At 36.6% G+C, this 72,089-nt stretch overlaps 2 pseudogenes; both read left to right on the top strand.

Annotated features, from left to right (window-relative positions):
* Nucleotides 1–16,708: 16,708 nt before the first annotated feature.
* LOC122127512 lies at nt 16,709–16,808 on the top strand (annotated as a pseudogene).
* A 34,953-nt stretch (nt 16,809–51,761) lies between these two features.
* LOC122127460 lies at nt 51,762–51,861 on the top strand (annotated as a pseudogene).
* Nucleotides 51,862–72,089: the final 20,228 nt, after the last annotated feature.

The following is a 72,089-nucleotide window of genomic DNA, read 5'->3' as shown; positions in this document are numbered from 1 at the left end:
AATTTCCTAGACCATTAACTTCTATTTCTAGGTGCTCCTCTACACCCATTATCCTCAGATTAGGCCTTCTGATGGTGTCTTCCATGTGTTGAATAGATCTAGCATATTTATTGGATTTTTCTTGAATGGTTGTATTTTCTTTCTCTATAATATCTACGCTGTCTTCACTCCCCGAGATTCAATCTACTATCAAGACTTTCAACTTTGTTATTTATTTCTTTTCCTTCTAGTTGGTTGGCTTTGATGGCTTCCAATTCTTTGTTGGAGGTTTGTTTTAGATCTTGTATTAACTTCTTTACTTCCTTAATTTAGTGTTCAGAGTTTATTCTCGTCTCTTAATTGATTGGTTATGGTTTCCTTGGACTATCATTCCTTCTGTTGGGTTCCAGTTAGCATTCCCTTTGTGGACTTCCTGACTTCTTTCAGCTCTCTATTTATGGATTCCATGGATGCCTTTAGTGATCTTTGTGTATTCTCATCCCGTTCTCCCAATTTCTGTATCACTCTTTGATTAGCTTCGTTATGTTCACTCAATTCCTGTAGTTCTTTTTGAGTGTTCTCAGCCTCCTAACACCATTCATGACTTTCTCTTTGTCTCTTCTATGCCAGCTCCCACAATTCATGTCTATCTCTTTGACTGATAGCCTGCTCACACCATTGTTTTATTTCTCTTTGAGTGTTCTCAAGCTGCTCATACAATTCCTGTATCAATCTTTGAGTAGCTTCCTCAGGCTCATGATATTCCTGTATTGACCTTTGGTATGTCTTCTCTCTCTCTCTCCCTATCACGCTCACACAAAGTCTTTACAGGTTTTCAATCTTTTCATTTACCATGATTACCAGTAGTGTTTGTAGAGCTTTTTGGAAACTCTCCTCTGGATTATTCATTTCCTGTTCTGTCTCCTGATTACCGTGAGTGGGAGTTGAGATACCCAGACTTACCATTTTTCTTGTGTTTTTCAGGTTTGTTCTGCCCATTTGGGTTGAATGTAACACCAGTTTTGCGCTAGAACCCTATCTTATGGCAAGCATCAACCAAAGTCTGCAGTTGCACAGTAAAAAGTCTGCAGATACAATCTAGTTCAACAGATATATCTATTCAACATCAAACAACTATGTATTAGTGTGCTGCGAACTGCAAAGAAGTATTTGGCAAAGCAGACATTATTAGGTTAAGGGAGATATGTGGGTAAAAATAGGAATAGAGGGATGTGGAAATGTAGAGGGAGAGTTAACTTGACTAAATCCTAATATCAAAGCGGGCAATACGTTGGATAGAATGATAGTAGAGAGAGAGAAAAAAGAGAAAAAAAGGGGCAAGAAAAAATAGAAACAAAAATTAAAAATTAAAAGTGAAACACTTATAAATTATGCAAATTAACAATGTAATATTCAGAGAAGAATGGGGATAGGATAAGAGAAGGGGAGGGATAGAATGAGATGTGAAAATCTTAAAAATAAAAATGCTTAAAATATTATATAGGTATATAGAGGTAATACTGCTATTAAGGAACTTAAGTCTAAGAGGTATTGAACTGAGTAATAAATTTCTGGATTAAGTGTGTACAAAATGGGGGATAAGGTCTAATAATCGACTATCGGTATATCTGAGGGTGAGCAGAACAGCAATTAAGTCACACAAAGAAGAACGAAAGAGAAGAAAAAGTGAAAAGAGTGAGAAACAAAGAAAGAAAGAAAGAAGGAAAGAAAGGAAAAAGGAAAGAAAGAAAGAAAAAGAAAGAAAGAAAAGGATCAAAAGTCTGTAGAGCTAAACAAAAAATGAATAAAAGGCAAAAAAAGAAAAAAATCACACACACACATATACCCTTAAAATGAAAAGTATAAGAGGAAGAAAAAAAGAGTTAATAAAAAATTTTTAAAGATAAAAATTAAAAATTTTAAAAAGTTTAAAAAAATTATAAAATGTACAAGAAAAGAATTCTTTGATATTTTTGGGGTGGATGGGTAGATCCTGTATCTCCCTTGTGTCTGTAACTCTCTCTTGTTGAGTCTCTGGTCTGCTTGTGGTGTTTGATTTTCCTGTGGCTTGGTTGGTTTCTTAAGTCAGTTTGTTTGAGCAGGCAGAAAAATGCTCTGCTTTACCCAGAATTTTGTGATCCTCCTCCCAGGCTAGTTCAACGAGAAAGAGATCTGCTTTGAGTTTCACAAAAGAGGGAGATGGCTATTTCTTCTAGTTTGGAGATGCTGTGATGAGGCTAGTTTCTGGTGGGGTAGAGGCCTTTTAGAAAACAGTAGCTTTTCCCTGAGGGGCTAGCTTCTGAGACACTGACAGAGCACAGCTTGGAGCCGTTCTCAGGGTTTATGTTTACTGAATGTCAATTGATTGTCAAGGTTACTATAGGGAGGGGCAGCCTCTGACTCTGTTTACCCAGTGAAGAAAGCCACTCCTGGGGCTGGTGGAGCTTGCTCAGCTGTGCTGGGTGACTTTTCGCTGAGTGTAGCTGAGCCTGGAATGTCAGGATAGGTTCCTGTGACCTGCTAAATGACTCTTGTTTTCTTTCAAAGCCTGAGTTGGAGCTAGCTGCTCAGCCAGGCCTTTGTCAGTATCAAAGATGGAGATCTCTGGTATTGGGGTGGGGAGGGGTGGTCTTATTCCTCTGCTCTCTGAGAAGGAGCGAGGATGTCAGGCTTCTACTCATGCCAGAGTCTTGGTTCTTGGGTCATCTCTGGTCTGCAATCTGCAGGATGAAGATGTCTGCTCCTTATCAGTTCTTGCTGGTGTTGAATAGAATCCACTCACCTGCTGCATTTGGCGTCGTTGTCCTGGACTCTCTGTGTTGCAGGTATGGTGGCTACGGCTGCCGCGTGTGGCTGCTGACAAGTGCGCAGATCTGTTTCCTTGCCTGGATTTTCCCTCTTTGGCCTAACTCTCTGTACTGGGATGGCACACTTGGTGTGATTCTCTGGCTTAGGACTGTTCACTGGAGCACTAAAACTGCTTTCTATGAGAGAGCTTGTTTAGCCTCCAGCTTCTCCTCTGCCATCTTCCCGGAACTCCTGTATTTATTTTTATTTTGTCAAGCCCTGAGCTTGAACTTAGATAGTGGCAGTTCTGCCCCAGGTTTGATCACTCTAGGCAGGGGTGCAGCCACTGGACCCACAGCCAAACCTGGGTTCCTGGGTCCATTGGGACCAGCCATTGGGCTGACAGGAAAAAAATTTAATGCAAAACAGAAAAAACACTAGCAATTTGCAGATAGCTGCCAATTTTACATTTTTTTCTTTGCTAGGTGACCATCCTGGGTCTGAAAGACATGGTTGAAAAATGTTGGTAACCTGGCATTGCTGAAAGCTGGCAGGCTACCAGGGAAGCCATAGGCCAACACAGCAACATAGGCCCTGTGTTTGAAGCCTGGTCCTGACCCCTAAGAGATCCAAAGAGTCTCCTTCATAGTCATAGGAATACCGATGGAAGATTATGAATGGCAAGGTTGAATTAGTTATTTCTGAATACTACTATACAATTAGAGTGATTTTAGGAGGCCAATTGATTTTAATGTATGCTTTTGACACATTCAAAGAATACTATTAATTACATGTATGCTATAGTTTCAGGACAATGGTTGATTTAATTAATAATTCATTAAGGCTGAAAACAATAATATTAATTACATGAAGGCATAATAAATACCCAAGAATTGGCAGCAATGTAGCCTATATAGCTGAATAATGTGTAGACATTTCCGGCACTCTATAATGATCTATATTTAATTGTGTACTACAATCAGCATGTCAATGTGTTTTTATTTTGTCAACTCCTAAATCTCAGGTGATGGAAATGCTAGTCAGCTCAATATGCTCCAGGCTGGCATGCTGACACTTACCCATTAATGAATTGGGCCTTGTAGACTGTGAGTTCAGATGCCAGCACTAACAAATTTGAATCATAGAGTAAGAAGCCCATGGTGATACGTTTTCCTTTTCTGTGAAAGTCCTGAGTGTCAGGTGTGAAGTTTCATACATAGGCAAAACTATATCCTATGTAATAAATGTAATAAATATTTCATGTGTAATAAGTCAATAAATAAGTGGTAAATAAATGAATAAAGCAAAAAATGAGTAACTACACTAAGTGCAGTATGTGGTCAACATACGGGGCTCAATCTCAGGGCCTAAAAACTGCCTGGCTGCTGAATTGGCTAGAGGCTGCTGTGCTGACAGTCACCATTCACGAACTGATCCTTCTAGGCCCTGAGTTTAGATCCCAGAACTGGCAAACATGTAATTGTGGAATGAGAAGCCGAGCGTGAAACATGTTTTCTTTTTCTTTGAAAGTGCTCGGTGACAGGTAGGGTGTATAATTCAGATGCAAATCTATATGCTATGTAATAGGATGTAATAACGTAAAAAATGTCATAAGTAGAAGAATTGTCATTGCAATAAATGAAAAACAGATTGAATTAGTAGGGAATCATTCTAGGATGAAATTAGACACAAAAATTATAGGACGTGGATTAAGTTTAATATTTTATTAAGCATTAACAGAATAAAAATTTCATGGAAACATAAATATCTAATAATTAGTAGTAATACATGATGCATAATTTAATAATATATAGCTATCTGTCTCATTCTATAAAGTACATAATTAGATGTAGATATGTACATACATATGTGATAAACAATAACAGGATATTGAGTAATTTTAATTAATGCTTTATTAATTGTTAACTGGGACACATCATTAAATGGAGACATAATTTAATACCTAATAATTGGTAGTAATACTATATATAATTTAATAATATGCAGACATTTCTCTTTTTGTGTATATAATTTTTATATACAACAATCTCTGTCTATATATATCTCATTCACTCCTGTGTCTCAATGGTTGAATGCTCACCTAGGAAGCACGAAGCACTGGGTTTGATTCCTCAGTACCACATAAATAGAAAACCCAGAAGTTCTGCTGTGTTTCATTCAATTGTGTGCTAGCCTTGAGCACAAACCCTTAGGAACAGGGTCAAAGCCCATACTCAAGCCCCAGGACTGCCGCCAAAAAAGTAGAATGTTCTAACTTCAACTATAGAAGGGCAAGAAGGACAGGACTTCAAAGACCTCATCACAAGGCAATCTAGGAGTCTGGTGCTGACAGCTGCCACCTAACCTGACTTAGCCAGATGTAAACTGCTGCAACCCAGATCCATGGGTTATCCCCGTCATCCTGGTTACCCTGGCTTATCCCCACATCCTGGGTGCTCAGGGGCTTTAAAACATGGCAGGAAATCTGCTAGAATCTTTGAAATATGGCTTGAAGTGGTAGAGCTCTAGCCTTGAGCAAATGTTATTAGAATAGTATCCTCATGTTTAGAGTTCAAGCCCCATGGCTAACCCTCCCCGCCCCCCAAAAAATATAAACACCACACTAAACCATTAGATGTGAACTTGTGTGGTTTGTGGAATGTTCCTCAAAAAATGGTGATACTGATAAAAAGCACCCTAATTCTAATGAAAGCTTGTGGAATAGAGCTAGGTGCTGAGTCCATCACAGGGTGCAGTTTGCTGCATCCTGCATTGGGTGCTGTGTGCTGAGTCTTTCAAAGGATGCTGTGTGCTGAGTCATGCAAAGAGTGCAATGTGCTGTGTCCTTCACAGGGTGCATTCTTTCTTTGGGTCCTTGTAACATCTCCACAACTAGGATGATTATTCAGACAAGAATATGGAGGCTCATTTATGTCCCCATGGCAGGGACAAAGATGTATTACTGAGGACTAGTAAGTTGTCTCCTGCAGACAATTGTTTTGTTTTGTTTTTTCTCATTCATGAACCTTGAACTCAGGGTCTAGGTGCTGGCCCTTACCTCTTGGGCTTATAACTAGCACTCCACCACGTGGAGACAAGGATCCCCTTGTAGCAGAGGCTACAGCCTAGGGGTCTATAGCTGAGGTCTGTCATCCTGCCTTCTCAGGAAGCTGAGATCTGAGGATCTGGGTTCCAAACTATCCCAGACAAAAAAGCCTATTATCTTCAATTATCTCCATGAGCCTATTATTTCCAATTCACCACTAAGAAACCTGAAGTGGAATCTGGGTGCTTGTTGTTCATGTGTGTCATCCTAGCTACCCAGGAGGATGAGATCTGAGGATCATGGTTCAAAGCTAGCCTGGGCAGGAAAGACCTAGAGACACTTAGCTCCGATGGACCCCCCAAAAAGCTGAAGTGTTGTTTGGCTCAAGTGGTAGAGCACAAGACTTGAGCAGAAGAGCTCAAGGACAGTACCCAGGTCCAGATTTCAACTCCTACAACAATAAAGAAAAGATAGAAACAAACTAACAAACCTGAAGTAGAGGGCTGAGAATGTGTAGAGTGTTTTGCATATATGAAACCCTGGGTTTGATTTCTCAGGACCATATCACTAAAAAGAAGCCTGAAGTGGCTCTGTGGCTCAAGTGGGACAGGGGTATCCTTATAGAAGAGAAAATAGGTACAGTGCTCAGGACCTGAGTTCAAATTCCAGGAATGGTGTATATGAATGTGCACACACGGGCTCACACACACACACACACACACACACACACACACACACACACACACACTCACAGACTAGAAGTGATGCTGTTAGACAAAATGGTAAAGCACTGGGCTTCTACACTGAGCTCATGGTCAGCACCCCAGCCCTGCTTTCAACCCCAAAACCTAGCCAGCCAGGGCCCAACTAGGAGAGGTCAAATGTTTCAAAACCTGAAGAGCTTTACGAGCCCTAGATGACAGGAAGCTTTGTGATATCAGGTATGTGCTTGGATTTCCCAAGCTTCCAGAAACCTAGGAGAGGCATCATAGGCCCATCGTCATCCTCAAGGAAACTTTTCATGAGTTTCAGTGCCCTAGTTGTCTGCCAGAAGGACTGCTGAATTATATGAGCACTGTATCTGAACATGGGATTATAGTCTCACAATGGCAGGATAAGTACACAGGACTTGGCCTGCCACGGGAGGTGGCACAAATGGCTTCCTGTCAAACCAGAGCACTGGGGAAAGAAATAGATTGGGCTAAAAATAGACCTTTTTTCCTGAACTTCAGAGCCCACCCACACTCATTCTCACTATCTGACACAGATGGAGTTGTTTGTTACACTGCTGTACAGAACTTAGGCCTTTTGTCTGCCTGTCCAGACAATGAGAGAGACTTCTTCCCGCAGGCCTGGGATGCAGAGAAACCCACAGGCTATACTGGAAACAGTGAGGGGAGTCGCAGAACATGCACTGTCATGAAATCAGTCTCTGTTATGAAATCATTTTATTGGATACAATACAATACAATTTTCTAGATTAGTGCCATTCATCATACCTACTCTGGAGCTTCACCTATAGGAATAATACATACATACACAAAGATATGGAAGTACAGGTTCTTTTTGAGGGGGCAGGTCCTGGTGTTAAACTATGAGCCTAACCATTGTTCCTGAGATCCTTTTGCTCAAGGGTAGTGCATTAACCTTGAATCAAAATCCCACTTCTGGGTTTTTCTGTGATCTCTTAGAAATAACAGTGTCATAGACATTCCTACACTGGCTGGATTCAAACTCAGATTCTCTACATCTCAGCCTACTAAGGAGCTGAGATTACAATGAAAAGCCACTGGCACCTTCTTTCTTTTCTTCTTCATTTCTTAATCTGGAAACCCGACTTCTTAACAGGGTCATACCAGTGTTATGAATTTATAAGTTAACTACCCAATGTCCTTTATAGCTGCTTTCTCTAATAAAGATTTTCTCTCCTCCTCTTACCATCTGTTCATAGGTTTGAAACCAAAAGTGAGAAATGAGTGTCACAGGATTTGGGAGCAAATGTCCACAGGACATGCCAGCTCTGCCAGTTAGCATTGAGCTACAACAATTTACTGTCTCAAGATGGGCGGACCAAAAGCTAGAGAGATCCTTATACTGTCTGCATTGCTTCTTTTGCCTACATAATGATCTAATAATTAGGAGTGTTGTGTGTCTCCAACCTTAAGTATCTAGAATACCCTAGAAGCATCTTCATGCATCACTTTTCTCTAGTTCCTCTTGAGAGTTAGACTACAGGTTTGTGTGGAGGGGCTCCTTGGTGAGTCCCTGAGGAAAGCCGCTTGAAACCTTTTTGGGAGATCACCCTTCAAAGTCAGCCTTAGCAGGAAGTCTGTGAGACTCTTATGTCCAATAAACCACCAGAAAACCAGAAGTGGAGCAGTGGCCCAGAAGGTAGGGATCGAGCTTTGAGAGAGAAAGCTGAGCAGGAGAAACAGGCTAGACCAGGCAGGAAAGCCTGGGAGGCACTTATGTCCAATTCACCACCAGATGGCTGGTAGTGGAGCTGTGGCAGTGGTAAAGCCGCAGCCTTGGGAAAAACAGCTGAGGAACGCATCAGACCCTGAGTTTAAGCCATGGGATAGCCTCAAAATTTTTTCAAAAAGAGAAGGCCACGTTTATGTATCAGTGCCCTACTTATTTATGTGTGTATATTACCTCCCTGAGTTCAAACACACTGTATGCAATGATGCTTCTTTTATTTATTTATTTATTTTTCAGATATAATCCTTGCGCCTACTGCATCATCATCTTCATATCAGGACCATTGCTTTCCCTTCCAGGGTTCCAGGCCTGTGTCCTTATATGATGCACACTGAAGATCTCAATAGTATTTATTAGCATTTTATTATGAGGACAATGCAAGAACAGTCACAAATCAGGCAGGGGAACAGAAAATAGGATTTTTTAGAAGGAACCAGTCTTCAGAAAATTAAACTTGGGGACATAAAATGGTAGCATACTTACGTAAAAACTACCATTAAGAAAAATATGAGGGGTCTGAGAATGTGGATTAGTGAGAGAGTGCTTGCCTAGCATGCAAGGAGCCCTGGGTACGATTCCTCAGAGGCACATACACAGAAAAGGCCAGAATTGGTGTTGTGGCTCAAGTAGTAGAGTGCTACAGACAGTGCCCAGGCCTTAAGTTCAACCCAAGACCTGGCAAAGAGATACCTAGGTAGGTAGGTAGATAGATAGGAAGAGAGAAAGAAAGAAAGAAAGAAAGAAAGAAAGAAAGAAAGAAAGAAAGAAAGAAAGAAAGAAAGAAAGAAAGAAAGAAGGAAAGAAGGAAAGAAGGAAAGAAGGAAAGAAGGAAAGAAGGAAGGAAGGAAGGAAGGAAGGAAGGAAGGAAGGAAGGAAGGAAGGAAGGAAGGAAGGAAGGAAGGAAGGAAGGAAGGAAGGAAGATGATAGATTAATGTTTGGACGTCAGGAGAAAAGAAGGGAACACTTCCCAGTCAGGAGGCCTTTTGCAGTGTGCCTTCACATAACCCCAGAGCAGGAAGACTGTCTCTTTCCCACTTCTCAGGCAACCAAGGGCCCCAGAGTCAAGAGGGCAAAGCTAGGTTCTAACTCATGTGCTTGGAGACAAAATAGAAACAGTCCTGCCTCTAGTTAGTCTGGGGATTTGCATTAATTATGTGGAGAATGAAGGAAGGAGAATGGACTGGCAGAGACAGAAGGGTCTTTAAATCTGATAGATGGAGAGTCAAAAACCCACTCCCTAAGACCAGCGAGCAGGGTTTATTTTACTCTATTCCTCCCCTCTCCCCCACTAAACTGGCTCTCTATTGGTAACCTAACGGTAGCCTGAGGCTCCCTTCACATGAAGGAGGAAGGTTAATTAGTCATTGTTTGAAGAGGCTGAGTAAAGCCTGACCCTGGTGTAACTTTATCAAATGTTGCAGGTTTTCCCCATTGCTGCTTGTGCCTGGAATAAATGAAGTGGTTTTGCAGCTCACTTCCCTGTTGAGTGTGTACATTCTGCCTCCTAATCCTGTAGGCCTGGTCTCTGCACCTAGCCTGGCTTTTGAAACTGTTTTCTGTCCTTCAATTACAGAGTTACACTGGAGTTCTTCCTGCTATCAGAGCTAGGGCTTGGATCCTGAGAACTTCATTTGAATCCAGGACAGGTCAATAATGTTTCTTTCCTTCTTCTATAGCTCGAGAACTCTAAGAACATTTAATGTGCAAGTAAATTCTCATCACCAAGGGAAACACAGGAAGCTCTTGAACATCTGACCTTTCAGAAGTGGAAGTCATTTTGTCATAGATTTCCTCCCTTGGCTGGCTTCACCCTGTGATCCTGAGACCTCAATTTCCTGACCTAGGGTGATGGGCATGAGCTACTTGTGCTCTGCTAGGTTCAGAACTATAATGACATTGACAATACAATTCAACTGCTTATCACAAAGGGCTTGTGGAGCATAATAAGCCTTTTAACCTTGGACTTTTAAGAACCCTATAGGACACAATATTACAATGCTACAGTCTGAGAGGATGGGCATATGTATGTGCTACACTTGAACCTTGAGCTCTGACTCCAATTCTGGTGTACATAAGTGTTCATCTTCCAAAGAATGTTCTTGTAATTAGCAAATAGGAAAAGTATTTTAATTAACCCTCACTTTTTTTCCAGTTGTGAGTCTCGAACTCTAGTCTGGGCACTGACCCTGAGCCCTTCAGCTCAAGGTGAACACTCTACCACTTAATCCAAAATGCTAGATGGGTTCTTTTGGTGGTTCACTGGAGATAAGAATCTAACAGGCTTTCCTTTGGACTGTGGTCTTCAGCTCTCAGCCTCAGGAGAAGCTACTGATCCATTTATGAGCCACTGGCATCTGGCTTATTGTTTTTGACAGTCCTGGGGCTTGATTTTAGGGCCTGGGTACTCTCTCTGAGCTTCTTTTTCTCAAGGCTAGCCACTTGAGCTACTCCACAGCTTCTGGCTTTTTCTGAGTATGTGGCACTGAGGATTCAAACCCTGGTATTCATGCATGCTGAGCAAGCAATTTACCACTAAGCCACATTTCTAGCCACACCCTCACAATTTTATCCCTCACTTGCCTATCCTCAAGAAAAGGCTTCTGAGTATAAATCATCTAAAGAAAACCTGATAGGAAGGTTCCAAAGATAAATAAGACAAAGCTCATACTTGTGAGAGACTTTAATCATGTGAAGACTGTGACAAATGCTTCCATTTAATTATGTATTATGTTTCAACACTTAATAAAATATTAATGAAAATGAGTCAATGTCCTAAATTATTGGGTACAAATACAGTAATCAATAAATAAATGAATCAAAGAAAAATAAAATACAAAATCATTCTTTTTCTGGGGGGGGGTCCGGTTGTGTGGCTTTAACTCTGGGCCTGGGTGCTGTCCCTCAGCTCTTCAGCTCAAGGCTAGCACTCTACCACTTGAGCCACAGCGCCACTTCTGGATTTTTTCTTTTTGCTTATGAAGTGCTAAGGGATCGAACCCAGGGCCTCAGGCATGCAAGGCAAACGCTCTACCACTGATCCACCTTCATCATAATATGAAATTAACATACATATGTAAGTATACATATCATATAATACACATGTATAGAGATTTTTTTCCATTGCAGGGCCTTCATTCAGGCCCTGGGAACTCTAGCCTGAATTTCTTTCCTCATGGACAGTAAGCTTCGCCTTCACCCATGATGCAAAATAGTTACCTGGATGGTGAGCTCAAATCCTAGCAATGGCAGAAATACTGGCCCCAGTTCCAACACACTGACATAATTTTTAATGGAACCAGTTATGTTTATTCAGTTCCATACTGAATATTTTAAGAAGTGTAGAATTTTGTACAGCTCTTCAGTCAGAAATCCTTCTCTTACCTCCAAAGTGCTTCTCTGAGAACTACATTGTTTGTCTTTGTTCGTTTTTTATTGTAAAAATATTGTACAAGAGTAAGATAATGAGTAAATTTCATATTGAGCATTGTTACCTCCTCCTTTGCTTTCCCCCTACCATACCTTCCTTCCCATATCCACAACTACCTCCCCCTGCTTAGGTCAGTGAGTTAGTTTTTCGTTTTTGTTTGGCACAAGGTTTGAACTCAAGTAGTAGCAAGTCTTCCCTGACATTGCTACAGATTTACCAAGACCCTGAGTTCAAATACCAGGCTAGGAAAGAAAACTAGCAGAAATTCCAAACTAGGGAGCTTTATTTTTTTAATTTAGTTAAATATTTCTTTTTTCTTTTTCTTTTTCTTTTTGGCCAACCATGGGGCTTGAACTCAGGTCATGGAAACTCTGCCTCAGCTTGGATCTCCCTAGGCTCGGGTGCAGCCTCCGGAACCATAGCTGATCCTAAGATCCTAGGCCCAGGGGGCATTCTGGAAGAAAAAAAAAACTGGAAAGCAGAAAAAGTGGCAACCATCAGGGGTCTGGGGTTTTATTATTTTTTTTTGCACAGTGACCATCCTGGGTTTGAATGACATGGCTGCAAAGTAGATATGACCTGCCATTGCTGATGGCTTGTGGGCTATCAGTGAAGCCATAGGACAACCTGTGAACATAGGCCCTGGGTTCAAATCCCAGTCCTGACACCAATGGCAGGATATCACAAGAGACTCATTCCTATGCATGGGAATATCCATTGAATGAGTAGTTCATGCATCCGTCTAGTCTAAAATTGGATGCAATAGTCCTAGAATGTTGATTGAGCTTAACGTATAGTTTATTAAACATGAAAAGAATATTATTCCTTCAATGGTGGTATAATAAATACCTAAGAGTTGGTAGGAACGTAGTAGGTGTCATTCAATCATAGATAGACGGCGCTGGCACTCTTTAACAATATATATTACTTTGTATACCACCGTATGCCTATCCATGTATCGCTGTTTTGGCCAAACCTGGGGGTCGATCTCAGTGCCTGGGAACCACTTGACAGCTTCATTGGCTAGAGGCTGCCATGCTCAAACTCACCCATTCATGAATTGGGCCTGCTAGGCCCTGAGTTCAGATCTTAGCACTGCCAGGCATGATGGAGAACACATCTAAAATCTAGATTCTATGTGATAGGATGTAAACAATGTAATAAATGGTATAAGTGTCATAAGAGCCAATACAATAAATGGGAAATAAATTAATAAAACAAGAAATAAAATGAATAAACGCACCAAACACAATATGGACTGAACATCTGAATGGAAGTATAAATCCTATTGTTAAAATGTATATAAGGAGTAACTTTTCCAGGACTGAGGCTTGAATTCAGTCCCCCTAAGAGGAGGGAATGGCGCGAGATCCTGAGATACTTGTTTCTGGACCTAGGAAGAGTCATGGCATGCGATCAATCTCATCCTTGAATGAGTAGTTTGTGCATGATGCGAATAGGAAATGATATGCAAGACTCATGTTGTATAGATTATTTGTAAAGAAGAGTTAATGAAGCATGACAATAATCATCACAGACATGAAATTAATGCATCAGAAAAGATTCAAATATAGGTACTCACAGATTGGATTTCATCACAGGTCACCATCAATCCTACTCTATACAAATATGTACTTATTTGCTTTCTACCTTCAACTTATGAATGGATGACTATTACGCTCCCCACTCTCCCCCCAAGGGGGTTCAAATTCAGGTTCTGGGAACTATGAGCTCCTTTGTCGCTCACAGGCTGGTGTGCGCATCTGGACCCATTCACCAATTGGGCCTGCTAGGCCCCGAGTTCAGATCCCAGTCCTGCCAAAAAATTCATCTTCACGTCAGAAGCCAATGGTTGCATCTGTTTTCCTTTCCTGTGCAAGTCTTGGGTCTCAGCAAGGATGGAGAATGCATGGGCCACCCTGTGGTCATGGGAATAAGTTGTTATCCATGTCAGCCCAGTTATACCTGTCATCATATACATAAGAAAATACACAATACATCCATGAGTAGCATACAAAATAAACACAATAAGTACACTCAATGCACGATGCAGTCCACACATGGATGTGAATATACATCCCATATTTAAATGATGCATTGAGCACTATTTTGGCCTCCCTGTGGCTCGATCTCAGTTCCTGGGAAGAGCCCATCTCCTTACTGGCTCAAAGTCTGGTGTGATCACGTGGACCGATTGGGCAGTTGGGCCTCCTAGGCCCCGAGTTCGAAGCCCAGCACTGCCAAAAATTCACCCTGATGTGAGAAGCCAGTCATTGCACCTGTTTTCCTGTGCTGTGCAACTTCTGAGTCTCAGCCAGGATGGAGAATATATAGGAAACTGATGTCAGCTTATATTTCCATAATTCATTCATCTGCAATAACAATTTGCAAGACTGGAGATGTGAAGAACTTAGACATGATTTTATTCTCGTTCATTTGGAAGATTAATCTTTAGTCAACAGGAAAGTTTAAAAATGGCTTAGAATTTATTCCTAACTACCAGTTTTTATAAATGGCTTTGTACAATGGTATGTGATTATTTTATTTTACAAAGGATAATTTTTTCTACTACCTATAAGTTTTGGAATGAGAAGAAAACTAAAATTTACTACTTAGAGGAATGTGATAGAAATAGAAGACAGATTTTATGTTTGTCACATCTCTCATCAGTACCCATATTCAAGACTTAAAGTCATATTTATTACTATGTTAGACAGATAGGGAAAATATATAATAAGGCAACACATGATAAGGCAACTATTAGTGACTTTTTAGAATGTACCTTCTTATGTGATGAAATTTACTTTATTAGCTAATATTTGGATTTGGAATATGGGAGGCTGATCTATTTAACACATTTCTGAAAGGCACCTACTGAAGAGCACAAATGGTGGGGGGTACTATTTCTACACTTTAATGAATGGTTGAACTTGTTTGGTATTACTGCTGAGTACATAAATCAACTCTATTGTAACTTGCTCGCTGCACTTGAAAACCTTTTAATGTCACTATCATCTACTTGTCAAGTGTTATTTTGGTGAATATGATTTGAAAAAGTTTATTTGAAAAGGAATATACTTTCAGGAGATTAAATGTAGGTTATCATTGGTTTGAGAATGACAACATTTTTAAACTACAGAACCAAGTTTTACTGAAGTACCAGTGTTTTGAAGCACAAAGGGTCTTCTCAATTAATGTTTTTCTAAATTATATTTGACCTCTAAATCAAGTTTTCCTAGTCTTGGTAGACCAATTATGGATCTATGATTCCAGAAATTATATTTTTGGCTGCACTGAAATCTTTCATTAATCATTAGGAGAGGGGTATTAAAAATAACCTTGTCCATTTGTGATTTTGTTCACTCATATGGGCTGGCCATCTGTAAATTGAAAGTTTGAATTACAGTACTTTCATTCAAATTTTGTGATCTCATCTTTCATTTTAACTTGCATTGCATTTCACAATTGATTACTGCTAATTCTTGTAAAGAATTGGGGCCCTGAAATATTATAGGAAATGAGAAATTGAGATGAGTCTTCAATTATTTTCTGTTGATATGTTGCATGGGCCTATGTGAGAAGTCATGCCCTTGTTATCTGATGACGCAGATAACTGGGACCTGGTATCCTCTGACCCGTGGGTCCTGCAGAAAAATAATAGCTTTTAGACATCATATCAGCAAAATTTGGGTATAATCAGTAAGAATGCTTCAGAAATATGGAGAAAAACACTTTGCGACCAGCGAGTTAAAACAATAAACAGAGCATCAGAATAAAATCCCTTATATATTAGCAGAAAAAAATACTGTTATTTTACCATGTGAATTCAGAAGACCATGAACACTTAGAAGGTATCACAAGTTTATACCGAAGATATTGCATTAATACTTTTTATATTCTAATATATATTCTAAACCTAATTATTTATATTCCAATTTATTTATGGGAATAACTGTCAATATATTTGTCAAATTATCAATTCTAGTAAGATTCACTTTATGAAATTTAAAATCAGCACATATAAATATATAAGTATATATAATATAAAAATTGTTTTGCATTGTTGTGTTGTGTTTAGGGAATCAAAGGCAACTCTGTTTTAAAGTATTATTCCATTACCTCTACCTCAGTTTTTGGTAGAGTTAGACTTAAAGCTTTACCATTTGTAGATTTATGGCTAGAGGCAAGAGGAAACACTGTGATTAAAACATTACCAAATTAAGGCCTAATATCGAGGAGAAACATGTGGACTTCTCCAGGAGCTATGGAAATATTTGGTGATAGAATGTCAGAAGTGTAAGTTCCTGCTTGGTTGGATGATAGACAGGCCAGGACAATAGGTAATCATGCATATGAACAATTTTTTTCACTTTCTTGGCTTTAGCTACTTTTGAAATGATAAGTATAATTAACAATTATGTTTTGATAAAATACCTTCCATTCTGAACAATTCTGTCTGAACTGTTCATCTCTCTATGATCCCTTGTAACTAAGATTAGCTTTGTTCCAGTAAGACAATCTATGCTGTCAGGGTAAGATATTCTGGTTGGTCTGTTCCTACATGGAAGAAGGGTAAAGGTTTAGGTAGATATTTGTCCCAGCAAGACCTCATTTGGGAAATTTTAAGCTGCAGAAAGTTAGAAGTAGCTCTTAAGCAAGGCTTACTTTGAGTCCATTAGCTCCACAAAGTTAACTCAGTTGATAAATAAGTACTTGAAAAGCCACCACCTTTGGACTTATCTGTAAAGGTTTCAAAGTATGATCAAATTTAGAATGAAAATGACAAAATAGTCATTGACAAAAAAATTGTAAATGTGAGAAATCGAACAAACTATATAAGTTTTTTCCAGTATACACAGATTTTTAGAGAAATGAGATCAATAGCATTTTTAGGAACAATAAGGGTTCCTTGTTACAAAAAGGCAACTATGGATACATGCCTTTATAAAGATTATATCATTAAGTACTTAAATTTAGAGTACACTACATGCTTCAGCAGCAGGTCTACCCAAATTACAACAATACAGAGATTAACATGGCACTTGCACAAGGATGATATGAAAATTTGTGAAGTATTCCATATTTTTCATTCTTCTGATGCAAGAAATGAAAAAAAGTTATTAAAAAGTTGATTACAAAAATACAAGTGTAACATACATGTAATTCATAGAACTAAAGGTTAGTTTGACATCAGTGTATTAAATTTTCACCTTAGAAAGGTAACCTTTACAAAACTTGAAATTAGATAACATTGCCATTTTATCCCAAAGAAATAAAATAATATAAGAACCTAGTAAAAAAAGGAATCTTAAATACCTTCTATATGGAATGCAATCTGAAAGGTCACATTTATTAATGAATCTATACATGATATAACAATGTAGAATTCAAAGTATTATATCTAGGATGAATGAAATAGATTATGGACATTATACAAACATAGGTATACTTTTTTCAGAAATGCACTCGGAACATCTTTAGTTTCTATACTATTCATTCCAACAGATAAGTTAAAATTATTTCTGATTAAAAAAATCACAAACTCTGCAGGAATCATTATAGATGTATACAAACAACTCTTGAATACATTTTGATATCAAAGTCATGCAATTCACTTGGAAGAATACCATGGAATACATGAATTTTTATAGTAAGATATTGCTGATGCTTTGTATTGTGAAAAAACAATTTGTAGGGACACAAAAGATGGACTGGCATTTTTGAAATTTAAGAAATTAACCAAACCATAACGACTTAGGAGAACAATTTGTACAGCCTTTGACAACTTCAAAGAGGTAGTGATACATACTTATCCTTTTGGCAATATCAAATGCAGTTTCTTCCAAGTTGTTCTCCAGACCTTGTTTGATATAATGGTTCAACAGAAGGAGATACAGAGTATCTTTGCTATTTCTATTCCCAGCAGCAAGATGCAAGGGGGTCAAGAGCCCTTTAGTTTGGGGATTGGTATCTGCATCATGATGAAATAATAAAGAAGCCACTCTGGTATTATTCCACATATAAGCACTGTGCAGGGGTGTCCAGCCATTCAGAGTTATTGCATGAATATCTGCCTTGAGCTACCAACTCATGGACAATGTCTAAGTGTCCACTCTAGGCTTACCGATGAAAAGGGGTATACTCATCCTCATCCCTAGTATTCATCTGGGTGGCCTTTTTGGAAAGTAGTCTCCGCACCATAGTAAGCCGATAAATTTTGGCATCCCAAAGAAGAAATTTGTTTGGATCCTACTCCATTTTTTTCTTGCAATTCATACCATTCCTCACTATTTCATCTTGTTCCTTGTCTTCATCAGAATTGCCTAACCAGAGACTTTGAGATGTGGGAATGAGATGTCCATGTATTTCCCCAATAGTTCACATTGGTTGAACTAGTCAGAAAAAACTGGTGAATTTTTTGCATATGTATTTTCACCATGATTTATTTTCTCTTTTTCCATTTTTACTATTCTAAATTATTCTAACTGGAGAGTAGTGAATTGATAGAGAGCAGAGGAAAGATTTTCCTCAGTATTCAAAGGCACAGAGTGAAAATGAGGACCAGTGGTGTCTTCATGTGCAGCTTATTCTAGGAATGAGAAAATAGGAAACAATGCCTTCTATGTAAATGATTTGGGAAATACCATGTTATAGTGTAAGAGAACTCACTATTCAACATATGGTCTTTAAGAGCTTTCTAGTAGCTTTCTAATGTTGGTATTCAACATTATAAAAAATGTATAATGCAGTAGTAAAATAGAAGTCCTTTGTATGACTACCTAAATTCTTGTTTTTTAAAGACACTTGTTTTCATATAAAAATAGGCCTATCTATTGTCTGCAGGTGATTTTGATGATTGAAGATGCTTAATGAGAAGTCAAAATGTATTAGTAGTCCTTTGCTGCCAATTAAATTTCACTTTTTCTTCTTGGAGAATATAATGATCAAAGCAATAGTTCAGAATCATGCTTCAAGCGCAAGTGAATCACCAGTAAGTAATCCTCGATTCCATTTTCCACAAAGTTTTGTCACAGATACATTCTGCCTGCCTTCTCTAGCTGCTTTCCTAGCCTGGACCTGTTCCTTCATTGTACAGGAAAAGTGTGATTCAACTGATTTCAGTCAGATCTGTTAGTAGAATTATCAAGTATTTAGATTCTTTTTTTTTTAAATTATTTGTGGGGCCTGACCTCTGGGCCTGGGCACTGTCCTTGAGCTCTTCAAATCAAGGCAAGCGCTGTACCACTTGAACCACAGCACCACTTCTGGATTTTTCTGTTTATGTGGTGCTGTTTTGGGAAATGGCAGAGCAGAAAGTGAAATGATGCAATCAAAAATATAAAAGCAAAATAAATTAGGATAATTATGGAGCAATCATGAAAGAGAGAGAGGAAAAGAGACACAGATGTGCAATGACCTAGCTAGCCACAAAATCCATGCTTCTAATCAATTACAGAGCAAACAATTTTTTATTTTTTAAAAGAGATGGAAATAGAATTTATGTATTTACTTGAAATTAGTAAATACATTTTTAGTCGCCTACATAAAGAGACATAGCTTTGACCAAATTACAGACAAGAATCTTAATCCTTGGGCTGGGAAGGTGGCTCAGTGTAGAGTGCTTGCCTTGCAGCTTACTACAGTGCAGACACTACTTTCCAAAGAGGCCACTCATATGAATACTAGGGATGAGGATGAGTATACCCCTCTTCATCGGGAAGCCTAGAATGGACACCTAGACCTTGTCCATGAGTTGGTATCTCAAGGCAGATATTCATCCAATAACTGTGAATGGCTGGACACCCCTGAACAGTGCTTATATGTGGAACATATTGCAACAGCACACACACACACACACACACACACACACACACACACACACACACACATACACACACCCCATCAGATTTCTTCTTAAATATTTTTTGTGTATGGTCTTAAGAAGAAATTTACATTACTAACTTGAATTTCTGACAGGACAATATCATCACTGTACATCTTGCTTCTGTCCTTTCAGTTTTAAATTACTATATAAGTATGTGCATTACATAAGTATAGGAAAAAGTAGGAGCCACACGGGTGGCTCAGGTCTTTAATCCTACCTAATCAGAAAGACGAAATCTGATGATTGTGCTTTGAAACCAGACCAAGAAAAAAAAGTCCATTAGATTATGAATTGAAAGTAACCACAGAAGCTTGAAATGGAGTTGTATTATAAGCAGTAAAATGCTAGCCTTGAGAAAACTAAAACAAAATAAATAACAAATTCTGAGACAGAGCCAGGCCCTGAGTTCAAGCTCTAGTATTAGCACCAAACTAATGAATGAGTGAATGAACTAAAAATAAATTAAATGGTCACATGTGGAGAGACAGGTAAAATGTAACAACCATGGTGACTGGATTATGTATTATTTTGTAAAAAGGCAAATTATTATTTTTCCTAATCACTAATATTTTACTTGAACTTTTTTGTACAATAAACCCCGAATTTGACATGCATGTATATGTGTGTGTACATGTGCGCACATGTGTATGTATGTGTGTGTGTGTGTGTGTGTGTGTGTGTGTGTGTGTTCGTTTGCAATGTTGCTTGCCAATGAGGACAGAGTGAGGCTGAAAAGAGCTGTGTTGCAATGTTGTTATTTATCAGTGTTCCGTCCTGTCATTTCAGTGGAACCACCCTTCTTTACATTTTATTTGTCAAATAATAACATCATCATAATCAAAGTATTTACAACATTAAGTTAGATAAAAGAGATCACTTTCAGCTCTTTGTATATGTTAGGCAATAAGATACACATATATATGGGTAGTAAGTTATTGTTGTAAAATGACTGTCAGTACAAAATATGTATTTGACCTCTTAAATTGGTTATACTTTTAAGATATACTCATGGAGTGAGTTTGACTGACTTGACCAAACAGGTATTACTCTCTGGTTATTCCTGTGAAACTCAAGGTGGATAAACTCTTAACGGATTTCTGTTGAAAATAACTTTCTTTGTAAGATCATATCTATTCACAGTAAGATAATAAATCCCGTATTTTTTAGGTTTGAATATCCCATCATATTGACTGAAAATCAGTATTGTGGATATGTTTGTTAGATACACATTGCAAAAAAAAAAGCATGAGTCACCTCCAGATTGTGGATGCATTTGAAGTTGTATTTTACATACAAAGGTTTCTTCATTAATAGTTCTTTTGTGGGAGTAACTACCACAACTTTAACAATTAAGGCTTTTTGAATATCTTTTCCAATAGAAATAACATTCCAGAGCAAGTCTTGCAATTTCTGAAAACCCGTTGAATATTTTAGTGTTATTTCAGTTCATTGACTACACAGCTAAAGACATTTCTGAAATAAACATTGTTAAAATCTGAAAATGTAAGTAGGGATATAGGTTTTTTTTATGCATCATTTTATGAAAAGACAGTTCTTATGAAACTAAAAGATATAGACTAAAAGAATGGAAGTGAATTGGGTGAGCTAATTATTAGTATAACTTTGTTTTCTATTAGCGTAGTCCTTTGAATGTACATGATGAATTTAAATTATGTCTTTGTGACACTATGATTCAGTTACTTTTAGAATCTTTGTAGTTATAAGAGTGAATTTGTAGTGTAAATAAATGTCTTTGGAAATGATTAGGATTAATCTTGTGTTTTGTTTCCTACTCCCAAGAAAATGAGTTATTTTCAACTGTTAAGAGTTTACAATTGAATCTTCAGCATCATGAGAAATTTTGAACAAATATAGTAGTATTTATGTCTTTTGGGGGGAGGAGGGGGTCTGGTAGTGGGGCCTGAACTCTGGGCCTGGGCGCTGTCCCTCAGCTCTTCAGCACAAGGATAGTGCTCTTCGACTTGAGCCACAGCGCCACTTGCGGCTTTTTTCTTTTTGCTTATGTGGTGCTGAGGAATCAAACCCAGGGCTTCACGCATGCAAGGCAAGAGCTCTACCACTGAGCCACCTTCCCAGCCCTTTATGTCTTTTAAAACCAATTGTATTCACAAGTTGGAGAGGCTTTAATTCATACTTAGGTCTTGTTGTCTATGATTTTTATCCTCTCATTCCTAACATTAATGATTGGTCAGACTGCATTTTTGGGTACATGAAAGGTAAAATATTTATCTAGAGTCAAAGGTGATTTTTATATGTCTTATTTTAATAGCATTTTAAAGTAGTACCTTTCTCTCAAAATGTTGGGTATAAAAAGCAATGAAAATACTTCTAATGGTAAACAACTTAATTGAGCTACAATGTGGAAATGATTGGTCCATAAGACCTGCAGTCTGTTTCCATCAGGAATTGGGGAAGTCATTCTTTCAGTAAGACAGTGTTAAACAAAGATAGGGTCCCCAGGCAGTCAGTGTTGAGTAAAGGGATAGAATATGATTTCTGCTATTTTTACCTAGAAACCAAGAATGTTATACTTTAGCAATTCTTTTCACCAGGGAGGTATTCATTGATTATGAACTTTTAGTATTCATATTACAGTTCCCTATTTTCTAACAAAGATAAAGTGAAATATTATGAGTGTACACAATAATTCTGGGAAATTTTCCTAGAATTAGTAGACTAAGTGCTGGTATTTTAGTCATAAAATAGAATGAGGTTAATTGATTCAGTGGGAGATGAACCTCTGGCTAACACTTACCATGTGTGCAATGTTGTACTAGTAATTCCAACTCTGAGGACTTCAATATCACCGTCTGAGCATTAAAAATGTAAGTAGTTCCACTTTATGGAATTATTGTGAGGATTAAATTAGATACCATAGGTAAAGTACTTGGAAAAACAATCAATTAGCATTTGGCAAATTCTGCCTGTTATTTTATCATGTGGTTAATTCTAACATCTTTTACTGTGATTTTTATTGTGTTTCTTTATGATGTGCAATGTGATGGTTTTCCCAAACTGATTCTCACAATTCACATTCCATTCAACAAAAAGAAATGTGTAACAATTCCGTTTGTTTTGCTCCTTATTAACTTTTGTTTCCATTTTATTTTATAATGAAATGTTATTTCATAAATCTACTGCAGATGCAAAAATATGTTAATATATTTCTAACTGTATGTATTGTTCTATACATATACACATATAATACACAGGTTACAATGATTATTTATAACTTCTGTAACTATACAATTTACTAAATTATTAAAAACATCGACGGCTCATGCCTGGAATCCTGGTGACTCAGGAGGCTGAGATCTGACTATCATGGTTTGAAGCCATCCTGGGCAGGAATGTCCATGAGCCTCTTATCTCCAAACAACCAACAAAAATTCAGAATTGGAACTGTGGATCAAAGTATTAGAGTGGTAGCCTTGAGAGAAAAAGCTCATGGACATCACCCAGGCTCTTAGTTCAAGAACTACAATCTACCCCCCAAAAAATCTATTTAATTTACACCTGTGTAAGTAGAGTATTTCCATCACCCAAATGCACATCCATGCTCATTTGCAAGGTAACTCTGTTTTGCCTAAAGTACCACTAAACATTATGACTAAAGGACCTTTGGAATGTGGTTTCATTCTATCTCTCTAATGGATTTTCCCCACTCAAATACTCAAGTGTTACAATTGTTCTAATTATTAAAATCATAGCTTTTTTCTTTAATAACCCTAATATTAGAGTTTGAATGAGTGTTTTGTTCCCCTTAAATAGGTGTTCTTACCACTTTGTCATGCCCCCAGCCCTAAGTAATCCTGATTATTTTTCAGCTAGAAAATGGCTTCCTACTTGTGTATGAACTTGGCCTCAGTCCACTTGATGTTATTCTACCTGGAATTTAGAATAACAGGTGCATGGCATTGTGTACAGAACTTTCTGTTCCGTCTGGGCTTTTGCCACTATCCTCACAACATTGCACTCCCATGTAGTCACGAATTTCATAAGCTTGTCATACCTGATTTTTTTTCTAAATCTTTCATTTCCTGCAGGTTCTTGAGTAATGAATTAATTTGTGTTTTCTTGGGTTGTTTATTTCATTTGAATCTATGTGTTGAGTTGTTCCTCACTTTTCCTTTTGTTTCTTTCCCTCAAGTTCTTACCTAAAGTGCTGAGAAACCAATTCTTCTTTCTCAAGATAGTCAGGGTGAACATTATTTATTCCAAAGCAATTTCAGTATCTATGAATGGTATACACATGCTAACCGCTGAGAAGGGTGTTTTTATTTTCATGGCAGTCTTTGGCATGCACAGACAGATCATGAAATATATGAAGAAAATAAAACTACAGATGAATGCCAAGAGGAGAATAAGCTATTATTAATTGTTTGACAGAGGTTTCTCTTCTAGTGAAAGAAATATATTGCTTGATGCAGGATTTCACAAAATCATATTGCTAGGAGGAACCTAAAAAATCATCTAATACTATAGACTTGAAAGTGATGAATTGACTTCCTGAATAATTTACTTTTGTGTCAAATAAAAGCAGGCTTCCAAAAAGAGAGTTGATTTTAGAGAAACATGATGAATTTTATGTAAATATGTCCTTAGCTGATTTTGTTAATTTGTGAACTAATACAGGGAAATAAAGTACAGCAAGATAAAAAAAATATAAACTTCACACTGAAATACTCATTTGTGTTTTTGTATGTGTGCATGCATGTGCGAGTACACACACGCACATGTGCATGTGTTGCAGAGCTTCTGCAAGGCAAAGGACATAGCTAGCAAGATCGATAGAAAGCCCACGGATTGGGAGATGATCTTCATTAGCCATATAATGGACAAGGGTCTCATCTAAAATATACCTGGAACTCAAAAAATTAAATCCCCCAACAACAAATCCTCAGAGAAACAACTGCCCAATAAATAAGTGGGCTAAAGACTTAAAGGGAAACTCTGAAGAGGAAAGAAGGATGGCTGATGACATATGAAGAAATGCTCAACCTCTCTAGCTATAAAAGAAATGCAAGTCAACCCAACATTGAGATACCACCTCAGCCCAGTTAGAATGGCTATAATCAAGAATTCTAATAACAACAGATACTGGAGGACATGGGGACAGAAGGGAATCTTAGTGCATTGTTAGTGGGAGTGTAAACTTGTTCAACCACTTTGGAAAGTAGTATGGAGGTTCCTCAAAAGACTCCACATAGAGCTCCCCTATTTCCCAGCAATCCCACTTTTGGTCATTTACCCAAATTATCACAAACAAGACCATACTAAAGTTTCCAGCACAACTATGTTTATGGAAACATTATTTATAATAGGTAAGATATGGAACCAACCCAGATGCCTCTCATTAGATGAATGGATCTAGAAAATGTGGTAGATATACACAATGAAATTCTATGCCTGTATCAGAAAGAATAACATTGCCCCATTTGTTAGGAAATGGACAGACTTGGAAAAAATTAAGTGAAGTAAGCCAGGCCCAAAAATATAGGTCCCATGGTTTTCCTTATTTGCAAAAACTAGTATATTTTTGAGACAAGCAGAAAAGGTAAGATAAGTTCATGTTAGGTGAAATGAACCCCAAGATAATTATTGAAATGTTTTTTTTTCTTTCTTGCAATTGTTTCTAACATATTTGTAAGATTATTTCTTTGTTGCTTTGTATGTTCCTACCCCATGGTATAAACCCCTACTTCCATTTTATTTGATATTGTTATAATTTGTGGAGGGAATGGGCAAAATCCAACCTTTAAATATGGATAGGTCGGACCCATTGCAACAATGAGCTATACAAGTCATTATGTCCAATAAGGAACTTTACAACTTTTTCTGTTGGGGAGGTGGAGAGGGGAGATGGGAAGGGATGAGAAGTGGAAACAGGAGGAGGCAACAATGCTTGGTAAGAAATGTACTCATTACCTTACCCATGTAATTGAAACCCCTCTGTACGGTATTTTGGAAAAAAAAATTTTAAGTTTGTCAGAATAATGTCAAAAATTTTTGACAGAATAATCATTAGTGTCTAGCCTAGAATCTGGATATGGTTAGTAACTCTAGAGGATTTTCTCATGCTTTCAAAATTTTCGTAAACATATACAATAGAAGTCAAATGAGGTGGTTTATACCTATAATCCTAGCTACTCTGAAAATACAAATGTCGATAGTTGCAGTTCAAGGTCAAGTTGGAAAACATAAAAGAGACCTCCAGCTCAATCAATAAAAGCTAGGTGTGCCAATGAGTGGCTGTCGTGCTACCTATGTTGAACATAAACTAGGAAATTCACTATCCAGGTAGCTTAGGAATAAACAAATACAAGATTGTATCTCAAAAATAATCAAAGAAAAATTACTGGATGTGACATGGTTCAAGTGGTCAGAGGCCTGCCTGGCAAATGCAAGGCTCTGAATTTGAATCCAAGTATTTACCTCAAAAAATTAAAAGTAAACAATATGAATTATTTCTCTAAATCACTTCTCAGTGCAATTATTGTATGTATTCTTCAAATAATCTGGTAGTGAAGGCAGAGAACTGATTAAACCAGATCAATATAATAGGTGAAATGAACCCCAAGTTAAGAATTGAAATGTATTTTTTTTCTTTCTTGCAATTGTTTCTAACATATTTATCAGATTATTTCTTTGTACGGGGAACGCCTAGTTTCTTCATGGCTCACTCTTCATGGTGTGCTCATGTGGAACTATACACCAATTAGGCCTTCTAGGCCCCGAGTTCAGATCCCAGCCCTGCCAAAAGATTCATCTTGATGTCAGAAGCAAATTGTTGCCCCTTTTTTCCTTTCCTGTGCAACTCCTGGGTCTCAGCTAGGATGGAGAATGCATGGGCCACCCTGTGGTCATGGGAATAAGTTGTTATACATGTCAGCTGAGTTATACCTGTCATCATATACTCAAAAAATACACAATACATCCATGAATACCATACAAAACAAAGACAAGAACTACACTTAATATACGATGCAGTATACACACGGATGTGAATATACATCCCATGTTTTAATGATGCATTGAGGACTATTTTGGCCTCTCTGGGACTCAATCTCAGTTACTGGTAACAGCCCAGCTCCTTCTTGTCTCACAGTCTGGTGTGTTCTCGTGGACCCATTGGGAATTTGGGCCTCCTAGGCCTTGAGTTCGAATCCCAGCACTGCCAAAAATTCACCTTGATGTGAGAAGCCAGTCGTTGCACCTGTTTTCATGTGCTGTGCAAATTCTGGTAATCAGCTACGATAGAGAAGGTGCAACTCTATACTCATGGGAATAGGTTGTCTTCCAGATCACCACAGTGATATCTGTCAACCTATACTCAAGAAAATACACAATACTTTTCATCATAGAGGTCCTTCACTACTTTGATTAAGTTAATTCCTAGGTATTTTATTTTTTGTGGGGTTATTACAAATGGAGTTGCTTTCCTAATTTCATCCACACTTTTCTCATTGTTGGCATACAGAAAAGTCATTGATTTTGTGGGGTTAATTTTATACCCTGCTACTTTGTCAAAGTTTTGAAACAGCTTGAGTAATTTGGGAGTGGAGTCTATGGGATTATTTAAATACAAGATCATGTCATCTGCAAAGAGGGAGAGTTTTATTTCTTTTTCCCTATTTGGATCCCCTTTATGTATGCATCTTGTCTTATTGCTGTAGCTAAGCATTCTAATACTAGATTGAAGAGAAGTGAAAGCTTTAAAAACTTGAAAAAGGATATCAGAACAGAACTTAGAAAATGGCAAAACCTTCCATGCTCCTGGATTGGAAAGATTAACATCGCGAAAATGGCAATACTTCCCAAAGCTATCTACAAATTCCATGCAATACCTCTCAAAATTCCAACCTCATTCTTCAAGGAAATAGAAGAGGCAATCCAAAAATTCATATGGAACAATAAAAGACCCCGAATAGCAAAAACAATCCTCAACGCAAAGAACACTACTGGAGGAATATCAATACCAACTTGCAAACTCTACTATAAAGCCATAGTAATAAAAACAGCTTGGTACTGGCACAAGAACAGACCTCAGGACCAATGGAATAGAATTGAAAACGCAGAAATGAACCTACAGACCTATAGCCATCTAATGATAAGGGAGCTAAAAAAATAGAATGGAAGGAAGACAGCCTATTCAGTAAATGGTGCTGTCAAATTGGTTAACTACTTGTAGAAAACTAAAACTAGATCGTTAAATATCACCTTGCACTAGAATCAACTCCAAATGGATCAAAGACCTCAGAGTCAAAGCAGATACTCTGGAAACATTACAGGAGAAACCCTAGGTCTCCTTGGTGCAGGCCGAAATTTTCTTAATAGAGACCCAGAAACACAACAAATCAAAGAAAAGTTGGACAAATGGGATTGCATGAAGTTGCAGAGCTTCTGCATGGCAAAGGACATAGCTAGCAAGATCAATAGAAAGCCCACAGATTGAGAGAAGATCTTCACTAGCCATACAACGGACAAGGGTCTCATATCTAAAATATACTTCTAATTCAAAAAATTAAATCCTCCAACAAGAAATCCTCAAAGAAAGAACTGCCCAATAAATAAGTGGGCTAAAGACTTAAAGAGAATCTTCTCTGAAGAAGAAAGAAGGATGGCCAATAGACACATGAAGAAATGCTCAACCTCCCTAGCCATAAAATAAATGCAAATCAAAACAACATTGAGATACCAGCTCACCCCGGTTAGAATGGCAAAAATCAAGAACTCTAATAACAACAGATGCTGGAGGGGATGTGGACAGAAGGGAATCTTACTTCATTGTTGGTGGGAGTGTAAACTTGTTCAAACCCGTTAGAAAGCAGTATGGAGGTTTCTCAAAAGACTCCACATAGAGCTCCCCTATGACCCAGCAATCCCACTTTTGGGCATTTACCCAAATTTTTACAAACAAGACCACACTAAAGCTTCCAGCACAACTATGTTTATTGCAGCATTATTTACCATAGCTAAGATATGGAACCAACCCAGATGCCCCTCAGTAGATGAATGGATCAAGAAAATGTGGTATATATACACAATGGAATTCTATGCCTCCATCAGAAAGAATGACATTGCCCAATTTGTTAGGAAATGGAAAGACTTGGAAAAAATTATTTTAAGTGAAGTAAGCCAAGTCCAAAGAAACATAGATCCCATAGTTTCGCTTATTTGCAATATCTAGTATATGTCTGAGTCAAGCAGAAAATGTCAGATAAGGTGATGTTAGAGAAATGAACCCTAAGATATGTATTCAAATGTTTTTTTCTTTCATGCAATTGTTTCTAATTCATTTATAATATTATTTCTTTGTTGCTTTGTATGTCCTTCCCCTACAGTATAAACCCTGCTTTCACTGTATTTGCTGTCAGTACAATTTTTGGAGGAGAAGGGGAAAAACAAGTCGTTTAAGGATAACTGTGGACCCGTTACAACAATGAGAAGTACAAGTTTTCATGTCGAAAACGAACTTTACAACTTTGGTGTGTGGGTGGGGAGGATAGGGTCGGGGAGGGGGGTGGCTGGGAAGACATGTGAAGGGTAGACAAAGGAGGAGGCTGCAATGCTTGATAAGAAATGTACTCATTATCTTGTCCATGTAATTGTAACCCCTCTGTACAGTATGTTCAAAATAAAAAATAAAAATTAAAAAAAAAGAAAATACACAATACATCAATGAATAAGACACAATATAAAGAGAATGACTACACCAAATGCAAGATGTCACCCACCCATATTTGGAAATATATATCCTTTGTTTAATTATGAATTTATGACTATACTGGCCCCCACCGGGACTCCATCTCAGGTCCCAGAAATGGCTTAACTCCTTAGTGGCTCATAGGCTGGTGTGCTCACCATGATCCATTCACCAATTGGGCCTGCTAGGCCTTGAGTTCAAATTCCAGCACTGCCAAAGATTCATTCTGATGTGAAAAGCCTAGGGTTGCACACGTTTTCCTGTTCTGTAAATGTCCTGGGTCTCATTGAGGATGGAAAATGCTATATAAGCAACTCAATAGCCATGGGAATAGGTTGTCATCCATGTAAGCACAGTTATATCTGTCAACATATTCAATAAAATGCACAATACATCCATGAATAAGATAAATAAAAAATTAATAAAAAGTATAAATACACTGAATGCAAGATGCATAACACACCTGTAGGTAAAGAGAGATCCTATGTTTAAAAAAGGTGGGCTTGCTATTTTGTTCAGTGCTGGGGCTTCAAATCAGGTCCTGGACCAGGCCTGACATTCTAGTCTTCAAGGATGGTAGGCTTCCCCTTCCTCCTCAGTGCAACAGTGCTATCCAAACCTGAGTTTAAATCCCAACATTCACAAAAGATTCATCCTGTTGTCAGAAGCCAGTTGTTGTAAACGTTTTCCTCTCCTGTGTAAGTCCTGAGTCTCAACTAGGAAGGGGAATTCATAGGCAGCCCTATAACCATGGGAACAGGTTGTCATCCATGTCAGCACAGTTAAACCTGTCACCTTACTTAGTCAAATACAAAATACCTCCATGAAGTAGAGACAAAATCAGGAGAAGTTCACCGAACTTCTACAAGATGCTCTACACACATGTTTGTCAATATAGATCATATGTTTAAAGTATGAATTCATGACTATAGTGGACCACCCTGGTGATCAATGTCAGATCCTGGGAATGGCCTAGCTCATTAGTTGCTCACAGGTTAGTGTGTTCACCTTGACTTATTGGCCAGTTGGCCCTACTAGGCCCTGAGTTAAAATCCCAGCACTACCAACAAGTGAATCGTGGAGTAAAAGCCAAGTGTGAAACTTGGTTTCCTTTTCTCTGAATATCCTCGGTGATCCTGAGAATCCTGGCATGATGGAGAACATTTCTATAAATCTAGATGCTCTGTGAAAGGATGTCATCAATGTAATACATGGAAGGAGTTTCATCATAGTACAATCAATGGTAAATAAATTAATAAACAAAAAATACAAGAACAACCACACCAAACATGTATGGACTGAACATCTATAGGTAAGTATCAATCCTATCTTTACAATGTGTATAAATAGTATGTTTCCGGGGCTGTTGCTTGAATTCAGGACTAGTGAACAGGCCTGACTTTCTTATCTTCATCCCCATTGCTGTAGGTTTACCCAGATCCTGAGTTCAAATCCAAAGCCTGGAAGAATAAACAGCGTGAATTGCAAGCCAGGGAGCTAAATTTTTTTAATTTTACTTTTCTCAATACGGTGCTTGAACTCAGGTCGTGGCAACTCTGCCTCAGGTTTGATCACCCTAGGCTGGGGTACAGCCACTAGATCTGCAGCTCCTCCTGGGACCCTAGACCCCCAGGCCTTGCAGGGAAAGCAATGCACAGAAAAAATATGGCCATTTTATATTTTCTTCCTTTGTATGGTGACCCTCATTGGTCTGAGTGACACTGTTGCAAAGGGTACTTCAACTTGCATTGCTGAAGGCTGCCAGACTATCAGGATTAACAATGGAATGTTGTCAATGTCATGGTTGAATGAATTGATCATGGAAGATGCTCTATAAAATTAAATTAAAATTTCAGGAGGCTGATTGATTTGATTTAATATTTATGAAGCATTGAAAGAATAAAATTACTTAAAGGAACGCAATAATTTCAGGACACTGATTTCATTAATAGTTTACGGATGAAAACAATTTATTAATTACATTGAGGCAGAATTAATACCCAGGAATTGGTAAGAATGTAGTCTATATAAGTGAATAATGTATAGACATCTTTGACACTCTATAAAGATATATATTTATTAGCGTACTGCCATCTGCATGTCAATCTTTTCTTATTTTGATAACCCCTGGGGCTTAACCTGAGGTCCTGGGAACACTCTGTCAGCTCAATTTGCCACAGGATGGCATGCTAACACTCACCCATTCATGAATTGGGCCTTGTGGGCTTGTAGGCCTTGAATTCAGATGCCAGCATTACCAAAAATGAATCGTGGAGTAAGAAGATAATGGTGACACATGTTTTCCTTTTCTGTGAAAGTCCTGGGTGTCAGGGATGAAGACCTATATCCTGTATAATCAATGTAATCAATGTTTTATGTTCCATAATAGTAAATAAAATAAATGGTCAATACATGAATAAAACAAAAAAATAAAATAACTACTGAATGCAATATGGAGTCAACTTATGTATATAAATATAAATCATATATGTAAATTGTACATGAACAGGATGTTTTCTAGTGGTGGGGATCTGTTTTAGGCATGAGGAACAGACCTGAATTTCTTGACTTCAAGGAGGCCAGCTTCCCATTCCCACACAGTGCAACAGAGTTACCAAGACCATGAGTTTCAATCCCAGTCCTGGCAGAAAAATGGCACTTTTGCAGTATGTGAGGCCCAATTCTTATGTATTTTATTATGCCTAAATTTTATGAATGTGATTGTTTAAAGGTTTAATAAAGAATTAACTAAAATCGGTCAGTATCCTGTAATATAATTGTGTATAATTTTATCCTAGAATCATTCAAGAACTGCCCTTTCAATCATGACATACATCACATTCCATTGGTATTCATATGGATAGGATGAGTTCCTTAGGATCTCCTGCCATTTGGAGGTGGCAGGACCAGGATTCCAACTGTGGGCTCCAACTCCCACCACTTCAACTTGGGGATAGGGTACTCACCGTTCTGTCCAAGAATATCAGCAAGACCAATGATTAGGCAGGCACCAGTGGCTCTCAGCAGTCCTCCTTGATACTTACAAGGTTGTGATGGGAGGATCATGGTCAAAGTCATCCTAGGCAGGAAAGTCCTTGAGACCTCTCTCCAACTTCAGTTCCAACAAAGCCAGAAGCCCAGGGCTCCAGTGTGGAAGGCGAGCCTTGAGCAAAAGCAGCTCACAGACTGTTCCCAGATCCTGAGTTCAAGGTCCGGGTCTGGTAACAAACAGACATACACAATAATCTGTGCAGCCATCCAGCTAAAGAAGGTCATCCTCTTTTCTCCAACTAAATTGGTCCCTGGGAAAAGGGCTGGGGAAGCTGCTGTCTTCTTGACTCCACCCATGCTGCTTGCATCACAGAATTCTAGCCACACCCCCATTATTTCATGGTTCTTTCTAACCAATGGGATACAAGAATGGTGGCCACGCCCACATTCCATGCTGCCCAGTAGCACCTGGATTCCCTCTGTTAGTTTCCAATACTACCAGCAATTGAGGAAGGTAGAGGTGGCTGAGTGGTGAGGAAGAGACTCAAGCGACTTTGGAGTATAGTAAGAAATGGAGATGCCAGCCCACACCCTGGCTCCCTCCCCCCTTCCCAAGGTGCAGGATTTCAAACCTCAGGTAATGGTGCACTGCCAGCCCACCTAAAGCCCTGACCTGGTCCCTGGCCCTGGTTCTCTGCTCTTGGCCCATCTGTTTCCGGGGTCAGACACTCCTCTGGGGGCACCATGACCCCCTGCTTATTTCCTCACCCTGGCTCTGAAGAGCCACCTTTCTGTCTTGGGCATTTCTGAAACAGAGACTCAATATATGCTCTGGTTGGTCTGGATTGAGGTCCTCCTATCTGGGACAGGTATGCTCCACCAGGCTTGGTCCTCTGTAGTTGGGATGGTAGACCTGTAGCGCCATGCTCAGTCATCGATTAAGATGGATTATCCCAAACTTTTAGTCCACAGCAGCCGATTCTTGACCACAGGTGAAGCTCTGGGTAGGGCTACAACCATCAGACCTCATTCTCCTCACAGGACAGTTTTGAGGAAACAAGGGATTTATACAGAGGGAATCTCTTGAGCATGGCTTGGCATGGAGGGAGTGGCCTTTAGAGAAGGTTCTCGGCAATTCTGTGAGCAAATGACAGGAAGATACCAGCAAAGGCTCAGGTGGGGTCAGTTATTAATCATGCAACAGGTGGGGATTTTGAAACAAAACATGGCTCTCTTTCATCATTACCCTATCCCCATGAGGAAGGGGATCCTTCACTGTGTTGAGTTTTGCATCTGGGGAAACCGAGGCACAGAGAAGTCAGGTGATCTCCTTATGACTTCAGCTTCACAGGAAGCTCGGCCTCACTTCACTACCATGCTCTCAAGGACAATGGGTGCTATTCAATCCACTTCTTGTGGTAGGAAGTCCACTCTTGTCAGTTGTGGGGCTTGAACCCTAGACATGGGCGCTGTTCCTGAGCTCCTCAGCAAAAGGCTAGTGCTCTACCACTTGAGCCCACAGCACCACTTCTGGTTTTCTGGTGTTTCTTTGGAAATAAGAGTCTCAGAAACATTCCTGCTGGGGCTGGCTAAGAACCATGATCCTCATATCTCAGCCTCCTATGTAGTTAGGATTAGATTTCTGAGCCACCGGCACCCGACTTAATTGTAATTCTGACTTTTCTATTCTCTCTTTCACAAAAACTGGTTGAATGGGTGCTGGAGGAGGGGGTCCAGCATCCCCATGTGGCTGGAATCTAAGGTGATCCTCTCATTCTGGAGGTGGGCTGTGGGTCAGGAGCTATCTCGCTTAGCCTGTTGAAACAGCTCCCTGAGGTAAGACCCACTGTGCCCTGGCTAGACTGTGAAATTCGTTGTCCATCCAGTCTTAATGGACTTATTGTTTTACTTTCTACATCATTTTCTAGCACCTGGACAAACTTCTGATGCATAGTTACAGAATGAAAATGTAATTCCTTCTTATGAAAGTCATTTAGGGCTCTGAAAATGTGGCTTCATGGTATGGTAATTGCCTAGCATGCATGAAACCTGAAACCCTGGGTTCAATTCATCAGTAACATATAAAAAAGAAAAACACTGGAAGGAATGCTGTGCCTCAAGTGGTAGAGTGCTAGCCTTGAGCAAAAAAAAAAAAAAAAAGCTCAGAAATAATTCCCTACCCCTGAGTTTAAGCCCCTGGACTGGCAAAAAAAGTAGTAAATGGAAAATAAATAACCCATACTTGAAATATATAATTGCTCCTTCCATACTGACACCTGACAATAGTCCCTAATTCATGTACTTTACTTATGTTAGGATACTGTGTTGAAAAAAGTTCTGTTCACTAAGTCACAGCAATTATTGCCAGGAATGGGCTTAGATGTTAGGTGAAGATTAATTCTGGAAATTCAGTGATTCCAGGATTTTGTGTCATCACTGCTAATCACAAAGTGAAAATAGTCTAAGTGTGATTTTGAAACCTTTTTGGTCAGTTTTGGCACCAAAAAGGCAGAAGCTAATTAATAGTTGTGACAGAAAATAAGGAATAACTCCAGATGGAAAAAAAATGATAGTAACTAAGTTTACCAGAAACTGGTCTAGAGAACCATTTTTGGTTATTGAAGAACTAGTTGTCAAGTAGGCTTTTCCTCATTGCCTTTAGCATTCTAAATCTCTTAGGCTAGTTCTTAATCGCTGCATGATAAATGTATCTCCTTCTATGCTGTTCTTTCATACCTTATCTCCTTTGTTTTCTAAAAATCTCATTCTTTCTAGATTTCTCTATGAACATTTCCTGATACTAAATATACCTATACAGATGTCACAGGATGCTAATGTAAGGGTCCCATAGCTCATGAGTCATTAATGTAACAAAATGGAAAAGGAGGACATATTTACTGCTACCTCAATTTTTCTGAAAAGCTGCTATGTTATCCTTTGGTTAAAAATTCCATTCTTTGTCTACACAGTGTCATTCAGTGCACATATTTGCAAATATGAGATGGGTGTTGATGGTTTACACCTGTAATCCTCTGGTTGAGACCAGAGGATTGTGGTTCAAAGCCAGTCTTGTCAGGAAAGTCCATGAGACCATAATCTTCAATTAACCACCAGAAACCCGGAAGTGGTGCTGTAGCTAATGTGGTAGTGCGCTCAACTTGAAATGCAGAGCTGAGGGACAGTGCCCAGGATAAGAATTCAAGCTGCACAACCAACAAAAAAGTGAAATATGACTTTAAGTTTCCCCAAAAGGAACAACAAGATCAATAATCTTCCCAAGCAAAAAATTAATTCCAAAATGATTCAGTGCACCTACTTTTGCTGAGTTATGTTGTGGATTCTTTGCTGGACATATTCTCTAAAAACAAATCGTTTAGGGATACAGGTGGACCCATTGCAAAAATGAGATGTACAAGTCGTTATGTTGAAAAACGAACTTTACAACTTTGGTGTGGGGGAGTGTGGGGTGGGGGGAGGGAGGAGTATGGGAAGGGATGGGAAGGGGAAACAAAGAAGAGGCAACAATGCTTGATAAGTAATGTGCTTGTTATCTTGCCCATGTAATTGTAACTCCTCTGTACGGTATTCTCACAATAAAAAAAAAAAAGAAAAAAATGTCAAATATTAGCTTTACAATAAACATCTAATATTTCTTCTTTGAAAAGAGATGTCTATACAGTTGATGTCACTTAGTATTACTCCTACGTGGAACACGAAATATGAGGCCACTCCCTTTCTAAACCATGCTTGCTAATCACGCAACTTTGTAGACAGTAGAATGGAAGCACAATTCTGTTTCCAATGCAAATCAGATATAAGAGCATGAACTTAATTGGAAAAAAGTCCATCCTGAGAGAGCAGGGATTACACTAGCCATGAAGTGGTGGACAAGATCACATTTTCTTTCCTTTACTTATATATTTTTTGTTGGTGGTGGTCTTGGCATTTGAACACTGGGCCTGGGAGCTGTCCCTCTGCTATTCAGCTCAAGGCTAATGCTCTATACTTGAGCCACAGTGCCACTTTCAGTTTTCTTGTAGTTAATTGGAAAAAGAGTCTCCAGGACTTTCCTGCCCGGTCTGGCTTTGAACCCTATCCGAAGATCTCACCACCACCCAGCTTAGGATCACATTTCTAACAGTGTACATTCAGCATATGTAATGTGCATGTTCATCTATCTTTATATGAATTCTTGAGTTAAAAATCTAGGCTACAGCTTAGCCTTTACACTCACAAAATGTTTGTAATTTAAAAGTTGATACTACTGGAGAAATAAAACCTAAGAATGTAAAGGTGTCTGGGAAGTTCAGTTTGCATCCAGCCTGGGAAGAACAGTTTTGAGAAACTATATATAATTAACCAGCCAAAATCTGGATTGAAAGAATGGCTCAAGTATTGGAATACCAGACATGAGCAAGATTGCTGAATAAGATGTTGAGACTTTTGCATACATACATGCAATCATACACATATATACAGAGGCACTTATATATGCACAAGTACACATATTAAGCAACTCTCAGAATATGTGGAAAAGTTAGAAAACAATAGAAAATATGTCCTGAGTAAGACTAGAATCAAGTGATAATTTTTAATGTTAGAAAGTTCTCAAGTGAACTTTCTTCAAAAAAGTTTAAGAATATTACATAGATAAGGACCAGAGATAGTAATAGAGTCAAGTAATCATTATTAAAGAGATCGGATCCACGGAGGAATGAATCAGAGACTCCTGCAGGTGCATCTGAAAATGTTCATATCCTGTGTCAAATGTTATAACATCTTTGAAAAGAGTACATGAACACTCTGAGCAGTGCAGTGGATAATATTACTGGATTAGTTCAGAATTGATAGTCTGTATCTAGATTAAATAAACCAAGAAACTATGGAAGGGCAATGTGATACAAGGCTAGAATTCTAGCACTCAGACTAAGATAGGAGATTATTTAGTGAAATTACACAGTGATACCTTCCCTGGACCAGGTAGTATAATTTTGTCTTAATAAAACAAACCAAACAAGAAAGGAATACAAAGTTGGACGTTTGGGCTAATTATGTCATTATGTTTTGAGAACTCAAGTTTCCTATTGAAATGCAACTCATATATAATCCTCAGTTGTGTTTTAAATGCTCTCTTCATTACAGAACATTCTTAGATGCAAAATAGCTCATGATTCCCATCCAAAATTTGAAAAAGTAAGTAATCACCACTCTGTTAGATTCCAAGGAAAGGATGAAGGATTACAAAAACTTAAGCCTGGAGAAAGAGCAAAGTTAATCTAATGAAAGACTATGTAGAACTTGCTAAATTAGAGTTTAGATTTAAAATAAATATTTTGGTTTTGCTTGTAATTTCATATTCTATAGGGTACTTACAAAATTCTTTTAAGTAGACAAATTTACAAATGTTTCTTGCATTCTATTTGCCTAGAATATTCTTTCATGAGAGTTATAATTAGAACTCAGGTAATAGATAACTCCAACACTTCATGTATAAAATGTTAATGTGAATAATGTACACAGAGTTGCCAACAAATGGATGATATTAATTTATAAATTTAGAAAAAGAGCAATTTTTTGAGGCTTTGCTATAACATGGTATGAAGAGAATAATTGTGGGACATCTTCTTTCTTCTATTTCTTTGTAACACAGGAAGCAATTTCCTTTATTACGTGCCTCTGTATACAGTGAGAAAAATGTTAGGTTTGGGATTTGTTTTTTATTTTTGTTTTATTGGTTTGTCCTAGGGCTTGTACTCTGGGACTGGACACTGTCTCTGTGCCTGTTTATGCTCAAGGCTTGTGCCCTACCACTTCAACCTCAGCTCACTTGTGTCTGTCTTTTGCTGAGAAGTTTATTGGAGATAAGAATCTAGGGAACCTTCCTGCCTGGGTGGGCTTTTGTCAACATCTACTGCGTTAGGGTCCCTGGGTAAGGGTAACGAAATCACAAGGACATAGGGGATGCAGAATGCAAACAGCAATTGCCACTGAATGCTGTGCTTTATTGTTATTGGTATTTAAAAACAAGCAAGCATGATCTTTTCCAAGATTTGGTCAGAAGACATTCACACAAAAATTTCAACAGATACATTTTTACTTGACCTATGAGACAATGTCTTGGTATATTATTATCTAAACTATTTTAGAGCAAACTCAAACCACTTCTCCAATATCAGGAAAATGCTTGACCAGCTGCTCATCTATGCTTAAGCAAGCAGAAGAGCTACTTCCTCAGCTCCCAGGAGTCTGTGACATGTGTTTTGAGACAGGGAAAGAGAACATTTTCCCTCTCCAGCCCGGCATGCCAAGAGCTTTCCTAATACTCAAACTCAGTCCACAGATAATCCTGAGGCCAGAGCCTGCATCATTCTGCCCCTTTAACATAGACCCTGAGTCTTCACAATTTCCTTCTTTTTTCTTTTGTTTTAAAAGTAAAGCTTTCCAGAGGGTTATCATAGACGCTTGCATTGATTTCATAAAAATCAAATATAACAGTACAAGTGCAAACAAAATAATAACAATCATAATTCCTATACCACTAGCAGTATGTGAAATGCTTTGTAGTATTTCGGATCCAACCCTTCCAATTGTTTAATAAATGCATCAGCAATATTAGAAGCATCATCATTTGTAAATTGTTTACCAAAAATATCATGTACATTAAATTGTAACTGAGCAATCAATTGAGCAGCTGTAGAATTTCCAGAAAAATAGTGCTGTATTACATTCTAATCATGTATAGATTTTTTATATTTTACATTAGTAATGCAAAAGGTAGTGAAATTCCAATCACATTTTAACAATAACTGTTTTTCCACAACCAATAACTTTTTTCCTAACCATCCCACTGTCTGTTTAAGAATATTAATCTGTGTTTATAATAGAGCATCAATTTCTACCTGTGAGACCCACAATTCATGTGAATCCCGGTGGCATTCTTCCACAAAGTGCTTAGTTTGTAAGGAAGTGTGTAAGGCAATTCCAGACACTGCAGCAACAGTGGTAATAGCAATTAAGTTTAAGATCACTGCTACAATGGCTTTGTACGTTTTAGTAGTTTGGTAAAAAAAATTCAATAACAACACTATCCAAAGGATTTTGGGACCATTCTCTTCTGAATTTAACAGGTAGCCAAATATGAGTTCTTTGTTGTAATATCATACTACTATCACTGTCATTAAAATTAAGAGAAGAATTAACACAAGAATACAGGCGACAATTAAAACAAGAAATAGTAGGAGAAAATGTAAAATTTCCCACTAAAATACATAAGGCAGAGGTACACAAACAGTTACATCGTAATATTTGTACAAAGTAAAATTATAAGTGGATGCAGAGTTCCACGTCTCTGAAAAATGATCCATTTGATAGCATCACGGGTTTCAGCACCGCTCTGACCTTCCAAAGATGAGTGTGAACAGCAGTGGGTGCAGCCATGAAAGCCCATCGAGCATCTGCAATGCCTCCATCTCCCCAGGCCATTAGTCGATCTCCAGTAAATGATCCATTAATGGCTTCCAGCATCCTAGTAACATTTGATGAATCACATCTGGTAATATTCTATTCTGAACATGTGTTAATAAACTTTCCAAAAGGTCCCCAATTAATAAAATTATTGAACACTTTTCCAAATGCTTCTCTACACTCTTGCCACACAAAAGGCTGATATTTTAAATCAATATAAGTAAAATCGGGACACATAGGTAAGGATAACTTGCCATCAAAGGTCACACTTTCCCAGTTACTATTAATGGACCAAGGAGTTAATCGCTGCAGCTGTGTCCTAGAATTGGAAGTGCATTTCCCAGGTAAAACCCAATGTTGCCCATTCATAACTAAACATGGAGGAGGCCCCAGACAAACAGGCAAGGGATGAGTATAGTAAGTAAAATTTAAAAAGCTACATCATCCTTATTGCAAAATGTCAAATTATTCCAAGGAGGAGATAAAACAGCAGGAACATGATAGATGGTTATATCCATGTCTCCCCAAACAACAGGTTCCAATAAAGGAGGATTAGGAACAAAGGCCCAATAAATTAGCATTAGCATGGACAGAGTTTATAGTAAGCAGGACACACATGGCCAAGAATAAGTTCTCAGCCATGACAGGTTTACCATTGCATTGTAACATCTTTTGTCCTTCTGCAGTCAACTTTTTAACCTGCCCCCAGGTGGGCAGTGGGGATTTCTTTTTCCTCAACTGGTGGCCTATTCCTTGCAGGATATGGGGCTGTCCTCAATGGGCTGCGTCTGTATGCATCAGGCAGGAAGCTAGTATTGTTTGCCATCCTGTGTAGACACAAAACCCTATCCTCGCCCCTTATGTAATAACGTTCCTAGTTGCTATTCTGCATCCAATGCAATCTTAATCCATACGGGAGCATTTAAATAAGGTTTTTCTGATATTTGTTCAAAATGGCACTCAGCTCTAGTTAAAGTATCTACTTGTGGTAAGTTTAAAATATTAAGAACAAAAAGAACTTGATGTAAAATTATTTTAGGATTTTGCATGGAAAACCACAAAATATCCATACTTTCATCCAACTTTTCCTCCTTTTAAATTTTTTGATTTGTTGTTTTAGTGTGCAATGAACTCGTTCAATAATGGATTGTCCTTGGGGGTTATATTCTATTCCTGTAATATGTACCACATCATAAAGTTCACAAAATCTTTTAAATTTGATAATTTTTTAGGCTGGTCCATTATCAGTCTTTATTTGGCAGGCACTCCCATAATGGCAAAAGCTTCCAAAAAGTGTTCTATTACATTGTTAACAGTTTCTCCCGTAAGGGCAAAAGCCCAAATTTGGAATAAGTATCTATTGTAACATGTACAAAGGAAAAATGGGCAAAGGCTTGTACATGGATTATATCCATTTGCCATTGCTCTTTAGGTTGTAATCCTCGAGGATTTACTCCAGCAGGTACAACTGTCAAATGCATTGGTCTGCAGATAGGAGACGTTTTTATAATTTGTTTACCTTGAGAATAAGGTATTTTATAATGCATATGTAAATGGACAGCATTTGTATGTAAATGAGCATGATCCTGTTTAGCAGAAGCAAAACTAACTATCAACATGATTATTGCCATATACAAGGTACCCAGGTAACGAAGAGTGAGCCCTAATGTGAGTTACAAACACTTTGGCATTACATTGTTGCAGTAATGCTTGTAATTGTTTAAATACTTGGTTTAGCTGGAGTTTAGATGAATATGTAACAGCAGTGACTATATTAGTCACAACCCCTACAGCATAGGCAGAATCAGTAACAATATTAATATCTCCCACAAAATCTTGTAACACCTTAATAATAGCAAAAAGTTCATTTTGTTGAACTGATGCTAAAGTAGTTGTTTGTACCCAATATTTATTTGTTGTCCAATAAGCACTTTTTGTTTTGGAGCCATGTATAAAAACAGTAAGAGCAGTGGAAATAGGGGCCTTGGTAATTATATTATTAATTTCAAATTGTTGTGTATGTAAGCAATCCCACAATCTACATTTGGGGAAATGATAGGAAAATTGCCCAGTAAAATTTACTAATGCTATTTGTAGCATTTCAGACATGTTTAAAAAATATTTTACTTAGTCTTTTGGCAAAGGAAAGATAATTTCAAATAAATCATACCCTGATAGGGTAAATACCCATTGCCTGGCCTGTTGAATAATAATTGCCAACGATTGTTCATATGGCATATTTTTTGTAAATCTATGCCGTGTATAAATCCATTCTAATGGTATCTCATTTTCTCCTATAATTCCTGTTGGTTATTTCCATCTATCTAAAATATATAAATTTATGAGTTGATTTAGCGTTACTCGATGTAAAACCATTTTTTATTCTCTTGTACAAATTGTACTTCTCTTTCAGCTTCCTTAGTTAAAGTTCTTTTGCTATGTAAATCAGATTCCCCTTGTAACAATGAAAATAAATTATGTAATTGATAAGTAGGAATTCCTAAGGCCGGTTGCATCCAATTAATATCTCTAGTAACTTTTGATAATCATTTAACGTATGTAATTGATCACGTCATAAAGATATTTTTTGAGGTGCGACTGTTTGTCTAAAAACAACGTATCCTAAATATTTTACCACTGTATTTTTTTGTATTTTTTCAGGTGCTATTATTAATCCAAAATCTTTATAGAGGGTAAGCACTATAACACCTTTTCTAATTCTGTCATATTTGGTCCTGCAAATAAAATATCATCCATATAATGAAAAATATAAATGTGAGGCCATTTTGTCTAACAGGTTTTAAGGCCTTATCAACATATATCTGACACATAGTTGGAGAATTCATCATTCCGTGGGGCAACACCTTCCATTGGAAGCACTGATGAGGGGCTTGATGATTTATTTGTGGTAAAGAAAAGGCAAGTCTTTTACAATCTTTTACATGTACAGGAATGGTAAAAAAGCAATCTTGTAAATCTATTACTATTATTGGCCAATTTTTAGGAAGCATTGCAGGCGACTGTATAACAGGTCGTAAAACCCCCATAGGGTACATGGATGCCTTAACTCCTCGTAAATCAGTCTGCAATCTCCATTTCACTGACTTCTTTTTAATAACAAATATTGGAGAATTCCATGGTGACATAGACGGCCCAATATGTCCTTTGGTTAACTGTTCTTCAACTAATTGATGAGCTGCTTATAATTTTTCTTTAGATAAAGGTCATTACTCAATCCAAAGAGGTTCCTCAGATTTCCATAATATCATGATGGGCTCCATATAAAAATGTTAAAATTGAATATGAGCTCCCCATTGTTCCAGTACATCTCTACCAATTATATTAACTGGAACCTCCATAATATAAGGTTTAAGGACAGCTGTCTGTCCATCTTCTGACGTTATAGTAACATACAACACTGCTTGTCATATAAAATTTACAGGAGTTTTGTTAACTCCTTTAATATTACAGGGGATTATTTTATATAATAAATGATTAGACTATTCATGAGTTTTAATAAATGTAATATCTGAGCCAGTATCTATTGGTCCTGTCAATATCTTTTCCTGAATATTAATTTTAATCTTAGGCTGTATTTTAGTAATATGAGTAGTCCAAAACACATTTTTGTTGGTTAGTATTTCCAAATCCCCCAAATGACTTTGCAATAGATATATATATGGTAATAACAAAATTTGAGCAATTCGTTCTCCCTTTTTAAAGGAAATATCTGCAGAAGCTGACATTCAAATTTTTATTTCCCCAATATAGACAGCATCAATAATTCCTAAATGTACTAAAACTCCTTTTGTATTAAGACTGTATCTACCGGTCAATAGGTCAAATGTTCCTTCAGGTAAAGGGCCATAAATTCCGGTAAGAATTTTTTGTGTCTTATCACCACCTTTCAAAATAAAATCTTTTAAGGATTGTATGTCCACTGCGGCACTGTGGGCTGTGGCAGGGACGAGGGAAAAGATGGTTGGCTGCCCTAGGTTATTAATCCTGGTCCCTGGGGCTACCCCGATGGAGAGTTTCCCTGCATAAGTTAAGCATATTTTATAGGAATTCCTTTATTGTCTATTTTTGCTCTACACTCCCTTGTCCAGTGCTTCCCTTTTTCACGTTTAGGGCAAATTCCTGGTCCTCTCTTGTTAACATCAGTAGCCTTTTAAAAATTTTTCTTTATATGTCCCATTTGACCACATCCAAAACACTTTAGATTATAGGGTTTTGTTTGCAAAGCATGCCAGGTAGTGGTCATAGTTTCACCAAACACCTGAATATTCCTGGATTCAGATATAAAGTCTTTGCAGGCCCTTAAATATGTATTCACATCCCCAGATTCTTTAATAAGCAATAGAGCTCGTCTACAGTCCTCATTAGCATTCTCATAAGCCAACATGCTCAGCAGTTGTTGCCATGCAGCCTCTCCCACAACAGTACGTTCCACGGTCAATTTCAATAGTGATAAAAATTCAATACAGGGTTTATTAGGTTTTTGAATTACTTTAGTCCAAGAGCCATAATGCTCTCCTACCGGTGGAATCCTTTTCTCATGCCTCAGTACCTATGTCTCTTAACTGCTCATGGATCTCTTCAGGAGAGTTTACATTTATATGAGCATTCGCATATTGTTCTGCAGGTGTGGATTACTGCTCTGTGCATTTTGTCTAGCCCTTTTTGTACATAACTCAGTAAACCACATTTTCCATTGTAGGTATTTAGGTTTCTTAAGCAAGGCTCTACAAAGCATCTTCCAATCCACTGGAGCAAAATTATTGTAATGTCGGGCAAGCCCATTAAGCAATTCCTTAACATAATGAGACTGAGGACCATACAACTGCCTTCTTAAGTTTACCAATATCATCAACAGCAACACCTTCATATCTGGCTGGTTGAGCTATACTATTCATAGGGGGTGGTCGAATTACAGGATAAGAAAAAATAGGCATTTCATCATCAAACTCACTGTCTGAGCCCTCTGTTTGTGAAGGAGTGATGCTGTAAAAATTGCATCAGCCAGTCGAGGAGCCAAAGGCTGCTTTACTTTCACTTTCTCAGGTTCTCCTTTCACTCTGCTAATTTCCAACTCCATATGTTGTAATTTTGAGAAAATCAATTGCATTTGCTCAGACATTTTATTTACACTATTCCTTTTGAGCCTTTTTTACCTCTTGTTTTTTCTCTGTTAATTGCAATGCATCCTTATCTATTGTGTCCTTAACCTCAGAGTCCAACTGTAAATCTACAATAGAAGGGGTGACCTCTTTCTTTAAGTCTGCTATTAATCTTTCCTCATTCGAAGCTTTAAAAAGGGTATGTAAAATAGCCCAAATGGACCAAAATCTAATAGGAATCTTTTCCTTTTTCTTGAACAGCTTTTTCTACAATATTCTTTACTCATTTCCAATTATCAACATCGAATTTTCCTTCATCAGGGAACCAAGGATTCCATTTCCTAACTACATTAATACACATTTCTATGTCAGAAGAAGAAATATTTACACCATAAGCAGCAAGTAAATGTTTAAGCATAAGTAAGTACGGAGTAGATTTAACTTGTCCTATCACCCTGTAATTAAAATTACTTACCTGAATATCCCTTCCTGAATTCAACAATGCATGGTCCCTGTTTGGGCGCCAATTGTAACATCTAGTGCATTTGGGTCCCTGGGTAAGGGTAACAAAATCATCAGGACACAGGGGATGCAGAGTGCAAACAGCAATTGCCACTGCATGCTGTGCTTTACTGTTAGTGGTATTTAAAGACAAACAAGCATGATCTTTGCCAAGATTTGGTCAGAAGACATTCACACAAAAATTTCAACAGATACATTTTTACTTGACCTATGAGATAATGTCTTGGTATATTATTTTTTTTGGGGGGTCCGGTCGTGGGGCCTTAACTCTGGGCGCTGTCCCTCAGCTCTTGGGCTCAAGGCTAACACTCTATCACTTGAGCCACAGCACCACTTCCGGCTTTTTTCTTTTTGCTTATGTGGTGCTGAGGAATCGAACTTAGGGCCTCATACATGCAAGGCAATCGTCTACCACTGAGCCACCTTCCCAGCCCTGTCTTGGTGTATTAGTATCTAAACTATTTTAGAGCAAGCTCAAACCACTTCTCCAATCTCAGGGAAATGCTTGACCAGCTGTTTAACTATGCTTAAGCAAGCAGAAGAGCTACTTACTCAGCTCTCAGGAGTCTGTGACATGTGTTTTGAGATAGGGAGAGAGAACATTTTCCCTCTCTAGCCCGGCATGCCAAGAGCTTTTCTAATACTCAAACACAGTCCACAGATAATCCTGAGGCCAGAGCCTCCATCATTCTTCCCCTTCAACATAGACCCTGAGTCTTCACAGTCTTTGAACTGTAATCTTCCAATCTTCGCATCGTGATTATCTATGGTAGTTAAGAGTGTATAAATATAAATAATATTTGCAAGAATACCAGTAGAGGAAAAATGATACAACTCTGTATATAGTGGTGTTCTTTCCAGAATATGGAGGGCATCACATTAGCAGAAGTGCAGTGTATTTTCACAATGGACATAAGCTATTCTTGATGTGAATTAAGGGAATTTTGAGGTGCACCCTACCAGTTGGAAACTGGTGGGCTAGGATGACTTTATGGCATAAATCTTGTGATTGATGGTCATAGTAATAATAGCTTAATCTGATAAACAACTGCTTACTCTTGAAGAATTAATTATCACATGCTTCATATCCCATATTAGAATGTGGCTCTTTTTCTGTTCACTTCTCAGTCTGTAACACTCCATTGGAAAATGCATCTACTGCAGAATTACATAACATGCAAACAGGTATATTTTGAATCTCTCAGGTATGGAATGTTCAGAATTTGAAAATGAGTAGTTATTAGTCATAGGAATTTTGAAGAATATATGCATTCTGTCCTCTTAACAACTTATTTACTTTTAAAAGTTATGGGTTTCCATAGAATTAAACTGTTTTCTGTTTTAGTATAACAAAGTACTAAATTTATTCTATTTTCAAAATATTGGCAAGTATATTGTGAAAAAATTGTGTAGTTGGATATCATTACAGTTGATGACCCTCTGATAAAGAAGAGAAAATTAATTCAAATTAGATGCCAAATAATACCGATATTTTAAAAGTTACTACATAAAGAACAATATTTACTATACCAAAACAGTGAAATTTTATTTCATCAGCTTATTTTTTTTAATTTAATTTTAATGTGAAAGTGATGTGCACTGTGGTTACAGCCATTGTAAGTTAGTGAATACATAAGTTTATCCCCTCTCTCATTTTTCTCAGTTTTTCCTTCACCCTATTACCCCTCCCAAGTTGTAATGTACATTTCCAACTTATTGTCTTGTGAGAATTGCTATTGCATTGGTTTGCTGTTCGTCCTTTGTCTCGCCATTTTTTTGTTCCTGTTCCCTTCCCTAATTAAGGTAAATGTATACACAATACACAGAGTACCAAAATCAAACAGAGGAAGGGATAAAACATAGTGGAAAATCTCAAAGAAAATAGAAATCACATAGTACATCAAAAAAAAAAAAAACAACCACAAATAAATATGTTTCCATATCTTGGAGTTCATTTTGCTCAGCATCAGCTTATATGGTCAAATATATGCATAACAAAGCCACTGGAAAATAGTATTTTCATGGACACTATATAATGAAAGCAACATGTTAACTGTTTTTGATGGTGAAGGTGGGATTAAGATTGGTGAATTCACGATTCTGATAAAGGAATTTCAAAAGAGTTAAAAATTTATGACAGGTAAATTTTAATTGTTCAAAATTTTAACAACTTAGCCTATTAAGAAAATTTAAAATTGTCTGGGAAAATAGGCTTTCATGCAAAGAAATCCATGGAGACTTAGCTGAGAGGGAGCAATGTGGGTGAATATGGCTCATTTTCACACTAAACAAACAAACCTCACAAACCTTGCTGTAAATCCTGTAGGTTCCCTTGAGAATTGTCCTTACCCAAGAAATAAACTCTGACTGTGTGAAACAATGTTGTAGTGGAATTTAAATTCAAAGTTCTTAAAAAAAAAAAAAAGAAATCAAAATTTGCGAATTGACATTTAATTACCAAACAGTAATTCTCTGAAAAAGAAGGAAATATAATTCAAAATCACTTGACTTTATTAAAAGTATGAGAAAAGAGTAGTGAAGAGAGATGAGAGAAACCATAGAGGACTGTTTTCTCTCCAGTGGTGTAATGGGTTCTTGATCTTGATTCTTCCATTCTATCTTCATAAGCTATAAAGCCACAACTCAGGACTGGAGTAACCAGTTCAGACAAAGAATACTCACAGAATGGGGGCTGGGAAAGTGGCTCAGTGGTAGAGCGCTTGCCTTGCATGCCTGAGACCCTGGGTTTGATTCCACCACATAAGAAAAAAAGAAAAAAGCCAGAAGTGGAGCTATGGCTCAAGTGGTAGAGCACTAGCCTTAACCTGAAGAGCTAAGGGACAACGCCCAGGCCCAAAGTTCAGGCCCCACGACCAGACCAAAAAAAAAAAAATACGGAATAAAATGTTTGCAGTAGATGTAGGTGATTTATAACCTTAGACAATCTATTTAAATCTGTTCAAAATTCTGCCCTACCCAAACCTGCCTTCTTTGAACAGCTTTGTTTGCTTTTCCCAAGACTGCCCTTCATTAACTGCTTAAAATTTTGTGAGGTCATATACATACTTTCTAGAGATTGCTGTTTGGTTGTGATTTTTGTGTGTTTTTGTTTGTAGTTGTGTTTTTAACTGAATTTCAAAAGGTTGTGCAAGTGTGTTACAATTAAATATGTCCATCTAATTGTCCAATGCTCCTGGATCAGAGTCACTCATTCTATCATTCTCAACCAACCTTTTTTCCAAGATTTATTTCAGATTTACCACTTACTTATTACATGTGTACATTGAGTATTCTAGCTGTACTTGCCCCTTGTTCCATTTTTCATTCATTCTATGTCTTTACTATTATTCCTTTCTGGTTTCAACTTCGTGATAGTCATTCTGTTAAACTGTCTGTTAATACTTTGAAAGGTTTGTATACATTCCATAGAGTTTCAATCCTGCATATACTTGAACTGATGTCAGCATATACTTCCATAATTCATGCTTGATGTCAGCATATACTTCCATAATTCATGCATCTGTAATAACAATTTGCAAGACTGGGGACGTGAAGCACCTAAACATCATTTTATTCTCATCTTTTTGGAAGATTAATCTTTAGTCAACAAGAAAGTTTAAAAATCGCTTAGAATTTATAGCTAACTACCAGTTTTTATAAATGGCTTTGTGCAATGGTGTGTGATTATTTTATTTTACATGGGATGATATTTTCTACTACCTATAAGTTTTGGAAAAAGAAGAAAACTAAAATTTACTACTTAGAGGAATATGATAGAAATAGAAGATAGATTTTATGTTTGTCACATCTCTGATCAGTACCCATATTCATGATTTAAAGTCATATTTCTTACTATGTTAGACATATAGGGAAAATATATGATAAGGCAACACATGATAAGGCAACTATTAGTGACTTTTTAAAATGTACCTTCTTATGTGATGAAATTTACTTTATTAGCTAATATTTGGGTTAGAATTATGGGAGGTTGATATATTTAACACATTTCTGGAAGGCACGTACTGAACAACGCAAATGGTAGGAGATACTATTTCTACACTTTATTGAATGGTTGAACTTATTTGGCATTAGTGTTGGGTAAATAAATCAACTCTATTGTAGCTTGATTCCTGCACTTGAGAAACTTTTAATGTCACTATCATCTACTTGTCAAGTGTTATTTTGTTGAATATGATTCTAAAAAGTTTATCTGAAAAGGAATATACTTTCAGGAGATTAAATGTAGGTTATCATTGGTTTGAAAATGACATTTTTATACTACAGAACCAAGTTTTACTGAAGTACTAGTGTTTTGAAGCACTAAGGGTCTTCTCAATTAATGTTTTTCTAAATTATATTTCACCTCTAAATCAAGTTTTCCTAGTCTTGGTAGACCAATTATGGATCTATGATTCCAGAAATTATATTTTTGGCTGCACTGAAATCGTTCATTAATCATTAGGAGAGGGGTATTAAAATTAATCTTTTGACATTTGTGATTATGTTTACTCATATGGGCTTGTCATCTGTAAATTGAAAGTTTGAACTACAGTACATTCTCTCATATATTGTGGTTTCCTCTTTCATTTTAAGTTGCCTTACATTTCACAATTGCTTACTGTTAATTAGTAAAGGAATTGGGACCCTGAAATACTATAGGAAATAAGAAATTGAGATGGGTCTTCAATTACTTTCTGTTAGCATGTTGCATGGGCCAAGGTGAGAAGACTTGCCATTGTTATCTGATGATGCAGATAACTGGGACCTGGTATCCTCTGACCCGTGGGTACTGCAGAAGAATAATAGCTTTTAGGCATCATATGAAGAAAATCACTTTGGGACCAGCGAGTTAGTACAATAAACACAGCAGCAGTGTAAAATCTCTTCTAGATTAGAGGAAAACAATACTTTTTTTTTTTTAACTATGTGAATTCAGAAGACCAAGAACACTTAGATGGTATCACAAGTTTATAACAAAGACATTGCATTGATACTTTTTATATTCAAATATATATTCTAAACCTAATTATTTATGTTCCAATCTATTTATGGGAATAAATTTCAATTTGTCAAATTATGAATTAATTCTAGTAAGATTCACTGTGTGAAATTTAAGATCAGCACATATAAATATAAAATATATAAGTATATATAATATAAGAAATTGTTATGCATTGTTCTGTTTTGTTTAGGGTATCAAAGGCAACTCTGTTTTAAAGTATTATTCCATTATCTCTACCTCAGTTTTTGGTAGAGTTAGACCTAAAGCTTTACCATTTGTAAATTTAAAGCCTGGAGGCAAGAGGAAACACTTTGATTAAAACATTACCAATTTAAGGCCTAATATCGATGAAAAATATATAGACTTCTTCAGGAGCTATGGACATATTTGGTGATAGAAAGTCAATAGTGTAAGTTCCTGCCTGGTTGTATGGTAGACAGGCCAGGATATTAAGTAAACATGCATATAAACAACTTTTTCACCTTTTTGGCTTTAGCTACTTTTGAAATAATAGGTATAATAAACAATTATATATATATATTTGTTGTTGTTGTTTTTGGGTCCAGTCGTGGGGTCTGAACTCTGGGCCTGGGCCCTGTCCCTCAGCTCTTCAGCTCAAGGCCAGCGCTCTACCACTTGAGTCACAGCAACACTTCCGGCTTTTTTCTTTTTGCTTATGTGGTGCTGAGGAATCAAACCCAGGGCTTCAGTCATGCAAGGCATGCGCTCTACCACTGAGCCAACGTCCCAGCCCAAACAATTATATTTTGATAAAATACCTTCTATTCTGAACAATTCGGTCTGAAGTGTTCATCTCTCTATGAACCCTTGTAACTAAGATTAGTTTTGTTCCAGTAAGAATCTATGCTGTCAGTGTAAGATATTCTGGTTGGTCTGTTCCTACATGGAAGAAGGGTAAAGGGTCAGGAAGACATTTGTGCCACTGAGACCTCATTTAGGAGATTTTAAGCTGCAGAAGTTTAGAAATAGCTCTTAAGAAAGGCTTACTTTGAATCCATTAGCTCCTCAAAGCTAACTCAGTTGATAAATAAGTACTTGAAAAGCCATCACCTTTGGACTTATCTGTAAAGGTTTCAAAGTATGATCAAATTTAAAATGAAAACGACAATATAGTTATTGACAAAAAATTGCAAATGTGAACAATCGACCATACAATATAAGTTTTTTCCACTATGCACAGAATTTTAGAGAAATAAGATCAATAACATTTTTAGGAACAATAAGGGTTCCTTGTTACAAATAGGCAACCATGGATATATGCCTGTATAAATATTGTATCATTATGTACTTAAATTTAGAGGATACTACATGCTTCAGCAGCAGGTCTACCCAAATTACAACAATACAGAGATTAAAATGGTACTTGCACAAGGATGGTATGAAAATTTGTGAAGTATTCCATATTTTTCATTCTTCAAATGCAAGAAATGAAAAACAGTTATTAAAAAGTTGATTACAAAAATACAAGTGTAACAATACATGTAATTCATAGAATTAAAGGTTAGTTTGACATCAGTATATTAAATCTTCACCTTAGAAAGGCCCTTACATAGCATAAACTTTATAAAACTTGAAATTAGATAACATTGTCATTTTGTCCCAAAGAAATAAAATTTAAACCATGGTCATAGGGGGTTCCCGGAAGATGGTGGAGGAGAAGCTGTAGGCTAAACAAGCTCTCGCATAGAAAGCAGTTTTAGAGTTCCAGTGAACAGTCCTAAGCCAGAGAATCACACCAAGTGTGCCATCAATATACACAGAGTTAGGATAGAGAGGGAAAATCCAGGCAAGGAGACAGATCTGAGCACTTGCCAGCAGCCTTGGTAGCAGCGTTGGCCATAGCCGCCATCCTGTAACACAGAGAATGCAGGACAAAGGAGCCAGACACGGTGGACAAGCAGATTCTACTCAACACCAGCAAGAACTGACAAGGGGCAGACATCTTCATCTTGCAGTTCGCAGACCAGAGACCACCAAGGAACCAAGACTCCGCGGGAGTAGAAGCCAAACGTCCTCACTCCTTCTCAGAGAGCAGAGGAGAGAAGGCCACCACTCCCCCCCAACTACCGGACATCTCCATCTTGGGTACTGACAAAGCTTGGTGGAGCTGCTAGCTCCAACTAAGGCCTTGGAAGAAAACTAGAGTCATTTAGCAGGTCACAAGAACCTAAACTGACCTGCCAGAGAGCTCCACCCAGGGAAAAATCACCCAGCTCAGGTGCAAGCCCCAAGAGTGGCTTTCTTCACTGGGTAATCAGAGCCAGAGTCTGCCCCTCCCTTTAGCAGCCTTGACAATCAATTGAAATTCAGTAAACATAAACCTGGAGAGTGGCTCCAGGCTGGGCTCTCTGAGTTTCTCACAAGCTACCTCCTGGGAAAAGCTACTGTTTGCTGCAAGGCCTCAACTCTACCCAGAACCTAGCCTCATCACAGCATCTCCAAACTTGAGGAAAAAGCCATCTCCCTCTTTTGTGTTAATCAAAGCAGATCTCCCTCCCATTGAACTAACCTGAGAGGAGGATCACAAAATCCTGGGTAAAGTAGAGCATTTTTCTGCCTGTTCAAACAAACTGACTTAAGAAACCAACCAAGCCATAGGAAAATAAAACACCACAAGCAGACCAGAGACTCCAACAAGAGGCTGGTTACAGACACAAGGGAGATACCGGATTTTTCCCACCACTCCCTAAAAAATTAAAGAACTATTTTTTTTGTACATTTTATTAAAAAAAATTTTTTCTAAAACGTTTTTTTTTTAATTTTTACCTTTTTTGAAAAAAAAAGTTTCCTAGTAACTATTTTCCCCTCTTATAATTTTTATTTCAGTGGTATATGTGTGTGTGCGTTCTTCTTCTTTTTTTCTTAAAATTTTTTTTGTTTTTTATTTTGCTCTATTGAACTTCTGATCTTTATTCTTTCTTTCTTATTCTTTTCACCTTTACTTCTCTTTTGTTCTTTTTTATGTGACTTAATTGTTTTTCTGCACATTCTCAGATATACACATAGTCGATTATTAGACCTTATCCTCCATGTGTACACAATCCACAAATTTGTTACTCAGTTCAAAACCTCTTAGACTTAAATTCCTTAATAGCATTACTACCTATTTATACCTATGTAATATTTTAAGTATTTTTATTTTTAAGTTTTTCACATCTCCTTTATATCCCTCCCCTTCTGCATTATATGCACGTTCTTCTCTGAATATTTCGTTTTCGATTCTGCATAATATTTTTAATTTTTACTTTTCTATTTTTTCTTGTCTCTTTTTCCCCCTTTCTCTTTTCTTTTTTCTCTCTCTACTTTCATCCTATCCAACCTATGTCCTGCTTTGAGATTAAGACTTAGTTAAGTTAAATCTCCCTGTGCCTTCCCACATCTCTCTATTCCTATTTTTTACCCACATCTCTCCCTCAGCCTAATAATTTCTGGTTTGCCAAATTCGGATTTGCAGTTTGTAGCCCATTAATATATAGTTGTTTGACGTTGAATAGATGTTCTATTGAACTATATTGAATCTGCAGACTATTGACTGGGCAAATATAGACTTTGGTTGATGCTTGCCTTAAGATAGTGTTCAAGCAAAAAACTGGTGTTATTTTCATCCCAAATAGGCAGAGTAAGCTGGAAAAACAAAAGAAAAATGTCAAGTCCGGGTATCTCAACTCCCACTCATGATAATCAGGGGACAGAACAGATAATGAATAATCCAGAGGAGAGTTCCCAAATAGCTCTACAAACACTGCCGGCAAACATGATAAATGAAAAGATTGAAAACATACAAAGGAATCTGTATGAGCATGATAAGGAGAGAAGGAAGCAAACAAAAGATCAATGGAGGCAAACAAAAGGTCAATACAGGAAAAGATTGAAAACCTACAAAGGACTGTGTATGAGCATGATAGGGAGTGAGAGGAGGCAAACCAAAGGTTTATAAAGGAATATCCTGAGCGTGAGGAAGCTACTCAAAAACTGATACAGGATTTGCGTGAACAGCTTGAGAATACTCAAAGAGAAAGGCAGGAATGGCATGAGCAGGTTGAGAACACTCAAAGAGAACTACAGGAATGGCGTGAACGTGAGGAAGCTAAGCGAAGAGTAATACAGGAATTGAGAGAGCAGGATGATGATACACAATGATCACTAAAGGTATTCATGGAATCCAGTAACAAACAGCTGAAGTAATTAAGGGAGACCACAAAGGGAATGCTGAATGGAACCCAACAGAAGAAATGGGAATCTAAGCAAACCATAACCAAACAACTAAGTGCCTTGAGAATAAACACTGAACACCAAATTAAGGAAGTAAAGAAGTTTATACAAGATATAAAACAAAGCTTCAATAAAGCATTTGAAGCCATCAAAGCTGTCCAATTAGAAGGAAAAGAAATTTTAAAAAAGTGGAAACTCTTGACAGCAGGTTAGACCACGCAGAAGATCGAAACTCGGGGATTGAAGACAGCCTAAATATTATAGAGAAAGAACATACAACCATCCAAGTCAAGTCCAAGAAATATGACAGATCTATCCAACAGTTGGAAGACAGCATCAGAAGGCCTAATCTAAGGATAATGGGTGTAGAGGAGCACCTAGAAACAGAAGAAGTAAATCGTCTAGGAAATTGGTTTAACAGAATCCTGGCAGAGAACTTCCCAAACATGGAAAAAGATAGGCCTATTCAGATACAAGAAGCTTTTAGAACTCCAAATAGACCAGACAGGAACAGGACATCCCACCGTCACATTATAATCCGCACAGGATGAATTCAGACCAAGGAAAAGATCCTTAAACATTTGAAGGAGAAAAGATTAATCACCTATAAAAGCAAACCAATTAAAATCACCTCAGATTTCTCAGCAGAGACAATCAAAGCAAGAAGAGCCTGGAATGATGTATGCCATGCCTTAAAAACAAACAGCAATCAACCAAGAATACTGTACCCAGCTAAACTCTCCTTCATAACTGAAGGTCAAATAAAAACCTTCCATAGCAAAGAAAAATTGAAACAATACATCTCCACCAAACCAGCCCTACAAAAGATTCTTAAAGACGTCCTACGCATAGAAACCAACAAGACCACAATAAAGGCCAATAAAATGCACCCAAACTGAGAATCCAAGAACATAGGAAGAACCCAGTTTTTGTAGCCCCCAAGAAGGTAGATAACATGACAGGAGCTCCCAAATTCCTCTCAGTCCTATCTCTCAACATTAACATACATAATTATCCAATTAAGCGACATGGACTGTACAGTAGGATTAAAAAGCAAGATCCTTCTATCTGATGTCTTCAGGAGTCACATCTTGCCAGTAAACACAAACACATTTTAAGTGTTAAAAGCTGGAAGAAAATCTACCAAGCAAACGGCCCCCATAAACAGTCGGGAGTTGCAATCCTAATATCAGATAAAATAGTCTTCAAATTAAAATTCGTGAGAACAGATAAAGAAGGTCGCTACATAATAATTAAGGGATTTCTCCTTCAGGAGGATATTACAATTTTAAATATCTATTCACCAAACAACGGAGCACCAAAATTTATCCAAGAAACATTCCTTTCCCTCAAATCCCACAGAGATCCAAAGACATTAATTGTTGGGGATTTTAATACACCACTCTCCCCTCTAAATAGAAAATGTGGTATATATATACAATGGAATTCTATGCCTACATCAGAAAGAATGACATTGCTCCATTTGTTAGGAAATGGAAAGGCTTGGAAAAAATTATATTAAGGGAATTAAGCCAAGCCCAAAGAAACATAGGTCCCATGGTTTCGCTTATTTGCAATATCTAGTATATGTCTGAGTCAAGCAGAAAAGGTCAGATAAGGTGATGGTAGGGAAATGAACCCTAATATATGTATTCAAATGTTTTTTTTTCTTTCTTGCGATTGTTTCTAACGCATTTATGAGATTATTTGTTTGTTGCTTTATATGTCCCTCCCCCACAGTATAACCCCTGCTTTCACTGTATTTGATGTCGTTATAATTTGTGGAGGGGAAGGGGAAAAAAAGTCGTTTAAATAAGGATACAGATGTACCCGTTTCAACAATGAGAAGTACTAGTTGTTATGTCGAAAATGAACTTTACAACTTTGGGGGGGGGGGGCGAAGATTGGGTGGGGCAGAGGAGGAAGGATGGGAAGGTATATAAAAATGTTTATTCTTTCGTGTGGTTGTTTCTATCACATTCATAAAATTATTTGTTTGTTGCTTTGTATGTCCCTACCCCACGGTCTAACCCCTGCTTTCAGTGTATTAGATGTTGGGATAATTTGTGGAGGGGAAGGGAAAAAACAAATTATTTAAATAGGGATACAGGTGGACCCTTGCAACAACGATATGTACAAGTTATTTTGTTGAAAAATGAACTTTACAATTTTGGCCTGGTGGAGGGGAGGCGGGGGTAGTGGGTAGGGGGAGAATAGGCGGGGGTGAGGGGTTGGGGGTGCAAGATGGGAAGGGATGGGAAGGGGAAACAAAGGAGGAGGCAACAATTCTTGATAAGAAATGTACTCATTATATTGCCCATGTAATTGTTACTCTTTTGTATGGTATTTTCACAATTAAAAAAATTGTAATTGTTAAAAAAATAAAAAAAGAAATAAAATTAAAAAAAAAGAAATAAAATAATATAAGGACCTAGGAAAAAGGAATCTTAAACTTTTTCTATATGGAATGTAATCTGAAAGGACACATTTATTAATGAAGGTATATATTATATAACAATGTAGACTTCAAAGTATTATATCTAGAAGACAATGAAATAGATTATGGAGTTTATACAAACATAGATACTTTTTGTAGACAAGCACCAGGAATATCTTTAGTTTCTATACTATTCATTTCAACCGATAAGTTAAAATTAAAAAAATCACAAGCTCTGCAGAAATAATTATAGATGCATACAAACAACTCTTGAATACATTTTGACATCAAAGTCAGGCAATTCATGTGGAAGAATACTATGGAATCCATGAATTTTTAAATTAAGATATTGCTGTTGCTTTGTATATGAAAATATTTTATAGGAACACAAAGTATGGACTGGCACTTTTGAAATTTAAGAAACTTAACCAAACCATTTCTACATAGGAGAACAATATGTACAGCCATCCACAACTTCAAAGAGGTAGTGATACATACTTATACTTTTGGCAATATCAAATGCAGTTTATTCCAAGTTGTTCTTCAGACCTGGTTTGATATAATGGTTCAACAGAAGGAGATACAGCATATCTTCGCTATTTCTATTCCCAGCAGCAATATGCAAGGGTGTCAAGAGGCCTTTAGTTTGGGGATTGGTATCTGCATCATGATGAAGTAAGAACGAATCCATTCTGGTGTTATTCCACATATAAGCACTGTGCAGGGGTGCCAAGCCATTCAGAGTTATTGCATGAATATCTGCCTTGAGCTACCAACTCATGGACAATGTCTAAATGTCCACTCTTGGCTTCCCGATGAAGAGGGGTATACTTACCTCATCCCTAGTATACATATGAGTGCACTTTTTGGAAAGTAGTCTCGGCACTGTAGTAAGGCGATTAATTTCGGCACATCAAAGAAGAAATTTGCATGGATTCTTCTCCGTTATTTTCTTGCAATTGATACCATTCCTCACGTTTTCACCTCGTTCCTTGTCTTCATCAGAATTGCCTAACCAGAGACTTTGAGTACCAGTGGGAATGAGATGCCCATGTATTTCCCCAATAGTTCACGTTTGTTGAAATGGTCAGAAAAATCCAGTTAATTTTCTGCATATGTTTTTTCACCATGATTTATTTTCTCTTTTTCCATTTTTACTATACTAAATTATTCTAACTGGAGAGTAGTGAATTGATAGAGAGCGGAGGAAAGATTATCCTCCGTATTCAAATGCATAGACTGAAAATGAGGACCAGTGGTGTCTTCATGTGCAGCTTATTCTAGGAAGGAGAAAATAGGAAACAATGCCTTCTACGTAAAATATTTGTGAAATACCATGATATAGTTTAAGAGAACTTACTATGCAATATATGAACTTTAAGAGCATTCTAATAGATGCATTATTTATTGGTACCCAACATTAGAAAAAAATGTATAATACAGTAGTAAAATAGAAGTCCTTTGCATGACTATTTAAATTCCTTGTTTTTATAAGACACTTGTTTTCATCTAAAAAAGTAATCCTATCTATTGTCTTCAAGTAATTTTGATGATTGAAGATGCTTAATGAGAAGTCAAAATGTATTAGTATTCCTTTGATATCAATTAAATTTCATTTTTCTTCTTGGAGAATATAATGATCAAAGCAATATTTCAGAATCAGCAAGCAAGAGTTCAGCATCATGCTTCCAGTGCAAGTGGATCACCAGTAAATGATCCTCGATACCATTTTCCACAAAGTTTTTTCATAGATACAATCTGTCTGCCTTCTCTAGCTGCTTTCCTAGCCTGGACCTTTTCTTTCATTGTGCAGGAAAAGTGTGATTCAACTGATTTCAGTCATATTTGTTCCTAGAATTATCAAGGATTTAGATTCTTTTTTTTAAATTAGTTGTGGAGCCTGAACTCTGGGCTTCGGCACCGTCCTTGAGTTCTTCAAATCAAGGCAAGCGCTCTACCACTTGAGCCACAGAATCACATCTGTGGTTCAAGCGCTCTACCACTTGAGCCACAGAATCACTTCTGTGGTTATGTTTATGTGGTGCTGATTTGGGAAATGGTAGAGCAGAAAGTGAAATGATGCAACCAAATATATAAAAGCAAAATAAATTAGGACAATTATGGAGCAACCATATTGTCTATGAAAATCATGAAAGAGAGAGAGGAAGAGAGATACAGATGTGCAATGACCTAGCTAGCCACAAAATCAATGTTTCTGATCTATATACAGAGCAAACAAATTTATTTTTTATTTGTTAAAAGAGATGGAAATAGAATTTATGTATTTACTTGAAATTAGTACATACATTTTTAGTCGCCTACATAAAGAGACATAGCTTTGACCAAATTACAGACAAGAATCTTAATCCTTGGGCTGGGAAGGTGGCTAAGTGGTAGAGTGATTTTCTTGTAGCTTACTACACTGTGGAAACTACTTTCCAAAAAGGCCACTCATATGAATACTAGGGATGAGGATGAGTATAGCCCTCTTCATCGGGAAGCCTAGAGTGGACACTTAGACATTGTCCATGAGTTAGTAGCTCAAGGCAGATATTCATGCAATAAATCTGAATGGCTGGACACCCCTGCACAGTGCTTATATGGGAAACATATTGCAGCTCACACACACACACACACACACACACACACACACACACACACACATCATCATCAGATTTCTTCTTAAGTATTTTTAGTGTATGGTCTTAAGAAGAAATTTACATTACTAACTTAAATTTCTGACAGAACAATATAATCACTGTAAATCTTGCTTCTATACTCTCAGTATTAAATTGCTACCTAAGTATGTGCAATAGATAAGTATAAGAAAAAGTAGGAGCCACACTAGTGTCTCATGTCTTTATTCCTAGCTAATCAGATAGACGAAATCTGATGTTTGTGGTTTGAAACCAGACCAAGGAAAATAGTCCATTAGATTCTGGTTTGAAAGTAACCAGCAAAAGCTAGAAATGGAGCTGTGTTATATGCAATAAAATGCTAGCCTTAAGAAAACTAAAACAAAAAAATCACAAATTCTAGGACAGAGCTAGGCCCTGAGTTCAAGCTCTAGTATTAGTATTTAACTAATGAAGGAATGAATTAATTAATTACCTAAAATAAAATAAGTGGTCACATGTGGAGGGGCAGGTAAAATGTAACAACCCTGGTGACTGGAATATGTATTATTTTGTAATAAGGCAAATTATCATTTGTCCTAATCACTAATATTTTATTTGAAAATTTTTGTACAAAAACCCCTGAATTTGGCATGTGTATATATGTGTACATGTGCTCACATGTGTGTTTAAGTGTGTGTGTGTGTGTGTGTTTGTGTGTGTGTGTGCGCTGTTGCAATGTTGCTTGCCAATTTGAACAGAATGAGGCTGAAAAGAGCTGTGTTGCAATGCTTTTTATTTATCAGTGTTCTGTCCTGTCATTTCAGTGGAACCACCCTTCTGTACATTTTATTTGTTAATAACATCATCATAATCAAAGCATTTACAACATTAAGTTAGATAAAAGAGATAATTTTCAGCGCTTAGTATATATTAGTTAAAAAGATACACATATAATTGGGTAGTAAGTTATTACTGTAAGAAGACTGTCAGTTCAAAATATGTATTTGACCTCTTAAATTGCTTATATTTTTAAGAAATACTCATGGAGTGATTTTGACCAACTTGAACAAATAGGTATTACTCTCTGGTTATTTCTGTGAAACGCAAGGTGGATAAACTCTTTCTGGATTTCTGTTGATAATAACTTTCTTTGTAATATCGTATCTATTCACACTAAGATAATAAACCCTGTATTTTTAAGATTTGTATATCCCATCATATTGACTGAAAATCAGTATTGTGGCTATTCTTGTTAGATATATATTTCAAAAAAAAAAACAAAAACATGTGTCACCTCCAGATTGTGGATGCATTTGAAGTTTGTACATACAAAGGTTTCTTCATTAATAGTTCTTTTGTGGGAGTAACTATCACAACTTTAACAAATAAGGCTTTTAGAATATCTTTTCCAATATAAATAACATCCAAGATCGAGTCTTGCAATTTCTGAAAACCATTTAAATATTTTACTATTATTTTAGTTCATTGACTGTACAGCTAAAGACATTTCTGAAATAAATATTGTTAAGATCTGAAAATGTAAGTGGGTATATAGGCTTTTTATGCATCATTTTAGGAAAAGACAGTTTTTATGAAACTAAAAGAAACAGAATAAAAGAATGTAAGTGAATTGGGTAACCTAATTATAAGTATAATTTTGTTTTCAATTAGCACAGTCCTTTGAATGTAGATGATGCAGTTAAATTGTTTTTTGTCTCACTGTGCTTCAGTTATTTTTAGATTATTTGCAGTTATAAGAATGAATTTGTAGTTTAAATAAAGGTGTTTTAAAATGATTAGGATTAATCTTGTGTTTTGTATTCTACTCCCATGAAAATGAGTTATTATCAAGTGTTAATAGTTTATAATTGAATCTTCAGTATCATAAGAAATTTTGAAAAAATTTGGCAGTGTTGATGTCTTTTTTTCGGGGGAATCCAGTAGTGGGGCCTGAACTCTGGGCACTGTCCCTCAGCTCTTCAGCTCAATTCTACCGCTCTACCACTTGAGACACAGCGTCACTTCCAGCTTTTTTCTTTTTGCTTATGTGGTTTTGAGGAATCGAACACAGGGCCTCATGCATGAAAGGCAAGCGTTCTACCACTAAGCCACCTTCCCAGCCCTTCATGTCTTTTTAAACCAATAGTATTCACAAAATGGAGAGTCTTTAATTCACACTTAGGCCTTGGTGTCTATTATTTTTAACCTCTCATTCCTAACATTAATGATAGGTTAGAGTGCATTTTTGGTTATAGCAAAGATAAAATATTTATCTAGGGTCAAAGGTGATTTTTATATCTGTCTTGCTTTAATAGCATTTTAAAGTAGTACCTTTCTCTCAAAATGTTGGGTATAAAAAGCAATCAAAATACTTCTAATGGTAAACAACTTAGTTGAGCTACAATGTGGAAATGATTGGTCCATAAGACCTGCTGTCTGTTTCCATCAGGAATTATGGAGGTCATTTTCAGTAAGACAGTGTTAAACAGAGATAGGGTCCCCATGCAGTTCAGTGTTTAGTGAAGGGTTAAAATATGATTTCTACTATTTTGAGCTAGAAATCAAGAATGTTATACATTAGCAGTTCTTTTCACCAGGGAGGTATGCATTGATTATGAACTTTGAGTATTCATATTACAGTTCCCTATTTTCTAACAAAGATGAAGTGAAATATTATGAGTGTACACAATAATTCTGGGAAAATTTCCTAGAATTTGTAGACTAAGTGCTGGTATTTTAGTCATAAAATAGAATGAGGTTAATTGATACAGTGGGAGATGAACCTCAGGCTAACACTTACCATGTGTGCAATGTTGTACTGGTAATTCCAACTTTGAAGACTACAATATCATCAACTGAGAATTAAAAATGTAAGGAGCTCCATTTTATGGAATTATTGTGAGGATTAAATTATAAACCATAGGTAAGGTACTTGGAAAAACAATCAATTAACGTTTGGCACATTCTACCTGTTATGTTATCATGTGATGAAATCTAGCATTTTTACTGTGATATTATATGTGCAATGTGATGTATTGATATTCATTGCATTGGTCACTTTTCTGTCACTATGAGGAAAATAGCTGCAAAGAAAATTTCTGAGGTGGAAACTATTATATTGACTCATGGTTTAAGAGAACGCAGTTTAAGATCAAATGTCTCCCTTGTTTTTAATCATGTGTTTATTATCTTAACTAGTTGTACACCGGAATTTCCATTCAATAAATGAATTTTTTAAGTATAATGGATCTTTATATAACTTTTCCTACCCTTCCAAACCTCACCCCACTTTAATTTTTTCTAGTTTCATATTATTTCCATTGAATATAATGTCTTCACTGTTACTCCATAACTCTCTTTATTCCTTCCATTTGACTTCCCCTCACATCTTCCAAGTGATAGTTTTCTGATATTCATTTTTTTGGATTAAAATTCAATTTTATAAGAAATTACACCTTTTAAATATTGCTCTGAAAAATGAAAGCTTTGGTTAATACGTTGTTTAACTTGCATAAAATTCTGGCTTCCAAATACGCAACAGAACATGGGTCCTTTGTGTGTCTGGCTCTGACTTCGTTTACTTAAGATATTTTTCGATCTATCCATTTCTTTGCAAATAATGGATAGGTCCAATAAAATTGTGTATATATGACACAATTTCTCCAATCATCCTTCCGCCAAAGGGCATCATGGCTGTTTCCATAACTTGGCTATGGTGAATAGTGCACTATTGAAGATGGTTGTGAAAGTGATTTTACTGTAACCTTTTGGAAGAATTCATCACTATCTTTCTGGGAGCAATCCTCTAGCCAGTTTTCCAGAATAAGCACATCCTTCCCTTCATCTCCATCACAACGTATTGCAAGTCCTCAAAAACAAACTACCCCATACAAGTCTCAATACGCTAAAACCACACTGTGCCCATATTCTTTCAATACATTTTTAATAATTACATAAATTTAGTGATAACCTTCTATGTACTTTCTTAATGTGGGAATGAGAGACATAAAAACAGAGTAAAAGTAAGAAATATGCATTTTAATTAGCTATTATCATATTTAAAATCTTTTTCAGCTCTATTCATAGCCTCACTTACTATTATATTAATCTTTATTTGATTACTTCATCTATCTCCTAAATTATAACAAGTGAATTAAATACAGACAAAAGAAGGAGAAAAGTAAAGTGTCCTAAGTCAAGTTTCTTTTTAATCCATCTCATAGTTTGGACCAAAAGTCGGTGAAAATGGGAAAAAAATAAAATAGAAAATAGAGCATTGTATATACCTGTTACAATGTAAGGGTATTTTAATAGTAATATGATAATTAGTTCCCAAAGAAATAAGAGAAAGAATAGCTAAACTCTAAAGGGAAAAAATGAAGAGAGAAAAGAAGCAAAGTAAAACTTTTATCAATAACAAACACAAGAGTTTGGAACTGGAAAGGTAGTGGGAATATTCCAAGTAACAATAAAAATTGCTAGCGTGGATAGACTATGGATCACATTTTATCATATATAATTTTGATAAAACATACTAGGAATGAAAGTTTCAAAGTCATGATTTAAAACACTATTTGGATTACAACTAGGCAGTATAGCTCAGTGGTAAAACATTGGCCTAGCATGTGTGAAGCAATGGTGTGACCTCCCAAAAATTACAAAGTACACACACACAATAACCACATAAACACACACATACACACCACATACACATATTTGGAATATAGATGTTATCATATTAAACGGAGGAAAGTATCACAAATAGTAAAAGTATGTTATATGAAATCATAATATTGCTCATACTATTTAAAAGTTTAGTACAAATAAAATAATCAAAATATACTTGTATTTTAATAGCTTAAGTAAATTGAAAATTAATAGAAGAAATGAGAACCTTTGCAAATAAGTTTAAATAATAAACATTTTGAAATATGTGTCCTTTTATTTTGAAAAAAGATTGTTACTGGTGTTTTAACTCAAGATTTAGAATATGATAGCGAGGTACTGTATATAACACTAGCGATGACTATATCTCTAATCATTTCACTCTGAATAGTTTTATAATAAGGTCACAGAGTTTCTCAGTATTTCCCAAATTACAAACTCTACTTACACTTCCCACCATAGCTAGAAAATGGATGCCACAAATCACCATGCCGAGCTCAAACTTTTTTTTTTAATTCAAGTAAAAATATTTCCAAAAAGTGACCAAGTAATGAAGCCTTTCTTAATAAAGTATGTGCTTCTTGAAAATACAGTAAGTATTTTTTACCTGGACAAATATGTTTATAAGTATAAGAAAATAAATTTATTTAACATCATTAACCATATAAAATTTAAGAAAACAATTTTAAAATAGTCACATATTAAATATTATAAAAGCAAAATATATGTGTCTGAATAATTTACATGTGTAAAAATAAACTGAATAATTTACATGTGCAAAAATAAACTAATTCTACAACTCTGAAAAAAATGAATTATCCTAAAGAAACAAATGAAAACATTTAAGCACAAAATTTGAACTTTAGAAAATAAAATGAAGTGTACTCTTTAGTTGACTTAATTAAGTGTAAACCCTCTGTATATCAATTTTATAATAAAAATGCATGAACAAAGAAAGCAAAAGTACCCATTGATCAGTAGCAACAGCAAAAGCATCAGTAGTTCTTGTTTTGTGTGTACAAAAATATCGATGGATGATAAGCTCTACATAGGAGAATGATTTGTATAATACTGCGATGATTTTAGCAAGTAAGATTTCAAGTCTTCAAAAGGTCAAAGAGAATTGTATATGATCCAGCCATTACACTTCTATGTATGTATTAAAGAGAAGTAAAAAATTTGTTTGGACAGGGAATGTAGTTCATTGACAGTGCACTTGAGTAGTATGTGTGAGACTCTGGAAATAATCCCCAAAAACAAATTTGAAAAGACACACTATAGAGGATGTATGCTGGACAAATTCCTGTAAGTGAATTTTATATCTATTTTAATGTCTGTTCTAAAATTTACAGCATTTCTATTTGAAGAAATGCAAGTTTGTGAAAATTAGGCTTGGAAAACCTATTATTGTACAATTTACTTCCAAAGTACTAAAATGCATACAATAAAAGGAGATTATATATTGCATGTGAATTTCATTTCTGTTTTTTGAAACACAATAGCAATGACATATAGCTCCTACATGGTCCATCATTCTTTCTCCTCTCACTCTCCTCTGTTGTACAGCTCAAGTTGTTATCATTCAGATTTATTATGTTACAGCATTATCTAAATCTTAACTTATTCCTAAATTAATTTTAGTTGTTTCAAGTATTCTCTAAAGACATTTCTCTCTATATAATATCTGGGGTCATGTGTTTTTACAAGGTACAAAATATGAGTGACTATCAAACATCTAGATATCTCTGTAGAATATTGGTCCACCTGCTCAATTAACTCGTATGTAAATTCAAGGAATACAGGTTAGTGAGAACAATCTTGTAAAATGGAGTAGCTTCAGCCTTCATAGTAGCTTTGAATCTTATTACCATGTTTAGTAGTGAAGACAAAATAGTTCTACTATAGCCTTGGAGCAAACCAGCCTTGGACTAATTTTTTAATTGTTTTGAAATTACAAAGAATTGATACCATTAAGAAAATGATTTTTTTTGGAAATCAATTAAAAATGTTTATTACTTATTATAACTCAAATAACAAACAAGAGTAGTTTTATACAATCATTACAAATATCATTTTATTACTATAGTAAAATAGAATAAAAGACCAGTCCCAATATATTATCATTATTCTTAATTCCTAATTATTACCTAAATATCTTAAACAAACTAAATAGTCATGTCTTTAACATAAACGTAAATATTCTATACTTTTTACTTAACATTTTCCAGGGGCATGTATTCATGTTTCTAAGAAATGTTCACAGCAGTTAAAAGGTGCTTTTGTGAAATTAATGTGATATATTTTGTTGTTGTTAACAAGGCCTGGGCATTACCCCTAAGCCTTTTTATGCTCAAAGCCAGCATTCTACAACTTGAGGCACAGAGGTAATTCCTGTTTTTAGTGGTTAATTGGAGATAAGAATCTAACAAGTACTTTTTTTTAGGGGGGAGTCCAGTCGTTGGGCCTGGGCGCTGTCCCTCAGCTCTTCAGCTCAAGGATAGTGCTCGACCACTTGAGCCTCAGAGCCACTTCCAGCTTTTTTCTTTTTGCTTATGTGGTGCTGAGGAAGCGAATCCAGGGCCTCATGCATGCAAGGCAAGCGCTCTACCACTAAGCCACCTTCCCACCCCCTAACTAGTACTTTCCTGTCTGGGCTAGTTTCGAACACAATTCTAAGATCTCATTACCCAGAACAGCTTAAATTATAGGCGTGAGTCACTGGCGCTTGGTTGGATATATTTTTTAAATTTTAATTATGTTTTAAGATTTTTGTTTCACTATAATATACATCATTATACACATAAATTCAGATATATGTATATATTTCTGATGACAAATAATCTCTAAAAATGTATGTCTTTCTACATAAAATATCTATATCTATATCTCTCTCTATATATATACATTGCTGAAGACAGACTTACTCTAAAACTTTTATGCTATTTTTTGACCTTTTTCATTTCAAAGATATACAGTCTATTGTTAGAAAAGTTTCCTAGAATACAATAACTAATATTTCAATAGAATGTAGAAACTATTACTTTCAAGGGAATTTGAGATATACACATGATATTGCAGTAACATTTACAGTGTATTACTTGAAATAATTCTGTTCACACTTAAATATTTGTGTGTAGTGATGGGGAGAGAGGAAGTTAATTCATACTGGTTAGGAATTTGCAATACTTCCAAAATCTATTCAATAATTTGATATAAGCACGTAGTCAACCTACCTGTTATGGGTTTAGTTTTTTTTTTGTTTCTTTATTTGTGTAAATTTTTAATATGGATGCACGCACAGTGGTAACATTAAAAATATTAATCCAGATTTTGTGGGTATTTATATTTCTCTTGGTGAAACTAATGAGCTCCAACAAAATATCCATAAGGAGCCTTTCAATTCCAATATCACAGTTTGTCTTATAATGCTTTAAATTCTACACACTCTAAAGTGGACATAGGGTCATATTGTGGAACTTTTCTCCTCAGAGAGTGAGTACTACCCTATTGCTTAACATGGACAATGTACCTTCATACATAGACTGGGCATGTGCAAAGAAGAAGTGGTATTTGAACAATTTTCTTAGCAGTTTTTACAGATGAAATGGAAATAGAGCAACTATGAGCTCAAAAGGAATGTCCAAAGAAGACAAGGACACAAAGTAGAATGTGACAAGAAATGATGAATTATAATTTCAAATAATGTGCCCAGGTGTGAGGGTGTGTTCAAAGTACAGATTCAGACAATGTACTTGAATATCTTGGGGGAAAACTGCTTTAACCTATTTTGGGATAATTGTACAAGTACAAGCCCCTAACTCTGATTCTAATCAGCCACAACATCATCAACTAGGGTCTATTTTCCAACTGCAAAGTGAGAAAAAAAAGGGCTCATCACAGTTAGTGTTCAGGTTGAAGCAATGGCAATCACATAACTTTTCTATAATTCTTCAATTGTTTTGGAGAATTAAAATAGGAAAAAGCCAAGTAATTATTTTGCATGTACCTAAATTAAGTGGGATGTATTCTATTGGTCTCATTTTAACTTGAAAGTTATAGATTATGTCTTTTAATACTCTATCTTGGAACAATGATCTGCTGTCAGTCATTTTCTTCTCTTCCCCTTCTTTTGCCCTTCCACTTATATAATTGTTATTTAAAGAGACATACTTAAGCTTGCATTTCTAAATTCTTCAAAATTATCTGAACTACTTTATACTTCTGGCAGCCTCCTATATCTTTCACAAGGGAAATATTTTTGACACTACCAGTTTTGTCCTCTATGATATTGGATATCTTCCTGCCTAATTCAGTGCAAGATATACATGAGACTCATCCAGATATTTCAAAACCCGTACCATCATAAAATCCTATCTTACTTAGAAATCATGCTTTTAGAATGTCTGGGGAAATGTCATCTCTCATTTTTGATTTTTCGCTTTTGGTTTTTTTTTTTTTTGTCGGTTGTGGGGCTTGAACTCTGGGCCTGGGCGCTGTCTCTCAGCTCTTCAGCTCACGGCAAGCGCACTACCACTTGAGCTACAGCGCCACTTCCGGTTTTCTGGTGGTTTATTGGAGACAGGAGTCTCATGGTCTCTCCTGCCCGGGCTGGCTTTGAACCGCGATCCTCAGATCTCAGCCTCCTGAGTAGCTAGGATTACAGGAGTGAGCCACCAGCGCCCGGCCCATCTCTCATTTTTGAAAGACATTAAGTGATACTTATATGCAGTCATGTTTTAAACCAATATGCCACTCAGTAGATTAACGAATTGACAAAATGTGGTTTATGTATGCACGGTGGAATTTTATACTTCAAATTCATACGGAACTGGAAAGACTTGGAAAATCCTAGGAAGTAAAATAAACAAGACACAAAGAAACAGATTTCGTGTTTTCCTCATTTGTAGTAATTTGGAAATGTCTAGGATAGTCCTAGCAATTGAGCAGAATTGCTCAATAACTATGTTTGTATGACCATATAAGATGATGATGAACAAAATGACCTCCTGGATATGGGAACACAGTTTTCTGTTTGTGGTTGCTGTTTTTAATTTCTTTTTTCTTTTGTGTTTTCTCTTTGGTTTATCCCCTGTTATATTTGATTTCAGTATCCTGTGTATTGTATATACATTTATCTTAATTTGGCAAGGGAAGAGGCACAACGAAATGGTGATATAAAGAACAAAGCGCAAACCAGCGCAATAGCAATACTCAAAAACAACATGTTGGAAATTTACATTACAACTTATGAGCGGTATAGGGGTGAAGGAAAACTGTGAGAAAAATGAGGGATCAGGTAAAAAGTTCAACATGTTATGTATTCACTACCTTACAATTACTGCAACCCCTTCTATCTATCACCTTGATAATAAAATTAAATTAAAAATGAGCTGCATAAAATATAATTTCACTGTATTGGTATAGTAAATATTATTCTATGTGTATTACCTTTTTAAGAAATGAACATTTTGGCTACTAATTTGAATTAATTACCCCTTTATTAGAGGGGCATCATCTTGAATATTATGAAACTATACAATATTTTCAGAATATACTTGCCATTATTTTGAAAAAAAACATTATTTTAGTAGTGTCTCATACTAAAACAGAAATAGTTCAATTCTATGGAAACTCCTAACTTTTCAAACTGAATAATTGTTAAGAGGGCAGAGTATATGTGTTCTTCAACATTCCTATTGTTACTAACTACTCATTTTCAAATTCTGAACATCCCACACTAGAGACATTCAAAACAGTACCTGTTTGCATTTTATTTAATTCTGCAATAGGTACAGTTTTCAATGCGGCATTACATATTTAAATTCAACAGAAAAAATAGCCACAGTCTGGCAGAAGGTAAAACTATGAAATATCTATATTAATTCCTCTAGAGTAAACATTTGTTCATCAAAGTAAGCCATTATTTCTATGACCATCAATCCCAAGTTTTTATGCCATAAAGTCATCCTAGCTCAACAATTTCCAACTTGTAATGTGCACCTTAAAATTCCTTAAATGCACAACATGACAAGCATATAACTATTGTGAAAAAATACTACATTCTGTTAATGTGATGCCCTTCATATTGTGGAAAGAACACTACACTAAACTTTGCTGCATCATTTTCCACCCAGTGTTATTCTTGAGATCAGAACACTTGCAAATATTATTTATAGTTATATATTTTATCTATCATAGATATTCAGGAGATCTGAATGTCTGAATATTAAGATCTGAAGACTGTGGTTCAAATCCCACCCAGAAAGGAAGGTTCCTTAGATTCTTATCTCCAATAAACTGCTCACGAAAAGCCTGACACAAGTGGCACTGAGGTTCAAGTAGTAGAGCAGTAGCCTTGAGCAAAAACAGGCTCAGGGACAGTGCCCAGGCCAAGAAGTTAAGCCCTAGGACAAACCAAACAACAAAAACAAAATAAAAACAAACCCTAACCCTAGCATTTTTCTGATTGTATACAGAGGTACATAATTAAGGAAATTTCTTCCTGTGTTATGTATTGGTAGAAAAAAAAGATGTCACACAATTACTCTCTTCATACCATGTTGCACCAAAGTCTCAAAAAATTGCTCTTTTGCTAAAGTCATAAATTAATAACATAAATTTCTTGGCAACTTTATCTAGATTATTCATATTATCATGTTACTTATGAACTGTTGAATTTAACTATTAACTTCTAATTATACCTCACTTGAAAGAATATTTTAGGCAAATAGAATGCTAGAATCATTTGTGAATTTTTAAATTAAATCTTCTACTTAAAAACAATTTTATAGTATCCTATAGAATATTAAATTACAAAGAAAAATATTTATTTTAAATCTAAATTCTTATTTAGCCAGGTCTACAAATCCTACATTAAATGAACTTTCCTATTTCTCTAGGCTTATGCTTTTGTAATATTTCATCATTTCTTTGAAATCTAACAGAATGATTATTGCTTTTTCAAATTCTTGGTTGGTAATCATGAGCTCTTTTGCATCTAGTAATGTTCTGTAATGCAGACGATATTTAAACACAACTGAGGATTATATATGAGTTGCAGTTCAATAGGAAACTTGACTTCTCAAAACATAAGGACAAAATTAGCCCAAACTTCCAACTGTGTGTTCCTTTCTGACTTATTTTTTATTCCTTTCTTGGTTTGTTTTATTGAGACAAAATTATACTACCTAGTCCAGTGAAAGTATCACTATGTCATTCCACTCTCTAATTACCTGTTTAAGTCTGAGTGATAGAATTCCTGGCTTGTATCACATTGTCCTACCATAGTTTGTTGGTTTATTTAATCTAGATACAGACTAGCAATTCTGAATTTCTCCAATAATATTTTCCACTAGACTGATGGCTCAGACTGTTCATGTACTATTTTCAAAGATGTTCTAACATTTGACACAGGATATGAACATTTTCAGATGCACCTGAAGGGGTCTCTGATTCATTCTTTCCTGGATCTGATCCCTTTATTAATGATGACTTGACTTTCTTACTATTTTTGTTCCCATCCACGTAATATTCTCAAGGTTTTTGGGGAAATTTCACTTGAAAACTTTCTAATATTAAAAATTATCAGTTGATTTTAGTCTTACTCAGGACATATTTTCTAACTTTTCTACAGAATCTGAGAGTTGGTCCATATATGTGTTTGATCATATAAGTGCCTCTGTGTGTATGTGTCAGACCCATCAT

Source organism: Dipodomys spectabilis, unplaced genomic scaffold, assembly GCF_019054845.1.
Source record: "Dipodomys spectabilis isolate Male_0828 unplaced genomic scaffold, ASM1905484v1 ptg000301l, whole genome shotgun sequence".
NCBI classification, from domain to species: Eukaryota; Metazoa; Chordata; class Mammalia; order Rodentia; family Heteromyidae; genus Dipodomys; species Dipodomys spectabilis.
The sequence above is the reverse complement of the archived record's forward strand: the minus strand, read 5'-3'. Positions and strand labels throughout refer to the sequence as shown.